This window comes from Pyrus communis, chromosome 14, assembly GCF_963583255.1.
Source record: "Pyrus communis chromosome 14, drPyrComm1.1, whole genome shotgun sequence".
Classification (NCBI taxonomy): Eukaryota; Viridiplantae; Streptophyta; class Magnoliopsida; order Rosales; family Rosaceae; genus Pyrus; species Pyrus communis.
Genome location: NC_084816.1, coordinates 7,465,864 through 7,532,668, shown reverse-complemented (window position 1 = coordinate 7,532,668; position 66,805 = coordinate 7,465,864). Strand labels below are relative to the sequence as shown.

Here is a 66,805-nt window from a genome sequence, read left to right as displayed (position 1 = left end):
CATATCTCAAACCCTCTGATAAAAAAAAACCCATTTCTCAATCCTAATTAGGGGATTTCAGCCCGTATTTCACGAGCAAGTTTTAGGTTCGATTTCTGGTACTGGTGAATTACGCGATGATGGTCAGGAAAAGGCTGAAATGCTTCTGTGAGTCTTCCTAACGGAATAGTGGACTACTGTGATGAAGCCATTGGCTAATCGCTTTTAAGAAAAAAAATATCCGAATTAATTTAAACATATAATCTATTTAGTGAACATTATTTAATTTCACCCACCATAATATAACCTTCTCATCCAACAAAACAAAAATCTAATCATTTATTTATGCAATTATAACATAATAATCTGCTGAGCAATACACATCATAGTGCCCACTGCCCACATACACTGAAAACAAAATAACAACTTAGGGTACCGCGGCAAAGAAATCTTTTTACTGGCTAGGAGGGTACGACTGGGAACAAGGGGAAATAATGCAGGTAAGTCTGTCTATGAATTATATCTTTTAAGATTTGCAGTGGGAGAGAAAATAATCTGGGTGAAGCAATAGGAATGGAGTGTGATAATGCCACTCTAAACTTTTCTTTAACATATAATTTGTGAATCTGTTATTAATTAACAAAATAATTAACTCCCACTTAAAAGCTTCGAATGATATAGGTGTATTATTTATCATATTTTCATGTTAATTATCCTAAATTTTGTTAAAGAATTGATTGTAAAAGAGCATAATTTTCCTTTTCTCAGTTTTAGCCATTCTGAGCACTTATAACGTTTTTGGTGATAATTCAACTTTCCGAAGGAGTTTTGATGCAAAGCCAATTGGAGAAGGGAGCTAAGAGGCTAAAGACTGTATTATCCGAATTTCATAATTTTCCATGGAGCCATTCATTCCAGTTTTACAAATCAATCCCGCAGAAGTTGTTTTCCTGTTAGAATTGTGCAGCTATGGGAGAATGAAGATTTGAAGGCTTTCCCAATTTTTCCTAGTGGAGTGCAATATATGCTTGGAAAGATAAGAGATAAAACTACGTTTCCCATATTTTACAGAATTTTTCAGAAGATAAATCGACCCTAAAACTAGCTAGCAACACAGGTGACGTGTTTCCCAAGCCAAGAAGGATTATTTCCTAGTTTGTGTCATTAATTGTTTAGGAGTTTGTTTTATTTAGGAAAGTTTCTCCCAGACCTTTTAGTGTTTTTCTAGTATAAATAAGGTACCCTAAGCTCTCTCTAGAGGATCCTGACATCACCCCACATCCATACCATCATTTACCATCTCCGCAATTTGTGAAGAAAAGTTTAGGGACGTACTTTGTCATGGATTCTAGGTTCTATCTTTCTTTTATTTTTATTTCTATGTGTATCTAAATTTTTTTTCTAAGGTTTATGATAAGGCCTTGACATGAATATTTGCAAAGTATTTTGTTAATTATTATCCGATTATATGCCATGTTATATTCTTAATCTTTGTGGGTATTTTATTCTAGATTCAAATTTCTAATGACTGAACACCTTTAGTAATTTTGCATCTAGATATTTAGATAAATCTATGAGGATGACCAATCAATTAGGTTTTTTGGAACTCAGATTAAGAAGAGTAGACAAACTAGTGAGGATGACCAATATCAAGCTAATCCTACTTGGTTGACATGATTCTTCTACACTTAATGTTCTACACTTAATGGGTTTTTATGTGTTTAATTGTATGCCTAACCAATATGATATAATTATCATATAGATATACAAGAGTTGATGTCTGACCACGGATTAATTCATACTTATAAGAACAACCTTTAACATTGGCATTATAATTGGATAGTAGTTGGCTCTAGGAAAAGTAAATAGGATTGTTATTGGCGAATTCATAACCTTAGATTTTCTCGTGTGTGATTTTAATTAATTGTATTTTCTTTTTCTTGTTAATTTTAGTCTAAATCAATTACTCAATTATTCAACTCAATCTATCTTTTGTTTGTTTAATTAAGTCTTGCATGACTAATCGGTTAAATTGGTGTTAAAGTAATCCCTATGGGATCGACCTCGTATTTGCATATATTACTACAATTGATTCGTGCGCTTGAGAGTTTAATTTGGTTTAAATTAATCTATTATTTAGGTTAATTTAAATATACATCATTGACCATATCTTTCTAACCTACCAACTGGATGCAGCTACACCCCAGACTTGACATATTTCTTGAAGTGAAAAAACACATCAATTTACCCCCAAACTTTAGTAATGTGCATTTGTATCACCCCCAATGTTCAAAAGATTAGTCGAACGTGACCATACCTCCTTTTTCCGATAAAAATTAAGAGGGCCAAAAGAAACAACTAACTAGGAACTAATCAAAAGTCTACTTATTTCATGACTTGGTGACAACTCATGTATTTCATACATTTATACCATCCATTCCTAGTCCCTTTGTGATATTTTTGAGTTAAACTAGTTGCATTTTACCCTCTTTTGTGTTAGTGTGCAACTAATCGTATTTTGAAGCCCAGTTGAGGACAAATAAGGCAAAATGGTACTAAAAGTGAAGAATTGAATAAGGATACTGATGTAGACAAAGAATTAAAAATGGAAACTGAATATGGTGATGAATATGACTCTTTATAAGACTAATAACAGCAAAAAACGTGGGAATTAAATGCCCAATTACTGGGATGTATTGGCAATCTGTAACAGCCTCTTTAACCTTATAAAACTGAGAGTTTCAACCACTTTTACATAAGCTTCCCCTTGGCGACGCCCATAGCTCTCTCTCTTCTCTTTCTTTGGCCTTCCTTCCAAAAACAAAATCCTTTCTCCATTCACCATCCGCAGCCGCGCTGTTCTTGGAGAAGTTCAACATCAAAATTGCTTCAAAAGGGTTTCTTGTATGAACTTTAATTTCACTCATGTTGTTCTTGATATTTATATATTCTGTATTCATGTTGTGTAATTAAGTTCATAGCTGGGGATTTCGATGTAGCCTTGCAAAATTATTCTATGTTATTAAGTTAAAGTATTTGATTCATCAATCTGTTTTCATGTTTCATTCACTGATTTTATAGTATAATTTGTTTGTTAATCTTAATGTTTGATCACTATTAGGGATGCTTATGAATTATTTGATCATGGTTATAGTACACATCATGCGTAATCTTGGTAAACATGTGAATGAATGAAGAAACGGCTATGCATACCTCTTGCCATGTGATTTCTTTGGTTCTTTGAAGTTTTCTTGTTCTTAATGGATTCTTATTTGGTAATCTAAGTTGAACATCACAACTAGGTTGTAGATTAAGAGTACTTGATCACAACCACACATCAAATGGATGATCATAAATAAGTAAAATGAACCCTAGTTGCAGATTGGAGAGTTGAATGCGTTTTGACTTAATTTTCATGGAATTGACTTGTAATGGTAAAATTGGTATCCTTGGCTCATTTCCATCATTTCTGAATCATTATATTGTTCATATTTACATTCTCTTGCATTTTAGGTTACTTTACTTCTCAAATCAAAATCAAAACTCAATTTGTTAGTTTCATTATTTAGTTAAGGTTCATATAAAGCTAGTAATTTGTAGAGGTCTAATCAGTCCATGTGGTTCGACACCCTTACTTGTGCCATTATACTATCATTATATTTTCACTTGAAAGAAACACAACAAAATTTTGTCGCCATTGCCAGGGATTGATTTCAGTCCCCTATAATTGCTTGCTTTATAAACCCTATCTGTTTTTCTGTTCTTAGTTTAGATTTTTAATTTACATTTTAGGTTGTTTGATTTCAGGTGGTATACAAAGATGCATGGTGAATGTCCGTTATGTGCTAAAACTGGCCATCCTCTTCAATTCTACCCAAGGAAAGATGAGTTTCCTATATTTGTCTGATAGCACTCACACCGCATGTGTTTCTCTAACCAAGGGCCACTACAACCATTGCCAAATACATACAACCCCGCTTGGAGAAACTCTCATCATGACTCTTGGAACAACATACAAGCTCCAAATCAAGCATTTACACCTCCACCACAGCAAGAATCCTTTGACACTACATTGGAGGACACTTTGAAGCTACTCGCTCAAAACAATTTGCAATTTCAACAATCAACGAGTTGTATTATTCAAAACTACTCTTTAGCACTAACTAAGTTGGTAATTCAAGTGGGTCAGATTGTCCAAGCTATAAATGAACATCAATCTGGTGGTGATGATCAAGAAGAGAAGGAGGAACAACCAAAGGAAGCTTTCCGTGCATATTTTCACAGTGAGGTTCTTGCATTTTATGAAGATGAAGAGCCTTACACTTCTCCCAAGCCATATGTTCCACCAATTCCTTTTCCAGGGAGAATTGTCAAACAAAAGCATGATAAGCCACCTATTGATGTGCTTGAAGAAATTGTGCCAAACATAGTGTTTGAAGCTCTTCCTCAATCTTCTAATTCAATTGAATGTTTTTCAAAATCTATGTCAGATTCTCCATTTTGTTTTACATCTTTTCAGGTGCCATATTTGGAGTCTTTGGGAGATGATTTGCCGACATATCAAGAGAAAAACATATTGAAGTTGGATGACGAATCATTGTTGCCCATTCACCATAAGAAAGAAGATTCAGAGCTAGACGATGAGATTGCTACCTTGAACGAATTTCATTCATCCATTGAAATAATTGCTCCAGCCACATCTTCAACAATTTTTGAGGATATGCTTCTTCGCAAGGAGAGACGAAAACACCATCACAATCAAGTCCTTGTGGAGATTCAACGCACCATATTCAAAGTCCCTCAAAAGAAACCACTTCTTCAGACCAAGGTTCGGAGGTACCTTGACTTCCTGCCACCTTAGGCGTTCATCTATCATGGTACCATGTCTCACCTAGACGTTAAATAAAGCGCTTGCTAGGAGGCAATCTAGCTGGGTTTGTGTTCTTTTCTATTATTTACGGTCTTTTAGTTTTTGTTTTATTTCATTCCATGCTTACTCTGCCTTCATGCATTGCTGCATTTCATTCATTTTTTTTACGCATCAAGGACAATGCTTAGTTTAGGTTTGGGGGTGTTAGATTGAAATTTTCTGTTTGCTTTTAGTTTTGGCTAAAGTTTGCTTTTGCTTACTAATGTGAATGTATATGATAGCTGTGTATACAATCTGACTATGGTGCTGTCATGAAAAGTTCCATATCATAATTTTTGTAGTTCACAAAGTTGTTACTCTTGGAATTATGATGGTTAAAGTACCATGCTCAAATTATTGAAGAAGAATAGTGAAGACTACCCTAGTGAGTTATTTTGAGCCTATTTGCTTCTTTGAGAGGGTTTAAAGTGTTTCTCTCCTATCTTTTTCTTTCAATTTCACTTTAAATGATCTCATTATTTCTCTTTGATTGAATGCTAAGAATAATCCTATGTTGCAGATACCATTGTTTATTATCACCTACGAATGAACTCATTGAGATGATGTTAGGCTATGCATGATTTAACCACTAAAAGGCCTAATTCCCATCCATTTGTGTGTTCCATTCATCTTTGTTGGAGCCAAACACTTTAGCCTAGTTTTTTCATCACCTACACCAAATTCAACCCATCTTAGCCCATTACAGCCATACCTTATAGTTTGGAGAATACCAAAGTGATGAAGACAAAGATAGTTTGAGCTCTAGATCAAGAATGTGGCGTGTACCGAGGTAACATGTGCCGGAATTGCAAAACAAAACAAAAAAAGTTTGAAAGAAAAAAAAAAAATAAAGAAGATGCAATTTCCAAATCCTTCACTATCGCACATGTGTCCTGGATACCAAGAACAAACAACGAAGATCAATTCAAGAGGAGAGAGATTGTTGGTTTCACAACAAAGACACTTTGGTATGTTCCAAGCTTTAGTATTTCATATCCATTCTTTCGTAGCCCCTAGCCTAAGCCTTAAATTACAACCTTGTGAAAGACCTAGCTGATCTTTGGAGATATATTCATGGGTGCTGGTAAGTATGTGTGCTTATATACTATCCTTACTTGTGCCATTATACTACCTTTATATTTGCACTTGAAAGGAACACAACACTTGGAGGTGTCAAAGTAACATAGCAGCCTAAATACATATGCAAACAAGTGATGCAAATGCAAGCCTGTATGAGCAACAAGGGTTGCCTTCTCTGTGTTGAACTCTCTAAAAGTATCCCCATTCATCAGAAGCTTGGAGGATGAAGAGCCTTATAGCTAGACTTATTGAGCAAAACTGCAAGCAATTAATCAGACCGGATAGAGGATGATGAGCATCATATATCTGGATCCATTAATTCAACAAAGCCAAGCAATCTTGTCGCTAGGATTAAACTCAACTATCAGGTAGCTAGCTTCTTGCCCTTTCTTTAATGAATCCAAGTATATATTAGAACCTTAGCATTGTACGTACGTAGTATGCTCTTTAAATATTTTAATGTACACTGAATCCACATATGTACATCTACAGAATAACGCTAGAACAACCACAATTTTGTACTAGATTTCCATATCATTGGATGAAATTTGATATACATGTCAAATATTATTTTTAGCAAGGCATGGCTAATTACATTTAGTACCCTCGACGTTTGACATCGTAGCACATATTGGCCCCCGCAGTTTAAAAATAGCAAAAGAAGCCCCAAAAAAACTACAAATTGTTGCAACATCGACCCTTATGTTAGGTTGACTCTTTGGTTAATTATATGTTGACATATGAAGAAATCTGAGGGGACATTAGTGAAGACCAAATCAGAACTAGTGAGGATGTTATTTTTTTCAACAAAAATGTGCTCCAGTTGCCAAGGAAATTTAGGTGACTCCACTATTGCATGCATATGCTTTTCCACTGAAGTTTCACCATGCATGTGCACCGAATAAAAGGTACAATAAGCTGTTTAGGTATACCAAAGTGAGATTGGCTAAAGAGTTCACTTTACAATCATTTTCTTACACTGAGCTTGAAGATGCAACACTACAAGGATGAGTTAGAAAGTGGCACTTGAAGCTGTTAACAAAGAAATGCGTCTGGAACTAGCTAGTAACAAAATGTTAAGAGATCACTGGAGAAAGTTGTTTTGAAGGAGTGAGGGATTCAAAGATGAAATCGATACAGTTGGATACTCATCACAGAAAATTTGTTTCTGTATCGAGGGATCCCAAAACTTCTTGTTTATGAATACATGAACAATGTGCCTCACTTGCAGATTTTCTTTTAAGGCCGCAGCCCTTCCTGGACTTAGAGTAGGAATTGGAGCACACTTTTGTTGGAAGTTTTGAAACATAAAAAAACTCTCCCTCATTAGATCTGATTTGTTAAAAACAAGTGGACCCTAAATTTGTGCACGTTAGCGAATAATTGTGTTGGCCAAACGGTTAACCTAACAGAAGGATTAATGGTGTAACAATTTGTAACTTTAATAGTCTTATTTTTCTATTTTTAAAACAACATGAATTAATGTGTTTCAAACATCAAACCTAAAGTGCTAAGTGCAGTCTGTCCTATAATTAATTTTAGTAGTGTTGGTGCAGCTTGAAGCTAAATACATGACCTAGTGTTACTAAAACATCAAGCACAGCATATAGCATTTCTTAAAGTATCACTTCAGTGTTCCACCTCCAAAAATCACAATCTAATTACAGAGAAAATCTGTTAGGTGTGAGCCTCTTGCAATTTAGTAGTAGGGCGCACAAGTGAATTCCTCGTATCGCCAGTTATCATATTTAATCAATGTGTAATACACTCAAATGTTAAAAAAAGTTGACAATAATATTTTAAAAGTATCTATTGTTTGTCTGCTTATTTTCATCAATTATGTGTATTACACAGTATATATGATGTGCAGGTATTGTATATCTACTATGATACTATGAATGTATGAACACATTCCTATATCCTATTCTCATTAATCCATACATGCATAGGGCACCATGCCTACAGGTCCTATACACAGGATATGAGCGCAGTTAAAAGAGAAAAGAGATGTAATACAATAGTTTTAGCAAATTATGGGGTATCTGATAAAATAGACAACTTCAAGAATCACTCAAATTAAGTACGTATATTTTTGGCTGCTCACTCTATCTCTTCCTTGCCCACACACAAGCTAGGTATAAGGTCATTCAGTTTGTTTTCATAACCTCTTCTACATTAACACACTTAAACCAAATGGAAATATCAACAACCAAACATATAATTAATGAAGAATGATGAAACTAATAGAAACAGGCCGGTTGAGTACTGTCAATCATGTTGAATATCATCAAGCCGAGATAGAGTTATTAGTGAACAAAACTAAAGCTAAGATATGATAACCTTATAAACTATCATAACAACGTAGGGCTTGTTTACACAGCTCGTCCTTGAGCAGAAGTTCCATCCTTCATCTAAAAGGAAGTTACAACTTTTGATCACGTAATCTTTTAGTTTTTTCTTCTTTTTTTTCTTTCATTTTATTGAATTATATGTATGTATATATGTGTGTGTGTGTGTAGAGAGAGAGAGAGAGAGAGAGAGAGAGAGAGAGAGAGAGAGAGAGAGAGGAAAAGAGGCTAAAAGGTGATGAGAAGGGAGGTGGAAGAAATTAATATATAAAAAATGTAAAAGAAAAAAAAAGTAAAGACAATTCTTAATTTGGATAGGAAATAAAAATAATATTAACTAAGAGAAAAACTAGCACAACCAAGTCCAATGCAATCAAATTCTAGGGCACTCCTAGCACAACTAGGGATTGTCCTATGTAAAAGCAATTTCAACTTGTTTTGTTTTCAAATTTTTTCCCATACATTCGCATTTGTTTGTCCCTCCTCTCTTTATACCACACTATAACAAAAATAACATGAAAACCAACACAAAAGATAACAAGTTCCCAAACAGGCCTGAAATTTCAAATTTTCATTTTTGTTCTCTTTAATCCATTGCCTCCTGAAGAAAAATTAATTAAAGATAAGGTCTATGAATTAATATCCAATTAAGCTGGATTCGGAGCAACTGACCTTCCCTGAAACCTATTTCATCTCCCTTGGCTTGTTCACCTAAGGAGGCCTAGCCGGACCAGAACGCTCACGATCTTTTTCCATGGCAGCCACCTCCGCTTTATACCTTTCATATAAAAGTTTCTTTAAAGGAAGTCCGCATTTGTACCCGACCGCAGGCTGGCTCACTACTGGCTCAATAATCTCCGGTGAACAGTCACGAACTCGACTCTCCCTCCCTCTTTTATCAGTCTTCCCCCACTTGAACGAGAATGTTTCTACATTAATTGTACCTGATGGCTTCACTCTCGTCTCATCTTCTGCTAAACTAACACCATTATCATCATCATTTGAATACTCAGATGAAGGAGGAGGAGGTGGTGGTGGTTCTAGCGGACAGGTACGCTGCATGATTTCGTTCACGGAATAGTACTTATTAGGGCGCTTAAACTTGTACCTTTTTCTGTTATTGTTAATGGGAAGAAAAGGTTGATGAGAGTGGCCATTTTCTTCTGAAGGTAAAGGTACGCCATTGTTATCGTCCCCGTTGCCGTGGTCGTGAGCGCGTTCATTCAATTGGAGGGACTTGTTTCTCTCATGGCGGTTCTTCATGAGGAAAATGAAAATTCAACCGGAGAAGGAGAGAGAAATTTTTCTGCTGCGGTTGGGAATTTGGGGGAATTGGGGTTAATAGGATTTCATTTGATTTTGTAAGGGTGTCTGATGACGCGCAGAGTGGCTATCCAGTGTGTCTTGTTATTTATAATTAAAACGTTGGAGCTATACCATTAATGATGGGTTATTATTTAGAATTTTTTTTTATTAGGAAAGTAATAATCATACGTCATTTTTCCTTAACACAGTTTTATATATTTTTAACCACAGGATTTAAAAATCAAAACGAAAACTATGGTCAAGATTAAACAGGGTAGGTGAGAAGAGAATAATAATGTATAATTAACATTTCTCTTTTTATTATTTGGACACATGATACGTTCAATTTTCAATATAAAGAATTCAAATTTGTGCGCAAAATGGCGCGCTCTTCACTAACAAATTGACCTATCCATATTTGTGTTTATTTTGAAGTTTATGATGAGTAGCCATATACTTAGGGTTTTTCTTTTTCATTTGGAATAAATTGTTAAAAGAAAACTACATAAATTGGAGCAATCTTGTAGCAGTACAGAGTCATCGATATGTTCAGCATCACATCAACCGCAATCATAGTGCTACTCGGTTTCGGATAAACCGAAACCTGAAATGGCATATGGCAACCTAAAGATTTAGTTTAGAAAACATATGATAACTAGCTCTTCATCTATTGGTATATATTTTTTTGAAATGGCAAGCGTAAGCCCCAGCAAAAAACAAAAAACTGGTACTATCTTTTCCAATGCTAAAAGGATGTGTCAAGTTTGGATCTCCATAAGAGTATAGTGAATCTGGAGGGAATGTACCAGTCCCGTAGCAAGTACCCTTGCAGCCTTCTGTCAAATTACACGTACGTGGCGCCTTATAAGCTGAACATCGATCGAGTACCTGATGCCACTAGATGGATGGGTGCTTGGGAGGGTTATACGAAATGGTGCAGGTAGTTTCAAGGCTGCTGCTTATGGCCATTTTACATGAGAAATCTTTCAGGTCAACGCATAGAGATGAAGCTGTATACATATAGTTGATTTCTTTAACTGTATGGATTTGTTCTAACGAAGCATGATCTCCATTTTTTATTTTTTATTCACATTTAAGTCCCACTGGACTGTACGGCAGTTGACCTGAAGTTTAACTTTGTTATTTTTATTTTTATATCAGTACTAGTTCATTTCCAAGTCCCTATTCCCTAACCATCGATTATTGCTACTCTTAGCCTTACCACAATATTTTGCAATAATTGTATATCAACTTATGTGACGGTTAAAAAGGTAAAAATGTACTTTTAATACATTTTAAAAAACCCTATTTTACATTATCTTTCTAATAGAAATAGGACTCACATTTGTTGGTGGGCTCTACCTCTATTACAAAGGTGATATAAATGTGGTCAATGTAGCATTTCACCAATTAAAGTAGACAACCACATATGTAAACTACTTAATGAGTCAGATATAGACAGTTTGAATAATGCAAGAGATACCAAATTTGAGTAACAAATAATGTTGTAAATGTAGCATTACCCCAGTTAAAGTGGACAACCACATATGTTAGCTATTTTATGAGTCAGATATGGCCAATTTGAATAATGCAAGAGATACCAAATTTGAGTACCAAGTGATGTGGCATGTGACATATCACCGCTAAAAAATTAATGAAATTTCCAACGGGTATTAAGAGAAATTAATTTTGATAAGTATTTGATTTAATAACCAACAAAATCTCAATGAGGTAAGGTTTACCATCTCCCACCACCACTTAAACTATCGTTCCCTGCACTGTTCGCAACACCACCACACTGTCATTCACTGTCACATCATGTGTGACATGTCTCGATTCCGGTGTCCGAAGGACAATGGAATGGTCATGTGTTGGACGATATCCGAGGGTGATGCAAGCCATTTTATGAATGCATATGTCGAGAATATATGAAACATGCATAGTAATTTTGAGCGTAATTACGCAATATAGTAACCAAGTACAAACCTTAATAAAATATAATATTCAACTGCCAACAATTTAAAAGTAGTAATACATGAACATGTTGAGAGCATACTACTAGTTAAGATTACTAAGAAAAGGTGTCAATAGATCTTCAAGTAAGAATGTAACCGTTGGCTCAAGGTCAAAGATAGGATGGTTCACCACATACGGTTCCAACCGTCAAGAGGCACACACGTTACTCGATCATAATGCATCAGCGTGCAGCCAAACATTCAATAACACATCACCGTAGAATTCAAAATTGTCGATGTCATCGAAAAGTGTAAAAATAATGATCAAGTGAGACAATACTTCAGTTGTCAGAAACTTTGTTCACCTTCAACATTTCAAACAAAATTGACTAGTTCCTTAGCTATAAAGGAATAAGGCTCTGCTCAAAGAATCATTAAGAACTGCCGATAGAAAGTGACAAGACCAAGGATATTTCGTATCTCACAACACCTTGTGAGGATTTTCAATTTCCAATGGTCGCAACTCTTTTGGAAATTGATGAGAATAGCGTCTGCTACAAAGAGTCTCCCAAGAAAAGTATCTAATCTAAACAAAATCAACGTTCAAAGAATTTGGTGTAAAGCTGACTGTCGATGTTTAGTGAACTTGACCTCGTTGTTGGAGTAAGCAAGAAGGTTATTGGTAAAACAATCACCGAGAAATCTTCTGAGGGTCCACACAAATTCCCTCAGTGGAAACAACAAGTCCAAAAACATGATTCGATCCCATCAACTAACACTTGTCAAACTATGCCTTCAACTGGTGCTTCCTCACTTTCTCCGACACGACTTCGGATGTTTCATTAACGTACTAACCCCCAAAGTTTATGAAAACTCAATAGTATAATATGTAATAGGTTTTCCGAAAACCCTAGCATGCCAGAAAACCTTCGTAAAACATATATCATATAGTGTGCTTAGTAATGGTATCAAAATCGCCCGAAGGCCTTCACTCGCCCGTAAGCCCCTACATCACCCGACCAAAGCCATATGTAAATCTTCATTCGCCGAAGGCCTTCATTTGCCCGTAGGCCCCTACATCACCCGACCGAAGCCATATATAAATCTTCATTCGCCCGTAGGCACATAATATAAGTAACCACTAAATAAGCACATAAAAATCATCAAACATAATCTTTCCAAAATATATATCATCGGAGCTCAATAGCTCAAACATCACATCATAAATCATATTCATAAATATCTCAATAAACATAAGTCCAGTGAAGCATGATATTTCATAAAACATAAAATCCAATTTACTCATAAACGTTTCATAAAACATTAAATCATGCTTTTCATGTATGCATTTCTAATAATTAAATCATACATTTTGGAAGGGGTCCACTTACATTTTTTTATGCCCCCTCAGGACTTAGAATCGAGGCGTACAATTCCGGCATCAAGGCACTCCCGCATCAGTATCTTCGAGTCTTCTCGGTGTAGGACCATTCCCTTTGTTCGTACATTTGTGTAATACTCCTTCTTAAATGTTCTGGATTAGTTGTATGCTCTGAACACGTTTCACAATTGCATATTCATTATAGTTGAATTTATGAGTTTTATTTATGTTAGTTCTTTCTTCATAGTTCTCATGCATGTTAGTATAGCTTCTTCACCTTCGGGTGTCGGCCAGCACGTGCCTACCCTAGTGTTCAAAAGATATCAGGTTCGGAAGTGTCAATGTGGTATACCAATGTAGCACTAAAATGTTGTATTAATAAAACTACTCTTTGAATTCAAGGCATATTCAAGATTGAGGGAAATGATTTTTCATTTTAAAGGAATTACACATGAAAAAACTTTTCCTTTCTGGTTCTACCATTTTGGGATGATTGGAATGGATAAATTTTCATTTTGAGTATTTATCTCCCACCCTCAATTTGGTTACAATTTTTTTTATTTCCTCCTTCAACATATTTTCAATAAGATCTTATCTATTCCAATCCAATATTCCTCTGTACCAAAGGAGAACTATAAATGCAATGACATGGGAATGACAATGCCAATAACAGGAGATTTGAGTAGCCCAAATTTGGGCTCTGTTGGAACCAAATCCGCACACCACCGTCAAGAGTGGAGATGCACAAACTTGTTTACATATAAAATAGAAAACAACTGCAAGCAGCATAGGGGTCAGTGTCAACCAAAGGCTCTTCGATAGTCAAGTTAATAAGCAATATATTTGAGACTCAAGCAATAGGTAAGAGAATAAGTATGTGATAATTGCATTAGAATTCTTTTAGAAGGGCGTATTCATACTAGTCAAGATAAAGTCCTTCTAGAGTATGAAATCCGTATTAAACCGGGAGAATCCTAGAGGATATCTAGCAATAAATATTGCATCCTCTTAGGAGTATGATTACTTGCAACGCATGCCAATCCCTATATTTTAGGAACTCCAAGAATAAACCTGGCTAATTCCATATCGGATCAGGTTTCCGTAGCTTGCAGAACAAACATGGTTTATGTCAGTGAAGTCGACGGACTTCGCCCACTGCTCTGGAACAATATGATGGTGGCATCGCTACCATGTCTGTGCAACTTTGCTATGGAAGCTTTCAAGTCCATGACCGGAGGACTTCTAAGGTAATGTATTCCGATCCACCTTATTCAGGCCCTAGAAAATCATAATCTCACAATTGCCTCTAACTATGTATTTGAAAGGACTATTCCCCTTGAAGATGGATCTTTATCCAAAGACCATACTTTTCGGAGTAAATTGGATTACATATCGTATCCCGATTTTCAAACCAAAGCATGGCTCTTCTCTATTCCTATTATGCTCCAGTTTTCATACCCATCCCCCACTTTGAGCCTTCATTGATTAAGATATGTAGTCAAGAAATTTGCAACACTCACATTTTTTGTTATTAAGAATTATATATTAGGTGAAGTAAGGATGAGCCATAACCTTTCAGCAATGAACTTTCCTCCCTTATCAGGTTCTTTAGTCTCTATACTCTGCTGCATGGATAAAAGCAACATCCTCCTTGCAATATTTGCATACGAGTTCAACTTGAGTAGAGTGTCAAGATACTTCAGTCAGTTCCTCTTCATTGGAGCCTTCTCGGCATCCTCTTGAAGCAAGCTGAGGAAGATGGAATAACAAGCATCATTGCTAGAAGAAAACATCATCCTTAGAGAAATTTTTGACATAAGGGTGAGGGTGTGTCTCCCCCAAGAATCGTACTCTTTTTGCTCTATTCATGGGACTTTGATAATAAACATGTGTTTACACAATTTGTTAAATATTGCTTTACTTAAGTCATTAATCTTGTTATAGTAAGGCACTTGAAACTTTTCAAGTAAAGTCTTCCACGAATGACGTTGTACGTTGAACCCTTTAGACCAATTTCTTGGCTAGCTAAACGGTGATCTTCAGGAAGTTTCTCATCTTGGATGTAGCCGATGATCACGTCTATCTAGTTATCTTGTACTGATAGTAGTAATCACGTCTAGCTCTGGTTCATGAACACTTGGGGTGGCGAGGTACTTAAAGGAAATTGTTCGTCGGAATAAGCAGTCCACAATGGATGCGATGGTTGCTAGTGCATCGGCATGGCTATTACATTTTGTGGGACTTGTTGAATTTTGTGTTTCTCAATTCCTTCAAGTAGTCCCTTGGCCTTGACCAAATATAGCCTCATAGTCTGATAGTAAGGAACATAATCTCTTTTGACTTGGTTGACGATCAGAGTCGAATCGCAATGAATTGGAAAGTTTTTGACTTGGAGTTCTTATGCTGCCCTAAGTCTGGCGAACAGTGCTTCATATGCTGCCTCGTTGTTACTTGCTCGAAATTTGAGCTTCAAGACTTGTTTAAGTATAAATCCATCATGCATCATCAAGACCATTCATGATCCTGCTCCGTTCACATTTGACGATCCGTCCACGTAGAGTTTCCAGAGACGAGGATCTCAGGCGTTTTCCGCTGATCCGTGAAGGATGAGGCATCTTGCTTAGCCGAGGTGAATTCTTTTACGAAGTCTGCAAGTACTTGGGCCTTGATTGCCATCTTAGGCCAACAGATGATTTCATGTTGCCCTAGCTCGCCGACCTACTTATTAATTTTGGAAGAAGCATCTGGACTGTGTATAGAAACGGAGTGGGTATTCGGTCATATAGAAGACCAGATATTGAAAGTACGATCAAAACTTCTTCACTATCGTCACCAACGCATGAATAAGTTTTTCCATCTTTGAAATGTAGTATCTGGTTCGAGAAGAGCTTTGGACAGATAATATATCGGCTTTTGCTTCCCCGGGTCTTCTCGAATTAGAGCTACGTTGGCTGCACACTTTGATACCACCAGGTACAAGTACAAATCTTCTCCATGTACGGGTTTCGAAAGGACTGGCGGATTAGATAGGTACTCTTTTAGCTTCGTAAAATCCACCTTGCATTCATCAATCCATAGTAGACACTTGCTTTTCTTTATTGCAGTATAAAAGGCTTGCATTTATTAGTAGACCGTGAGAGGAATCGACTAAGGGCGATTGCTCTCCTAGTCAGACTTTGAATTTCCTTCACAGTCCGAAGAAATTTCATTTCTATGATGGCTTTGATCTGGTTTGGATTGGCTTTAGTTCCGCACTTTGTGACCAGGTTACCTAAGTACATCTTGCACCACTTAGCTGCCTAGAATGATAACCTACAATGCACAGACATGTTAATCCAATGTTGCATCCTGTATCCAATGTAGTATCGGATACGCTACTTGATCGATATGGTTGGATACTTCTTCTGGTCAAGAGATACGGTCAACTCCGACAGACACGCGTATCAAAACTTCAGGATATGGGTTTTCTATTTCCGGATACGTCTGGCCTTCAAATGAAAAATTTAATAGGAGAAGCTCGAAATTATTTGAAACTCTGATTCTGAGACGTCTCATACAATTCTTCTTATGTCACGCATCTTTTTTCCTATATATCAAGATTTTCATCAGCCATCACTCATATTATAATGCTCGAGACAAACAATATATTGCAGACACAGCATATATGTCCATTTTTTTCTTACAAATAGTATAGTAGCAATTGATATTTTTGAATAATCTTCAGGATTTATGGTTGAACTTATGCGAGGATCAGTTGTTTTGTTTACTTGGACCAAATGGAGCTGGGAAAACCTCGGCAATTAATTGTCTAACTTGTTGGAAATTCAAATAAAAACAAGCTGTAAAAGGTTGCTTCTAGCTGTTAGTTTCTTTACAGGTTGTATCCACACATGTTGCAACTACAAAGACTAAAGTTTCCTCCATGTGCTAGCTGAAATGGTGATGAAAGACAGCAAGTGTGCTGCCATGTGATGTGCTAGCAGGAAGACAGCAGTGTGCTGCTGTGTATTAGCCGAAAGAGTGTTGATTGCAAGCTGGAAAGATAGCTGCATATGTGTGCTAGACTGTCCAAAGTTCTTGCATGTGTTTTAAAGGGTGTAAAGAAGTTAAACACCCCATTCATTGCATGTGTTGTTGCATTGTTTATCAATTTCTGTTTTGTATAAATAGGCCATCTTGCTAAGCTTAAATCATCCCATCCAAATCCCATTTCCATTCTCATTTTCAGCTTGTAAGCTTTAAGAGTTGTAAACTCTTCTAATATTTCAAAGTGTTTGTTATCACCAAGCTTGCTACTTCTTTCATATATCAAAGTCCAAGTGTTTTACCAAAGCTTGTTGCTTCCCTCCTTTCTCTATTTCTTTGTCCAATTTTATTAAGAGTGAAAGTGAGAGGTGTGATAGAGTTTGTAAACTTATCACCCACATATTTTGGTATTGAGTTAGTAAACTCTTGTGAATACCAACAATTGGTATCAGAGCCAGAATACCATTCTGGCAAGTGCAGTAGCTATGGCGTCCAATTTAGTGCAACTCCAAGTTCCCACATTGAAGAAAGAAAATTATGAAAGATGGTGCATCCAATTCAAAGCATTGTTTGGATCACAGGAGCTATGGGAAGTTGTCAGTAGTGGGTATGTTGTACCCACTGCCGAGCAAGAAGCCGTATATACTGCGGATCAAAGGAACACTCTCAAAGACTTACGAAAGAAGGACCAAAAGGCGCTGTATCTTCTATACCAGGGTTTGGAAGATTCAACGTTCGAGAAGGTTGCAGAAGCAACAACGAGCAAGCAAGTATGGGATACACTCAGTACAATCTACAAAGGAGTAGATCGAGTCAAGAAAGTGAGGTTACAGTCACTTCGAGCAGATTTTGAAACTGCTCACATGAATGAAGGGGAGAGCATCTCCGACTATCACTCAAGGCTCATTGTGATAGTAAATCAGATGAGGAGAAATGGCGAGAGACTCGATGAAGTACGAGTTGTGGAGAAGATACTTCGGTCACTCACATCTAAGTTTGAGCATGTGGTGACTGCCATTGAGGAATCCAAGGATTTGGAGGTGATGAGCGCAGAGGAGCTACTAGGATCCCTCCTAGTTCACGAGTAACGCATTCAGAAGAATGCAAACCCCACAACGCTAGAGCAAGCTTTGGAGTCAAAGTTGAATATTGACAAACCAAATGGAGGTCGTGGGCAGTGGAACTCACGTCGTGGGAGTTCATCTAACCGTAGCCGAGGATGAGCTCGAGGAAGAGGTCGAGGCAATGCACAAAATCGAGGTCAGTCTCAAGAGTGGAGATCTACTTAAGGAAAGGCGCATATCCAATGTCACAATTGCAAGCAATATGGACATTATGCCAATGAATGTCCACATAAAAATGGTGAGCATGTCAACATGGCAGAATCAAGTGGAAATACTGATGAAGAACTTACAGTCTTGCTAGCACACCATGATTCCAGTAGCCAATAAGATGTTTGGTATTTGGACTCTGGTGCAAGCAATCACATGTGTGGAAAGAATGAGTTTTTTTGCCGAACTAAAAGATGGGGCCTATGGATCTGTAAGTCTTGGTGACTCCTCAAAGTTGCCAGTTGAAGGCAAAGGGAAGATCAAGATCATCCAGAAGGATGGTAAAGAAGAATACATCTCCGATACCTACTACATACCAGGTATGAAGAGCAACATTCTAAGCATTGGTCAACTGCTCCAGAAAGGGTACATTATACATATGGAGAATATGTTTCTCACTCTCAGAAATGCAAGGAGAAAACTTATTGCACGTGTTCAAATGTCAAAGAACCGAATGTTCCCGTTGAAGTTGAACACAAAGATTGGGAGTTGCAACATCGGTGTGATGGAAGATGAGTAATGGAAATGGCATCTTCGATTTGGCCATCTTCATTTCAATGGCCTAAAGTTGTTGTCAAGTGGAGGAATGGTTCGTGGTTTACCCCAGATTGAAGCCACACGCCAAGTATGTGAAGGTTGTGTGCTTGGCAAGCAAGCACGACTATCGTTCCCTGTTGGTGATACATGGAGAGCAAAGGCACCACTGCAGTTGGTGCACACAGATATATGTGGTCCATTGGATCCCATGTCTTATGGAGGTAATAGGTATTTTATTACCTTCATTGATGATTTCAGTAGAAAGACTTGGGTCTATTTTCTCAAGGAGAAGTCAGCTGCCCTAAAAATTTTCAAGGAGTTCAAGGCACTCACAGAGGCTGAAAGTAACTACAAGCTTGTGGCTGTGAGATCAGATAGAAGTGGAGAGTACACCTCCAATGCTTTCCAAGCATACTGCAAGGAGCAAAGAATTAGGCATCAACTTACTGCTGCCTATACCCCACAGCAAAATGGGATAGCCAAAAGAAAGAATCGAACCATCCTTGACATGACAAGGTCCGTGCTTAAGGAGAAGAATTTGCCAAAAGAGTTATGGGCAGAAGCTATAGCTTGTTCGATTTATTTGTTGAATCGATGTCCAACAAAGAGTGTCAAGAGGATGACACCACAAGAGGCTTGGAGTGGATACAAGCCGAATGTTACACACCTAAGAATTTTTGGGTGTGTTGCATATGCTCAAGTTCCAGAAGCCAAGAGGAGGAAACTTGATGATAGAGGTGAGAAGTGTGTGTTTGTGGGCTATAGTGAAGAGTCCAAGGCATACAAGCTCTACAACCCACTAACTGGCAAACTAGTGGTTAGTAGAGATGTCATCTTCAGTGAGGAAGAGACATGGAAGTGGAACAACAAAGAAGTCAGTAAAGAGAAGATCGTCTCCACTGATTTTGAAGAACCAGAAGTTGTACCACCTATTGAGCAACAGCCTGCTCAAACAATCACAACAACTCTAGTGCACAGAATTGCAAGGAGTGGTCCTACATCTAGTGAGGAAAGCAGCTCCTCAACTCCAGTGAGGTTAAGGAGTCTCACAGAGATTTATGGACAAGAAGAAGAAGAAACCAATTTTTTCTGCTTCTATGCAGACCATGAGCCTCTCTCATTCAATGAAGCTGTGGAAGAAAATTGTTGGAAGAAAGGCATGGAAGAAGAGATCCATGCCATCGAGAAGAATGACACTTGGGAGTTGACAAAGCTTCCACCAAATCAGAAGGCTATTGGTGTTAAGTGGGTGTAGAAGATCAAACGCACTGCAGATGGGAGTGTAGATCGGTACAAATCAAGGCTTGTAGCAAAGGGCTACAAACAGAAGTATGGAGTGGACTATGATGAAGTCTATACTCCAGTTGCAAGACTTGACACGGTAAGATTACTAATCTCTCTTGCCGCTCAGCACAAATGGAAAATTTATCAATTAGATGTCAAGTCAGCCTTCCTTAATGGAGTTCTTAAGGAAGAAGTGTACGTGGAACAACCGGAAGGCTTGCAAGTACAAGGAGAAAAAGAAAAGGTGTATCGTTTGAAGAAGGCTTTGTATGGCCTCAAGCAAGCACCACGAGCTTGGAACTCAAGGATTGATAACTACCTTCACCAAAATGGATTTCAGAAATGTCCATACGAGCATTCAGTTTACATGAAGAATGGTGCAAAATGGGAGTTCTTAATTATTTGTCTCTATGTAGATGACTTGTTGTTTACAGGAAACAATGAAGCAATGTTCTGTGAGTTCAAGCAATCCATGTTCAGTGAATTCGAGATGACTGACAATGGATTAATGTCATACTTTCTTGGCATAGAAATGAAGCAAGGAAGTGACGGTATCTACATCTCTCAACAAAAGTACATGAAAGATATATTGGAGAAATTCAATATGGACAAGTGCAATATTGTCAACACTCCAACTGCAACTGGATTGAAGCTGTCCAAGGAAGGAGAAGGTGAGTTTGTAAACTCAACCGTGTACAAAAGCTTGGTTGGAAGCCTAAGGTACCTTACAATCACAAGACCTGATATAGTTTATGGTGTTGGACTCGTGAGTCGATACATGGAAACACCAAGGGAGTCTCATTGGCTGGCCGCTAAGAGAATTTTGAGGTACATAAGAGGTACTCTAAACTATGGTCTATTTTATAATTTTGGTGAAGATGCAAAATTATTTGGTTATTCAGATAGTGATTGGGGAGGTGACCAAGATGAAAGGAAAAGCACAACTGGCTATGTGTTTTTTCTAGGATCAACAGCTTTCTCATGGACTTCAAAGAAGCAATCAATTGTTGCTTTGTCATCATGTGAAGCCGAGTATGTTGTTGTAGCCTCAACCGTGTGTGAGGCAATTTGGTTAAGAAATCTGTTGAAGTCAGTGCGTCATCCACAAGTGAAATCGACTGTGATTCATGTGGATAACGTGTCTGCAATCAAACTTGCAAAGAATCCTGTTCAACATGGAAGGAGCAAGCACATTGATAGCAGGTTCCATTTTCTAAGGGACCATGTGAAGCAAAAGACAATTGAGCTTGGCTATTATCACACAAAGGAACAAGTGGCTGACATCTTCACTAAACCACTACCAGTTGAATCATTCCGGTTATTGCGTGAAATGCTAGGCATGAAGGCGTTTTGATTTGAGGGGGCGTGTTGGAAATTCAAATAAAAACAAGCTGTAAAAGGTTGCTTCTAGCTGTTAGTTTCTTTACAGGTTGTATCCACACATACTGCAACTACAAAGACTAAAGTTTCCTCCATGTGCTAACTGAAATGGTGATGAAAGACAGCAAGTGTGCTGCCATGTGATGTGCTAGCAGGAAGACAGCAGTGTGCTGTTGTGTATTAGCCGAAAGAGTGTTGATTGCAAGCTGGAAAGATAGCTGCATATGTGTGCTAGACTGTCCAAAGTTCTTGCATGTGTTTTAAAGGGTGTAAAGAAGTTAAACACCCCATTCATTGCATGTGTTGTTGCATTGTTTATCAATTTCTGTTTTGTATAAATAGGCCATCTTGCTAAGCTTAAATCATCCCATCCAAATCCCATTTCCATTCTCATTTTCAGCTTGTAAGCTTTAAGAGTTGTAAACTCTTCTAATATTTCAAAGTGTTTGTTATCACCAAGCTTGCTACTTCTTTCATATATCAAAGTCCAAGTGTTTTACCAAAGCTTGTTGCTCCTTTCTCTATTTCTTTGTCCAATTTTATTAAGAGTGAAAGTGAGAGGTGTGATAGAGTTTGTAAACTTATCACCCACATATTTTGGTATTGAGTTAGTAAACTCTTGTGAATACCAACATAACTGGCATCACACCAGCGACGGGCGGGGATGGTAATAGTGTCATTATTTTAGTTCATTGATAAAGAAATTCTGGGATGAAATCTATACAGATGATAAAAGATTGTAAATTGTCTTGTAAGATATTCTGCTCGAAGCTCTGTTGGCATGGTAAAAATCAGAAAAATGATTTAAACTTTTTTTTACCCACATAAAGCTTGATTTCATGGCAAAAGTTTTGACAGCGTTTGAATGTTTTACCGAAAGAAGAGAACAAAGCCTTTCTGACTTTTGTTATTCCTCATTACAGGGAGGGGCTTCTGAAGGTAATCATTTCGCTTTCTACTTTCTTGTATATACTTTGATTTAATGAAAATACTATGAATGACTTGTTCTTTACAGAAGTCTCAGGTACGAAGTTCGCAGTTTTCTACTGTTCTTATTCTTTGGATTTTACACGTAAATTACAATTTGTCAAGAATCTTGTATATATATACTGCTACCTTTCAAATAATCGAAGTCTAGAAACAGCCGTTAATTTTGAATCGGTTTGGTGAAAGGTTAGCCATCGTTTGATGTTTCTTGGAAAACAGAAGAGAAACGTGTAGGTGTTGCCTTCTAAAAGTCAAATCAGCCAGAAAATTTTATTCAACATATGGCCATGAATTCAAACTTAGGATTTGTCGATTATTTAAAGACTGTTGACCTTTTGGTTGCCTTCTGATGGTTAAACAATGACCATTAACTCTACAAAACTAGTTGATTAGTAAGGATAATCTCCCATGAAGCTAGTAGAGATTCATGGAAACGGATTCAGAGCTGCCGAGCGAAATTATTGGCTTTCAGATACTTTCGAGGATATCCGCGAAGTCTCTGATGCGCTTCAAATCCGTATGCAAGTCTTGGTCTTCTCTCATCCGCAGCCCTTCCTTTGTCAATGCCCATCGAAAATTCTACCGCAACAAGCACAGTCACCTCCTCCTCACCACCTGGGACGAATCTGCGAGGCAGCAACACTTCTTTTCTGTACAAATCAACCAAGAAGGAAGTCCAACTCTTGTCACCCACCTTCTAAAACTTCCAACACCGCCAGGTAAGAATGTTGAACGTCTCTACGAAGCACTGAGTATCAACGGCTTAGTCTGTCTTTACCTTTCTGACAACTTGTTTCCCAATCAAACCGATCACAACCATCCTGTTCGAATATTCAATCCGTGCACCCGAGAGTGTATAGTTCTTCCTCATGATTTACCTGCGTACCGCACCATCCGTGTTACGCACCACTTTGGGTTCAGTTCTCACACGAACGAGTATAAGGTCCTTCAGGTGAAAAGGTTTCAGCCTCTAAATTCGACAAGGGACATGAGTTTCATGGTCAAGATTTTCAAACTAGGTACAAGTTCATGGAGACGGATAGAGGCAGACATTCACGATCTCCCATTTGATCCGCTGAAGTGCCAGTTTGAAAGGAGAAGTGTGTGCGTCTATGGAGCCATACATTGGATGCACGACTCAACACAAAATATTATCGCGGTTTTCGACCTTAAAGATGAGAGATTCAGAGCCATCCCACTCCCTGAAGACTACGATTGCAGAATTCATGGTATTAACGATAAGCTTGGGAACATATTTGAAATGGAAGGGTGTTTGGCTCTAATAGGTGACAAACAGTTGAGGCAGATGAATACAATGGAATTATGGATTTTGAAGGACTACCAAAACCAGGTGTGGGTTAAGGAAACTATCACCTTTCCGTTTAGTTGGAGAGAGTTAGTGTACCCTGTTCCTTTCTATACAATTCACACCGGTGAGCTCCTCCTCCTCCAATCTTCAAGATTACTCCGACAAGATTCGTCAGAAGCAAGGGTGCTTTTTTACAATTTGAAGAGTAGAAGTTTTAGAAGTGAAAGTGTTTTTCCAGAATCGATACTTCCTAATGATATTCGGTTGAAGTTACTTGCTCATTATGATGACTGTATTGTCCCTTTAAGGTGAGATGACTTATTTCATCCTCACTTCAATTCACTATTTTTCTTTTGAGTTGCAACTTTGTTCATCTGTTAAAAAGAATGCATTTGAAGAAAGATAACCTAACCTAATTAAGGTTCGGTGTTTTAACATTTTGTTCAACAATTGTCGTTTATGAATTATGAATGTAGAACTTCCCAACAAAGTGGAAGCTTTGGTGTCCAATTAGTTAAGATACAGTAACGTAATGGTATTAGAGTTAGCAATTAGACCAAAGCCAAAAATTGAGAGCAAACAAATGCAAAGTAAAATCCATGTGGTTTTCGAATGAACAACTGAACGTTTGTACCGCTGTCATTCTTTAAGCGAGCTCCGCCACTGTGGATGAAAGTATGATTACACACAATATAAAAGGAAATAGGAAAACAGCAAAAATACTACCCGAACATAACCACCCAAAGTTCATTTACGTCGTGGTAATTGGTACAAAACTAACAATTTGCCACCTACGTCTACTCTCATCTAGCTTAAGGTGTAGGTGTTGGTGGAGCAAATGGCTTCTGGTACCTTAGTCGGAAGAAATAACGAGAATATCCTAAACACACCTCTATTCCCTTTTTTTTTTTTTTTCATATGCATCTCCGTCAAGGTTTTTATCGAGACCCATATAAAGGACACACCCCGATCGAGATCAGGGCGTGCTGGCCGTCACACGGAGGTGACGTAACCATGTGCACGTGCGGAAGCTAATAAGATAGTAATATAAAAGTACGAATAATTAAAAACTAGCATACATAGTACTAAAACAAGTGCTAGCGTAAGTGAGACACAAGTTCAGAGCAAGTCTACAGCAGTCCAAAAGAAAAGATGCGACAATAGTACACCCGAAGGTGACCCTACGCTGGTGAGTGTCTGTCAGAAAAGCCGGGAGAACCCTCTGGGAAACCACCGAACCTGCTAAGCAACTAGAACCTGGAGGGGCGCAAAACAAAGCGTGAGTGGGCAAAAACAATTCTTTTCTAAAACCATTTAGCAAAAATACATTCTAACCCCTCGCCGTAAAACCTGTATACTTCCCAAAAAATAAACATATATGCGTATGTATAGATATGCCAAACATGCTCAAGAATATGCCATGACAGAATCTCATAATGGAAATGTAAGTGCTCAGGTATAAATCATATCAATAACATATAAACTGGCAATCGGAGTCACCTAACGTGACCTGTACGGCTGCATATAGAGCTCAAATCTCAAACTCAATAACTGAACCTGCCCACGAGTCGGAACCACCTAAAGTGGTCTGTACAACAGGCATGGGTGTAATACATATGTATGCTCTAGTGCTACGATCACGTGAAGGCTATGCGAATAATCGCGGGTCACCTACGAGTCGGAACCACCTAATGTGGTCTGTATGACAGGACTGTGCACCTAACTTGGATCCAAGCTGAGCGTGTGGTGCGGGAGGTGAACATCACGTGAAGGACTGTGCCCTACTATGGGCGGGAGCACTAACACCGGGGGTGCAGGTTATGAGCTCTCTAAGCATCTCAAATCACTACTGAATGTAAATACGAATAACACTTACCTGGCACTTACCTGTGCATCCACAGCACCCAATATGCATATGTATATATATATGCAACTACTAACATAACCAACGATGCATGAATAACGAAAATGTAATGCATGGCATAAACTAATAAACATTAACTCAATTTCTGGGAAAATATAGTATATAGGTATATACGGAAAACCAAAAGCCCACTCACTGGTAAGTGGAAGGGTCGTAGCCCCCCTGCCTTGAGTGACCACGCTCGTCCTCGGGATACGTATCACCTATACGGGAAACAACTACAAAAACGTTAATTTTAAAGCACATAACCAACTTCTCGTATAACTTCTCATACATTGCTCAAATTGGACAAATGAATATACCAACGTGCTCTACACAACCTCAGGATCACACCCATATTTTTAGAAAAAATTTCCACCGCCGCACGCGCCCCCACGCTCTGGCCAAGGCACGGCCACGCGCAGGCACGTGCCTGGCACGCTGACGGCGTCAACTGACGCCGTGAGGAATATTCCGTTATTTCTAACGGATTCCGTCAACGGCGTCAGGAATATTCCGTCAAGTCTGACGGAATATTCCGTCTCCTTCCCCGGCCAACCTCCGGTGCCGTCGCCTGCGCCGGAAAATCGCAAAACCTGTAAATCGTGATGAAATAAGTTTGCATGAATAGTACCCCAAACGGAGCTTGTGAAATCGACGTGAAAACGTCGGAGTTCTTACCTGAAAATGGTACGATCGTGCTCCTCTCAACCTCACGAGTTCGACAGTGTCCTTGGTTCCCTCGATCTGCTAAGGTTTGATGGGTTCTTGGTGTGTCCGTACGTATGTGTTTGAAAGGGGGAGGAAAGGGAGCACGGGAGAGAGACAGGGAAAAAAGACAGAGGGTGAGGGAGATGACAGTGTGTGTGTGTGTGGCCCAGCACATGCCAACACCACACAAAACAACCAAACAACATAACGAAAACAAACTAGGGGTAAAAGGGTCATTTCACACGCACGTTTTAGACAATTTCGGGACGGGATGTCACAACCTACCCACCTTAATAGAATTTCGTCCCGAAATTCAAAACAACCAAGTAGCAACCCCTAGTGGTCAAAGAACAATCGAGGATACAAATCCCTCATCCGATCTTCTGTCTCCCACGTAGCTTCCTCGACTGAATGATTCCTCCATAAAACTTTCACTAAGTTCACCGTCTTGTTCCTCAGAACCTTCTCTTTCCAATAATTGATCGTCACAGGTTCCTCGTCATACGTCAAATCTGGATTAATTTCTAACGGTTGAGGAGGTATCACTTGAGATGGATCAGCAACATAATGTCGGAGCATAGACACGTGAAAAACGTTATGCACTCTAGCTAACTCCGGAGGCAACTCCAACCTGTAAGCTACCTCACCAACTCGCTCTGTGACCATGTATGGTCCGATGTACCTGGGACTCAACTTCCCCTTCTTTCCAAACCGCACGACACCTCTCCACGGTGAAAGCTTCAGAAATACCCAATCTCCGACTTCATACACTCTGTCCGTAGCATGCCGATCCGCTAAACTCTTCTGCCTGTCCTGAGCTGCTTTCAGGTTAGACTTAATTACCTGAACATTCTGAGTAGTCTCCTCGACAATCTCCGGACCCACTAAAACTCTCTCTCCAACCTCTGACCAACACAACGGTGTGCAACAAGATCTACCATACAATGCCTCAAATGGCGCCATGCCGATGCTCGAATGAAAACTGTTGTTGTAAGCAAATTCCATCAAATCTAACCGCTGGTGCCAAGCATCGCCAAACTGCAACACCGAAGCTCGCAACATATCCTCCAACATCTGAATAGTTCTCTCGGACTGTCCGTCCGTTTGTGGATGATACGCCGTACTTTAAAGTAGTCTCGTGCCCAAAGCTTCCTGAAAAGTCACCCAAAACTTCGATGTAAATCGTGGATCACGATCCGAGACAATACTCACTGGGACACCATGATACTTCACAACCTTCGAGATAAACAACTCCGCTAACTGGCCCAAAGAATACTTCTCCCTCACTGGAATAAAATGTGCCGACTTAGTGAGCCGATCAACGATCACCCAAATGCCGTCAAAGCCATTATGTGTACGCGGGACCTTGTACACAAAATCCATAGTGATATTTTCCCATTTCCACTCTGGAACGGGATGCGGCTGCAACAACCCAAACGGCTTCTTCCTTTCTGCTTTAACCTGCTGACAAACAGCACACCTGCTCACATACTCGGCTATCTCCCTCTTCATACCCGGCCAATAGTAAAATGGTCGAATGGTATGATACATTTTAGTAGCTCCTGGATGCATGGCGTAAGTCGAGATATGTGCTTCATCGAGAATCTCTTTCTTCAAATCCACATTATTAGGCACGAACATTCTACCCTCTAGCATCAACATGCCATCCGAATCACGAACTCTGAGGTCTCTCCTCCTTCCTTGATCTCGAGCTTGAATTAGTTCTTGAGTCTCCCGGTCAGCTACCTGAGCTTCAAGCACCCGATCAACAAGAATTGGTCTAACTTGGAAATTAGCAAGTAACGCCCCTTCTCGATCTTCTGATTCTAACCTCACTCCCGTAGCACGCAAGTCTACCAAAAGAGGAATACAACTAGCGTACAACGCATTGATACGACCATGAGACTTCCTGCTAAGTGCATCAGCCACTACGTTCGCACGACCAGGGTGATAATCAATCGTGCAATCGTAATCGTTGAGCAACTCCAACCACCTCCGTTGACGAAGATTAAGTTCCTTCTGAGTAAAGAGATACTGAAGACTCTTGTGATCTGTAAAGATCCTACATTTCTCTCCATACAGATAGTGTCTCCACAACTTCAACGCAAAGATAATAGCGGCCAACTCCAAATCATGTGTAGGGTAATTCAACTCATGAGGTTTCAACTGTCGTGAAGCATAAGCAATCACCCTACCATGCTGCATCAAAACACATCCCAGACCATTCAAGGAAGCATCGCTATAAACCTCGAAATCACCACTATCGTCTGGGAGTGCCAAAACAGGTGCATGAGTGAGACAATGCTTCAACCGTTGGAAACTCTGCTCACACTTATCATCCCACTCAAATTTAACATCCTTCCTCGTTAACCTCGTCAGTGGCAAGGCAATCACCGAAAAATCCTTAACGAATCTCCGATAATACCCCGCCAAACCAAGGAAACTTCTCACCTCAGTGACGGTTCTCGGTTGCTCCCAACTCTCCACAGCTGCAACCTTCTGAGGGTCCACCAAAATACCCTGAGCAGAAATGATGTGCCCCAAAAACGCAACTTGATCTAACCAAAACTGGCACTTACTAAACTTAGCATACAATTGGTGTTCCCTCAACCTCTTCAACACCAAAGTAAGATGTCGAACATGCTCCGCTTTGGACTTAGAATACACCAGAATATCGTCGATGAAGACAATAACAAATCTATCCAAGTAAGGCTGGAACACCCGATTCATCAAATCCATGAAGGCAGCTGGTGCATTCGTCAACCCAAATGGCATAACCAGAAACTCGTAATGACCATAAGGAGTCCTGAACACCGTCTTAGGGACGTCATCCCTACTAATCTTCAACTGATAATACCCAGACCTCAAGTCTATCTTAGAGAAGACGCAAGCATCTCGAAGTTGATCAAACAAATCATCGATACGACGCAATGGATAACGGTTTTTTAATCGTCACCCGATTCAATTGCCTGTAGTCAATACACAGCCTTAAAGTTCCGTCTTTCTTTCTCACAAACAATACTGGAGCCCCCCAAGGCGAAGTACTAGGCTGAATGAACCCCTTATCCATTAATTCTTGCAACTGAACTTTCAATTCCCTTAACTCAGCGGGAGCTATACGATAAGGAGTCAAAGAAATAGGATTAGTACCTGGAAGCAACTCAATAGTGAACTCCACGTCTCGATCTGGGGGCAAACCAGGTAAATCCTCGGGGAAAACATCGGGAAAGTGTCTGACCACTCTCACATCCTCAACTCTGCTAGGAACGGCTTCATCTAACACCACATGAGCTAGGTACCCCTGGCAACCTTTAGACAACAACTTTTTCGCTAGCAAAGCCGAAATAACGCCATGTCTCACCCCACTCTGCTCACCCACAAAAGCAACCACAGGTAGTCCAGGACGGTGAAACGTAACTACTTTCCCGTAACAATCAATGTTGGCACGATAGAAATGCAACCAGTCTGTGCCCAGAATCACATCAAAGTCGACAATATCTAATGGGATAAGATCAGCTGACAAAACAACACCCTCAACTATCACTGGACATCCTGGGTACACACAATCTACAACACATCTCTCTCCTCTAGGCATAGCGAACTCTAAATCGTACCCTAGAGGTGTGGGGCGAGGTTGCGTCACTTGAGCAAATGTATGAGAAATCACGGAATGTGTAGCTCCACAATCAATTAAGACTCTAGCAAAATAACTAAGAATGTTTAACGTACCCATAATCAGATCCGGGTTGTTCTGAGCATCCTGCAGGGAAATATTATGAAAACGCCCATGGCCCTGCTGTCGTCCGTCGCGACCTCTGCTGGCCTGAACACCGTGACCCTGAGTACCACGCCCCTGACTGGGCTGACCCGACTGTCTCGAAGACCCTGCACTACTAGTGGCAATCTCTCCCTGCTGATATTGTCTTCCCTGGTACCACTTAGAACCACCTGCTGGGGCTGGAGGATACGGCATATAACTGCCAGGATACGGAGGATAACCACCCTGTGAATACGGGTCATGGGGATACTGATACTGTCCCGGAGCATAGGGAACAGCATCACCCTGGTAGTGGTAGGCACCACCTCTACCTGCCTGGCCATAATTACTCGGACCCTGAATCTGCTGAATCGGTGCAGGTGGTGGCATGAAGGCCTGCTGCGGCTTCTGCTGCTGACCCTAGGGACAATTCGCAGCCCGATGTCCCATCTGCCCATACGTGAAGCAACCACTGCTGCCACGCCTGCACTCGCCGAAATGCTGGTTATTACACCTACGGCAAACTGGGGCTCGGCCTCGGCCACCATCACCCTGTCTCTGGCCTCGAGCGCCTCCAGCAAACCTACCTCCTTGTCCCTGTCCAGAGGCACTGAAACCACCACTAGAAGAACTCGAACTAGCGCCACCCCTCTTGAAGTTCTGAGTCTGACGGGGCCCGAACGACGCTTGACCTTTACCCTTGTCATCTTTCTTCTGATTGCCATCTTTCTCTTCATCACTGTCGCTCGACATGTTCTCTGAGTCCTCAATCCTCAACAATATCTCATAGAAATCCTGGTAGGACTCACAGTGTGTAGTAGTCGCCATAGAACGCCACATCTTCCTGGTGCCTAAGCGGAAACGGGGAAGCATCTCCGCTGGATTACCAGCAACGTCAGGATGGTAACGAGACAAATCAGTAAACCTGCGATAGTACTCATTAGCCGTCATCTTCCGCTGTCTCAGCTCGGTGAACTCCTGTTTCTTACGATCAATGTACTCAGGAGGCACAAACCTCCTCTTGAACACATCCTTGAAAACGTTCCAATCAGTCCTCTGAGCTGGAGTCAACCGACGAAGCTCCTGCTCCCACGAGGCTGCAGACTCCGTATCCAGAAACCATGAGGTCGTCTCGACCCACCTCTCAATAGGAAGGTTCCCCTGATTGTGCAACACACGGAAAATCTTCTCAATGTGCTTTAACCATCGCTCTGCGCCCTCGTGACCCTCATTACCTTTGAACTTATCCAATTTCAGATTGTACATAGTCTCCAAAGGAGTCCTCTGGGGAGGGCGGATAGCTGTCTGAATAGCGGTAACAATAGCTTCCCCCATCTGAGTAAAATCGGGGAAACTAGACTCATCAGAGCGACGTGGTTCCCGACGAGGCGGCATAATTCTGACAGAAGACACCAAAACCATTAGAATACTCACACAAAAGCACAGGACTACCAAACCTAAGCTCTGATACCAAACTGACACACCCCGACCGAGATCAGGGTGTGTTGGCCGTCACACGGAGGTGACGTAACCATGTGCACGTGCGGAAGCTAATAAGATAGTAATATAAAAGTACGAATAATTAAAAACTAGCATACAGAGTACTAAAACAAGTGCTAGCGTAAGTGAGACACAAGTTCAGAGCAAGTCTACAGCAGTCCAAAAGAAAAGATGCGACAATAGTACACCCGAAGGTGACCCTACGCTGGTGAGTGTCTGTCAGAAAAGCCGGGAGAACCCTCTGGGAAACCACCGAACCTGCTAAGCAACTAGAACCTGGAGGGGCGCAAAACAAAAGCGTGAGTGGGCAAAAACAATTCTTTTCTAAAACCATTTAGCAAAAATACATTCTAACCCCTCGCCGTAAAACCTGTATACTTCCCAGAAAATAAACATATATGCGTATGTATAGATATGCCAAACATGCTCAAGAATATGCCATGACAGAATCTCATAATGGAAATGCAAGTGCTCAGGTATAAATCATATCAATAACATATAAACTGGCAACCGGAGTCACCTAACGTGACCTGTACGGCTGCATATAGAGCTCAAATCTCAAACTCAATAACTGAACCTGCCCACGAGTCGGAACCACCTAAAGTGGTCTGTACGACAAGCCTGGGTGTAATACATATGTACGCTCTAGTGCTACGATCACGTGAAGGCTGTGCGAATAATCGCGGGTCACCTACGAGTCGGAACCACCTAATGTGGTCTGTACGACAGGACTGTGCACCTAACTTGGATCCAAGCTGAGCGTGTGGTGCGGGAGGTGAACATCACATGAAAGACTGTGCCCTACTATGGGCGGGAGCACTAACACCGGGGGTGCAGGTTATGAGCTCTCTAAGCATCTCAAATCACTATTGAATGTAAATACGAGTAACACTTACCTGGCACTTACCTGTGCGTCCACAGCACCCAATATGCATATGTATATATATATGCAACTACTAACATAACCAACGATGCATGAATAACGAAAATGTAATGCATGGCATAAACTAATAAACATTAACTCAATTTCTGGGAAAATATAGTATATAGGTATATACGGAAAACCAAAAGCCCACTCACTGGTAAGTGGAAGGGTCGTAGCCCCCTGCCTCGAGTGACCACGCTCGTCCTCGGGATACGTATCACCTATACGCGAAACAACTACAAAAACGTTAATTTTAAAGCACATAACCAACTTCTCGTAATAACTTCTCATACATTGCTCAAATTGGACAAATGAATATACCAACGTGCTCTACACAACCTCAGGATCACACCCATATTTTTAGAAAAAATTTCCACCGCCGCACGCGCCCCCACGCGCCGGCCACGCGCAGGCACGTGCCTGGCACACTGACGCCGTGAGGAATATTCCGTTATTTCTAACGGATTCCGTCAACGGCGTCAAGAATATTCTGTCAAGTCTGACGGAATATTCCGTCTCCTTCCCCGGCGAACCTCCGGTGCCGTCGCCGGCGCCGGAAAATCGCAAAACCTGTAAATCGTGATGAAATAAGTTTGCATGAATAGTACCCCAAACAGAGCTTGTGAAATCGACGTGAAAACGTCGAAGTTCTTACCTGAAAATGGTACGATCGTGCTCCTCTCAACCTCACGAGTTCGACAGTGTCCTTGGTTCCCTCGATCTGCTAAGGTTTGATGGGTTCTTGGTGTGTCCGTACGTATGTGTTTGAAAGGGGGAGGAAAGGGAGCACAGGAGAGAGACAGGGAAAAAAGACAGAGGGTGAGGGAGATGACAGTGTGTGTGTGTGTATGGCCCAGCACATGCCAACACCACACAAAACAACCAAACAACATAACGAAAACAAACTAGGGGTAAAAGGGTCATTTCACACGCACGTTTTAGACAATTTCGGGACGGGATGTCACAAAGGCACCATATCCTCCTGTGTACTTATTCATTCGCTACTTTAATAAATATCGTACTCTTTCTTTTCAAAGAAAAAACAAAAGGAAAGAAAAAATATCTTGATTCATTGGCATCAAATAGAGAATCAGAAGTAGTTTTATCTGTTCTTGTTTTACTCTTCAAAGTTTTGAACAATTCAACAAAAATGAAAACATAGCTGAAGTTACATTTTGTTGTCTTTTTTAGAGACAAACAAACAAACCAAAGCAGCTTACTCTATAGCCTACATTCTCACTTAATTCTTAGTCTTCTTTTGATAAAAACCAGGAGTGTTCCAATTCCCATTCACCATCGATATGCCGATACAAAACTAGCTGCGACTAGTAACATGCAAGGATAACTTGCATCCTAAGAAAGTAGTATAGAATATAGATCAATATGTGAGAATTTGAAGGTAATTAAAGAGTCTCACATTGGTGAAGGAGATGTTGGAAAATTTAATAATAATATTATTATATTAAATTTATTAATTGAATGAAAATTAGAAGTTGAGCCTTTTGGTAGAAAGATGTGTCTACTTAAAAGGAAGAGTTGCAACTTTTGACTCTTCATGAATAGTCACATGCTTTCCAAAGAGGTATCTTACATTCTATAAATAGGAAAGCCCCTATAATCACAAAATAACTTTTCATTGTTTTACATGATCAAACCTATAGTGCACTAAATATTAGAGTGTTTCATTGAGTTAATATGAAAGAGTTTTCAACACAATCGTGGTTCATGGAGCCTTCTGATTTGGAGTGCTACTATTACAAGGACGTAGTCATTGTATCTTGGGAAACATGCACCGATCAACCATGAGTACCATAGTGGAGCGTAAACTTGTCTTAAGGACAAAGTATCCAACACTAACCTCGACCGTATTTTCTAGGTTTTCTAATCCATTATGTCATGTTCATTTTGTAAGAATAAACATAGGCTTTATGTTAATATACTTAGCCAAGAACACAAGAATTTACCAACTAAATCACAACCAACACATCAAATATGTTCTACATATGCAGATATTAAAGTGATATCTGCAACACATACCTGCAGACTGCTTCATGAAGTCTTTCCCATGTGTGCTGTTAGAAGACAGCAGATGGTGCTATTCCATTAAGCCAAAGGACGAGGGGTTTCCGAGATGACTGTCATCGTTGAAAAGCAAATGACCAATGTTGTGATTTTTGGTGACGGTCCAACCATGACCAAGATCAGCGGAAGCAAGAGCCACGCGGATGGTGTCACAACCATGAACACCGCAACCTTTGCTGCACTAGTAAACTATTTTGTTGCCAAAAGGAACTGGGTTCAAGAATACAACAGGACACGTAAAGCACCAAGCCGTGGCACTGCGTGCGCAATCCGAGTTCTCCATCTTCTTCAACTATCACATTGACGCATACCAAGACACCCTCTACACACAACCTTCTCCTCTCTGCAAAACTCAATGCTCTCCAAGTTATAGGTATTTGGAACAATAAGAGCGTATCTTTGTGAGAGCAGGGGCTTGTGTTTTTATACTACAAAATCTGGATTACCCTATAATAATCCTACAAGGAATACAAGACCAAATCCTTGTACAAGTATGAGTTCTATTCTCAAGCCAACAGTAGAGTTTCAATCCAAACGAAAGTTGAATTAACTCTTATAAACACATTAAGACCTCTTTATACCAATCTGAAATAACAATGATTATTACTAAACTGTGAGAATCACACTCATACTCTAACACATTTAGCATTAGTTACTCATGTGCATGCATTACTTTGATATATAATTGCATAAATTATTTCTTGATTTTTCATGTGATTTAATATAGCAATTAGACCCTATTTTTCCAACAAGAGATACCTTTTTGGAAAGCATGTGACTATTCATGAAGAGTAAAAAGTTGCAACTCTTCATTTGAGTAGACACATCTCTTTACCAAAAGATTCCACTTCTAATTTCCATTCAATTAATAAATTTAATATAATATTATTATTATTAAATTTTCCAACCGGAGAAACATTGCAAGGGCTTATAAGAGGTTGGGTTACTCCTTATATTGCCAATTGGTTTTATGGTGGAACCTCAACTTTCTTCACAATATAAATGGAATCATCAAGCGGTCCAGAGCTCATCCCCAGCCAAATTACATGCTTCGAGATACTCGCAAGGCAACCATCTAAGTCTTTGATGTGATTCAACTGCGTATGTAAGTCTTGGTCCTCTCTCACCCACAACCCTTCCTTTATTGACACTCATCACCACTTGGGCTTCAACAAGCACACTCACATCCTTCTCACGACCGGGGACAAACCCACAAGGCAGCACACTTCTTCTCCTTACAAATTAACCAACAAGCAAGTCTAACACACGCACCTAGAATAAATGTCTCTACACTGCACAGTGTTTCAACAGTTCGGTCACCTCACCTCCCAGGTTCACTCTGTATGCATATTTAACCCCCGCACAGGTTCTGAGGAACAAGACGGTGAATATGCATAACCCCCGCACACGAGAGTCTATATCTCTTCCCCACACTTCACGCGTGTCCTGCACAGCACATGTTACACTCGATTTCGGGTTCAGTCCTCTTACAAATGAGTATAAAGTTCTCCGAGTAAAAAAGCTTATCCCTGCTGTGGGAGATGTGCATTTTATTTTCAAGATATTTAAAATGGGGACAAGTTTATGGAGGCACATAGAGGCAGACCTTAACGATCTCTCTTTTGAACCTCTTAAATTCCTGTTTCACAAGCGAAGTATGTGCTTAAATGGGGCCATACATTAGATGCACGGGACACAGTCCCATTGTGGCTTTCGACAATGGAGATGAGAATATTGATCCCACTTCCTGAAGATTATACTTGTTTTACGCGTAGTGTTAGTTACTGTGGGAAATATAGTTGGGGTGGGTAGATATTTGGGTCTAGTAGGTGGCAGGAGGATGATGAATCATGAAACGATGGGGTTATGGATTTTAAAGGACTACCAAACGCAGGACTGGGTTCATGAGACCATCGTTTTTCCTAGTTGGGCGGAGTCAGAGTACGCTGTTCCTTTTTGTATCATTCACACGGATGAGCTCCTCCTCCAATCTTCACGGTTGAGCAGACAGAACCATATGGGGGTGATTCTATACAATATGAAGAGTGAAAGTTTCAGGAGAAGTGAAATTGTTTTCCACGAATGGGCTCGTTTGGGTTCAAGTAACCTACTAGTTATGAGGATAGCATTGTACCCTTAATAAGATGAGAGTTATGAGAAATAACAAAGCTAGAAAATTTTTACCGGATGGGCTAGCTTAAAATTTAAATCTTTATAAATAAAGAAATTTGATACCGTATTTTTCATAGTATTAGCTAGGTTAAAAAAAATTCACAAGGTGAGTAAAAAAAATTTGTAATTAAACAAATATGTGTTAAAATTAAACAAATCCAAACTTGTACATGTACAAGAAGCGATTAGAAAAATAATTTAAGAAAAAAAAATGGTTTGTAAACTGTATTATATAATTTTATATAGTTAAACCTAGAGAATTTGAATTAGTGACTAAATATATGATGGGCTACATTCGAAAATCAATCAAAATTACATGTAAAATTTTATTTTTCTCAAGAAGCCACCTGGGCTATAGCCCATGGCAGCCCTTAACCTGGCTCCGCCAGTGGTTATGAGGAGCAATTTGCGTTGCAAGTATGTTTCAATTTTGTGGTTTGGAGTCCATTATTTGTTAGGTTGTCCTCATTATAAATTTAAATTTCTCGGTTTCCCTCATCTCTAAAGTTATTAAATTCGATTTAAGCATGGAAGCATATAATTCTTGTAGTACAGCATTTCTTTAGTTCTAAATTTGCGCAAGTCCACCAATACCAGTTAAATTTTAGTTGGTCGAGTGAAAAGTTTACCAATTTCTTTAATTTAAAGTCTAAACATGTTTAAGCTGCATTGTGCCCTTACTATATGATATAGGTGAGAATTTTTTTAACATTGGATGCATGACTCAACACAAAATATTATCTCAGTTTTCGACCTTAAAGATAAGAGATTCAGAGCCATCCCATCCCACTCCCTGAAGACTACGATTACAGAATTCATGGTATTAACGATAAGCTTGGGAACATATTTGAAATGGAAGGGTGTTTGGCCCTAATAGGTGACAAACAGTTGAGGCAGATGAATACAATGGAATTATGGATTTTGAAGGACTACCAAAACCAGGTGTGGGTTAAGGAAACTAATACCTTTCCGTTTAGTTGGAGGGAGTTAGGGTACCTTGTTCCTTTCTATACAATTCACACCGGTGAGCTCCTCCTCCTCCAATCTTCAAGATCTTACTCCGGCAAGATTCGTCAGAAGCGAGGGTGCTTTTTTACAATTTGAAGAGTAGAAGTTTTAGAAGTGAAGGTGTTTTTCCAGAATTGATACTTCCTAATGATATTCGGTTGAAGTTACTTGCTCATTATGATGACAGTATTGTCTCTTTAAGGTGAGATGACTATTTCATCCTCAAGCTTCAATTCAATATTTTTCTTTTGAGTTGCAATTTTGTTCATCTGTTAAAAAGAATGCATTTGAAGAAAAAGAGGACCTAAGCTAATTAAGGTTCAGTGTTTTAACATTTTATTCAACAATTGTCGTTTATAAAATATGAATGTGTAGAACTTCCCAACGAAGTGGAAGCTTTGGTGTCCAATTAGCTAAGATACAGTAAGGAAATGGTATTAGAGTTAGAAAGTAGACAAAGCCAAAAGTTGAGAGCAAACAAATGCAAAATAAAATCAATGTGTTTTCGAATGAACAACTCAACGTTTGCACCACTGTTTTTCCAGATTCTTTAAGCCAGCTCCGCCACTGTGGATGAATGTATGATTACACACTAACTCACTCAAACTAAATATAGAAGGAAATAGGAAAATTGCAAAAATACTACCCGAACATAACCACCCAAAGTTCATGTATATCGTGGTAATTGGTACAAAACTAACGATTTGCCACCTACATCTACTTTCATCTAGCTTAAGGTGTAGGTGTTGGTGGAGTAAATGGCTTCTGGTACCCTAGTTGCAAGAAATAACGAGAATATCCTAAACATCACCTCTATCCTTTTTTTCATATGCATCCCGGTCAAGGTTTTTATCGAGACCCATATGAAGGCACCATATCCTCCTGTGTACTTATTCATTTACTACTTTAATAAATATCATACTCTTTCTTTTCAAAACAAAAACAAAAGGAAAGAAAGGTAATAATATCTTGATTCATTGGCATCAAATAGAGAACCAGAAGTAGTTTTATCTGTTCTTGTTTTACTCTTCAAAGTTTTGAACAATACAAAAATGAAAACATAGCTGAAGTTACATTTTGTTGTCTTTTGTAGAGACAAGCGAACAAACCAAAGCAGCTTACTCTATAGCCTACATTCTCACTTAATTCTTAGTCTTCTTCTGACAAAAACCAGGAGTGTTCCAATCTCCATTCACCATCGATATGCCGATACAAAACTAGCTGCGACTAGTAACCTGCAAGGATAACTTGCATCCTAAGAAAGTAGTATAGAATATAGATCAATATGTGAGAATGTGAAGGTAATTAAAGAGTCTCACATTGGTAAAAGGAGAAATCTTGCAAGGGCTAATAAGAGGTTGGACTACTCCTCATATTGTCAATTGGTTTTATGGTAGAACCTCAACTTTATTCACAATATAAATGGAATCATCAAGCGGTCCAGAGCTCAACCCCAGCCAAATTACATGCTTCGAGATACTCCCAAGGCTACCATCTCTCACCCGCAACCCTTCCTTTATTGACACTCATCACCACTTGAACTTCAACAAGCACACTCACATCCTTCTCACGGCCTGGGACAAACCCACAAGGCAGCACACTTTTTCTCCTTACAAATTAACCAACAAGGAAGTCTAACACACGCACCTAGAATAAACATCTCTACACTGCACGGTGTATCAACAGTTCGGTCACCTCACTCTTACAAATGAGTATAAAGCTCTCCAAGTAAAAAAGCTTATCCCTGCTGTGGGAGATGTGCATTTTATTTTCAAGATATTTAAAATGGGGACAAGTTTATGGAGGCACATAGAGGTAGCCCTTAATGATCTCTCTTTGAACTTCTTAAATTCCTGTTTCACAAGCGAGGTATGTGCGTAAATGGGGCCATACATTGGATGCACGGGACACAGTCCCTGTTGGAATTTTTTTAGATCGACGGGCTCGGGGGTTCTACTCTAACAACATCAATAATGTCTCCACTTTATCACATGCCCAATCCATCATATGTGATATTTTATCACAAAATGACTCGATATTAATTAGAGTGTGGTAATCATATTTAAACCAATTGATTTCTTTTGCACCCACCGATGTAGTATTGTCCCTACTTTATCACCTGCTTAATCCCTCATGTGTGATATTTTATCACAAAATGCCTCGATATTAATTAGAGTGGGGTAATCATAGTTAAACCCATTGATTTCTTTTGCACCCATCGATGTGGTATTTCAACACTCCCATGTAACCCCATTTAGTGGTTCACACGGGGAGATCCACACATTTGAAACTCAAATCCGCACATTGGCCGGCTATTGAAACTCAAAGGTCGGCTCTATGTTAAGAGTCCAAACTTGTTTTCAATGAAACTCAGAGGCCGACTTTTAAGTCTTGTTTCCTTCTTGGTGACAAACTCATTGGCTTGTATGGGCCCCAACCTTGGCTTTGATACTATGTTGGAATTTTTTTAAATCGACAGGCCAAAGACCACACTCTAACAACACTGTCCCCACTTTATCACCTACCCAATCTGTCAAGTGTGAGGTTTTATCACAAAATGCCTCGATATTAATTATAGTGGAGTAATCATATTCAAACCCATTGTTTTCTTTTGCACCCACAGACGTGGGATTCCAACAGTCCCATTGTGGTTTTCGACAATGGAGATGAGAATATTGATCCCACTTCCTGAAGATTATGCTTGTTTTACGCATAGTGTTAGTTATCCCGTGGGAAATATAGTTTTTTTTGGTGTGTTGGTGGGGGGGGGGGGGGGGGGGGGGGGGGGGGGGGGGTGGGGGTGGGGTGGGTGGGTGTGGTGGGGTGTGGTGCATATTTGGGTCTAGTAGGTGGCAGGAATGGGGTTATGGATTTTAAAGGACTACCAAACTCAGGACTGGGTTAATGAGACCATCGTTGTTCCTTTTTGTATCATTCACACAGATGAGCTCCTCCTCCAATCTTCACGGTTGAGCGTAGAACCCTGCCTGTGCTTCTATACAGTATGAAGAGTGAAAGTTTCGGGAGAAGTGAAATTGTTTTCCACGAATGGGCTCGTTTGAGTTCAAGTTACTCATAGGACTGTACCCTTAATAAGATGAGAGTTATGGTGTGGAGCAATTTGCGTTGCAAGTATTTTTCAATTTTGTAGTTTGGAGTCCATTATTTGTTAGGTTGTCTCTCTATAAATTTAAATTTCTCGGTTTCTCTCATCCTTAAAGTTCTTAAATTCGATTTAAGTATGGAAGCATATAATTATTGTAGTAGAGCATTTTTGAGTTCTAAATTTGTGCAAGGCCGGCAATACCAGTTAAATTTTAGCTGGTGGAGTGAAAAGTTTACCAATTTGTTTAACCTTTAAAGTCTAAACATGTTTAAGCTGCATAATTAGTTGCATTGTGCCCTTACTATATGATATAGGTGAGAATTGTTATAGCAATGATACTTCATGTTCGTTACAAGAAACGAGTTATTCATTTTTGTCGATCAGATACAACAACAAAAATTCCCTCGCACAATTTTTCTTCTTTTTTCACAAACAAGAAGAAGAAGAATATTTTTATAAGTGTGAGAAGGGCATGATTGTTAACACGTTATTTGAATGAATGTTGCTTGTTCATATCTCGTTGAATTCATCTCTAACTGGTTTTTTTTTTTTTTTTTTTGTTATAATAACAAAATATTTGGATAAATGATCCAAGGGTTTCAATGACGTGAATTTTATAACAAACTAACTGAAATAAAACCAAATAAGATATTGGAGAAAACTAAATGTCCCTCATAAGCAATGTTATTTGGAGTTCAGAAGATTTAGAAATGAAAGGAAATAAATTGCTCCGTGGCTGTCAAGCAATGGTTGTTGTTCTGATTGTATTCATGTTGTATAGGTAAAAGTATTTAATATCACAGTTTGACACCAATGATGTGAGTTTTGCTTAACAAACATTTTTGTAGGTTGGATTGCCCAACCAAGATTACAAGGGAATTTGAGAGGGGTAGAATGCGACTAAGGGACGAGAAAGCAGGAGGGTTTCAAAAGCGCTCGATAAGTGATATATTCAGGTGAGGGTATGCATGGTTCGGAACATTTATTGTTTGATGTATGTTACAATTGCATTTTGTACTTGTCTTTGTGATTGTAAATTTGTAAATAGCAATTAATCTAATATAATCTTTGATATATGTTTCAATTGCATGCATACTATACTTGAAACTATAATCATGTTGTTAATTCAATCTAAGCTATTAATTTAGCTATGTCTTATCATGATTTCAATAAATTTACCTATAGCTCTTATTGCGTGAGGATAAGTTTATGGAACCTAATCCTTTAGGAAATATTTCATTAAAGTCAGCAGTATAAAATTAACAAGACATGGTTCCATGTACTAATAATTTTCTTCGACATGTTTGAAACCTTGAATTTCCACCTACAATTAAAAAATTTGTTACTTTTTTTGTGTAAAAAAACAAAAAAACAAAAAACCCTAATACTAAAGCAAAATTATCTAGTTTTATTGACACTGATCATTCTAGTCCTATTTGTAATCAAAATTAAACTAAATCTTTTTTTTTTTTTTAAGGAAAACTAATAAAAAAAAAAGTTTGAAAACTTTCAGTTTTAACAATAACGACAAAATAAAGGGTAAAATGAATAGTACCTGGATTAATTTTTTAATATAAAAATGTGGTTTTTCATTAAAGTGAACAGTACCTTGAGCTTTTCATTAAAGTTCCCTTTTTTTTTAATACAACAATATTACATAAAGAGATGATTGACTTGAGCTAAGCCACAAAATGAACCGGCTATAATAATTTGATATCAAACTTAATCTTTGATTTTATGAGTGTAATTTTGCCAGACAAATATAGGTGGACTCATCTCCATAATTTTCTAGATTATCCAATGCCTATTATCATCAATATGGGTTATAGAAATTTGAATACATTGCCTTCTTTACTGACTCATACAACTATACGTAGGTTAAAGAATTTAAGAGATGGAGATTGTGCATAAACAAGGAAGAACATCCAATAATCAACCGAATATCAGCAGTGCGCGACGATGGAATCTTCGAAAAGGTGTTAGATAACCATTATTATCAAATTTGGTACTTGCAATTTTCGAACAATCTTATCAAGCACTACATGTAAAGGTGAGTTTTGTTAAGGTCAGTTTGTTTCAAACTTTGATAATGATTAATGTAGTTTCAATTAACATTTTGTGTTTATTGCGGCATGTGCTGGTGTAATGAGATATTGATGCTTTTCTGAATTGTTTGTTTCCATGGAGGTTGAGCTAACCTTTGATCGTTGAATAATAAAAAATTTTGAATATCCTGTAATAAGAAATTTCTTTTGACTCAAAATTTTCCTACAAATAGTAAATCAAAATTCTGCAAATAGGACCATATTCGCTGTGTTTCGACGGGCCACAAAAGGTATGGCGCCAAATAACAATGGAGAAGATACTTCGATAAGGCACAATAAAACAGCTTTAAGAAACAATGAGATGAGCCGAAATAAAAAATAAATAAAATATCTCAGCTAAACTTCTTTTATATATATTTTATTGTCACATCCTTCGCGATATCCATTTACAAGAAATAAAACGGCCTATGAAGAATTGTTGCACTTCAATTCTAGTTGGAGGAGCATCTTGGTTGATGTATCTCTCAGTTTATAGTTTTGAGTCACTTATTTGTTAGTCTGCCATTATTATTTTAAACTTATTTTTTTAGAGTTGATACGTTGTTTCTATGTAAGCGAGGAAATATCTAAATCTAGTAGTAATACTTCTTAAATGGGCAGCAAATTTCCATGTCCAGCAATATACAACAATTATTTTGTAATTTTAGGTTGGCAAATTTTTTTTATAAGTTCAAAGAATAATAAGCAAATTATAAGAGAACTCGAACTTAATTATTTTGAAATTTGAGGACTTTTTCAAGCTATGAACACAAAATTGTACCTTGTCAATTCTTTGTTAAGACCCCTTCAATAATCAATTAAACTTCGAATCTCAGCAGTGTGCGGTGATTCTTTGTTAAGACCCCTGATGCGCTACAAATGCGTATGCAAGTCCTGGTCCTCTCTGCACAACTTTGTTTGAATGACAATGAGATTACAGCTAGATTACTTGGGTGGCACTTAACTAGTTGTGCTGATTATGTGAAACACAAGGAGTCTAACAACCTTAGTAAGATAAGAGTCGTGGAGTTTTATATATTGCAGCTGATCTATTTAAATCTTTATTGAGTATATACTAATCTATAGAGTCATGATGGGACTTAAACTTGGTAAAGAGAGGGATTATCACTCTTTCTGATAATAGGTTGGACCGAGTGAATCTCTAACCATATGTATGGTTGTATAAATAGATGAAGTTCATGCTTCCACACACACGCTATTCACGTGAAGGAATGAATGTTGGGGGAGACAAGTGGACTGGGAAAGAAGGGTGAGGGTGATGGGTTTGTAGAGGGTGGTCCCACATTTTTTTATAAAAATATTTAATAATTTTTTTTAATTTTTAATATTCAATTAGTTTTTTAATCCAATTGGGTAGGGAGTGAGCTCCGCCTCAAGCCACGTCAGCATTTAATAGAGAAATAGACAAAAACTAATGGAGGTATGACATTGTAACTGATTCGTAAGATGAGGTATGACATTGTAATTTTTAAAACATGAGGTATGAGATTGTGGTTCAACCCATAGTTAAGGTAGTTTTGTGTAATTTATCCTTTGTTTTATGGTTGTTCGTAACTAATTTCGTTTGCTAGGGCGAGGCCACAAGTCTTAGCATGAATATGTAGTTTCTTTTTAATTTACTTATGATATTATACATGCAAGTTTTGAATTATTAGTCACCGGTTTAAACTATCTAATTGTCTTGATAATTGGCCATCATTAGAATATTCAGAAAAGTAATTTGATGCAATTTTGGCAAAGGTTTGTCCCTGGAATTGACTAAGGTTTCTTGTGGTTAATATGTGTAACTTCTTAGGATGGACGACATGTCTTAAGGTTATATGGTTTTTCAAAAGGTTTTCACAAAACTTAATGAGTCTTGCTTATTCACGTTCAATTTGGACGACACAGACGGGTTGCATATTTGATATAAGTTGTATGTTGGAGGTTCCAAGTATGACATATTTAAGGAAAACCTAACCTTTAAAATATGCATCTGTAAGTCATAAGTAATTAGAAGAACTATGCATTGTTAAAGTAACAAGAGAACCCTAGTGCTCAAATTGATTTTCAAAATTATTTTCTTTTGTTTTCTTTACTTTGCCAATTTATTTAATTGTTTTTAATTAAATTCGTTTTTAATATTTTAGGTCATAAAATCATCTTTTTCCAAACTTTGTTTTCAAATAATTAATTAAGATTTGGTGTAATATAAATTATTCATTCAATCTATGTGGAGAACAACCTTACTAGAGTCGACTATACTACGATTACCTTAGACTCTTGCAAGTATTTTAAGTGTTTTTATCTCTACTTTTGTAGGTGGTAAAAATCCAACCGTGACAATCCTCTTTGCATGTTGAACTTTGAAGAAGCGGTTAAGGGGGTGATTTTAAAGTGGGAGACGTGGGTTTAAAGAAAAAAACCTCCCCCATTTTTTTTATTTTTTGTATTTTTTAAATAGGATATGTTACTTTTTTCTGGCTGTGAGGTTCGTGTAAAAAATTGAAAATTTGAGTGGTATGTAATTACTAAATTGCCATGTCTTTTAATTTTGTTTAGCTTTGATGAGAGGGTTAGAATAGTAATTTCAAAGAGTTTTGGTTGACAAACAGAGTTTTATTAATAAGTAGCTTAGATTATATATTCTTTCTAAATTCAATGGAATTGTATAGTTGTAAATAGCCCCACCAGGATCTTTCAAAAAATAAATCCCTATTCGAAAAGTGCATAACCGCTGCATCTCTACAATAAGAAGAGTAAAAGTTTTAGAGAAAATGGCAAGTGGTCATTTACCACAGTGGTGAAAAAGATTTGTACTTTTGCATTCCGGCGTGAGTTCAAGTCGCGTCCGCTTCCTAATCTAACATCTAACCGCTAATGCTATTGTCTTATCAAAAAAGCATTAGGAAAAGTGAAATTGTTTTATCCTCTGTGGGAGCCAAAAATTACTCCACTAAACAAGCCACTAGCATGTCACACATGGGAAGTGGAGCTACAATCAAGCAACTTCATACCCATTCCATAGAACATGGAGAAATAGAAGGAAAAGTGGGGTTTAGAGCCCAAGTATTTTATGTCTATAAAGAATCTAGAATCCCACAAGAATGAGGGAAGAGAGAGATATGACATTGTTCTATATTTTACAAGCATTCTGAATAAACACTAACTTAAGCGTCGAGTATTATATTGTAGGTTCCCCTCCTTCCTCATTGATGGCGAGCGAAGATGGTGTCTAAAACTTCTCAACTTGTTCAAGATTACTTGTTAGTAAATAATTGGAGTACTCGAAGTTTTCCGCTCCAACACCATCGGAATGAACATTTATTAGTGATGCTAGATTGAAGTTACTTGCTAGCTATGATGATAGCATTGTGCCCTTAAGATGAAATGGTTTATTTCATCAAGTTTCAATTCAACGGTTACTTTCCAAGAAAGGGATCCGGATCTAATCCATTTAGTCTGAGATCTGGGCTGTTGAAATTTGATTCAACGGCTATAAACAGGGAGCTCCTTTAAAAGTGATAATAACTATAGCCGTTAAATTAAATTTCAATGACCAGAATCTCGAACTAGATGGATTAGATAAAAATTGATCTGTAGAGGATCCCTTTCCTACTTTCCATTTCCATCTCTCCTTTAAACTTTTGGAGTAACGTGACATTTTTTTGCCCCTGTAATTTCGGGGCTGTGATTCGCAAAGGTACACAATACCAAAACAAGTACGGTGTTTGCCTGTTTTGGAACCGAGGGAAACAACAGGGTTACAGGAGGAGAAGGGAAGAGGGCGAGTAAAAATAAACACTCAGAAGACCAAAACGAACAGTTTCATTTAAGGGGGATGGGACTAAAACGACGTCGGCTTAAAAAAAATTTTCTTCTTCTTCCTCGCGCAGCTTCCTGCTTCGTCTCACGCAGGTTTCAGGTCAGTCTGGGTGGGCAAACAGAGTTCCGGTCAAGTGGCTTTCCGGCGTCTGGAAGGCAGCTGCCCACCCTTTCCCCAAAACGTGTGTCTTCCCAGAATCTTGGGCATAAACTGCCAAGTTTGTGATTATTTGAACAATCACATCCACAGGAGAGCTTCTTCTTCGTCTACGAAAAGGTATGCTTTCCAATTTTCCATCAATTTTCCATCTTATTTTTTGCTGCTTTTCGAGAATTGATTAAAACATTAAGGAATTAGAATTTTCGGTTAAGAATTTTTCTGGTCCCTCTGCTTAACTGGTGGGTTTCTAATATTTTCTTTGATAAATAAAATTTTTATTTGCAAGTGGTTGATTGCTGGTTAGGGCCTTCCTCTTCGACGTACCGTGTTCAAACCCTACCTCTTCCGCTTAGCGTAGATTATTGTCGAATATCGTTTCGACCAAAAATAAAAAAGATTAGTGTAGAATATCGCCAACTTTGAATCAATCTATGTTTTCAATTTTTTACATTTGATTATAGCAATTAAGAAGAGAGAATTCCAATGCTGGCAGCAGAAATAGGTTGGTTTTCGGGGTGCATTGAGCAATGCTAGTAAACTGAATTCTGGGTGTCCCTTTAGAGGTCTTCAGCGTGTTTGTAATTATATATTTTGTTCGATCTCGTTGTAGGTCGAATGGGGCCTAGATGGAAAGGAAAGGGCGCAGAGGCTAAAGCGCTTGCAAATCCGAACAAGCCCTTCTCCTCGGTCGTGCCTACTTTGGTCATTCTGTTGTTAATGCCGATAAGGATAAACACTGGTTTCGGTTGGGCATGGACGAGGCATTTTTCCTATGCTATTCTTTAAAATGCCTCAAGATAGCCGGCGAAGATAAACACCCGAAGGATGATCATGAGCTTTGGCAGTACATGAAATCCCAAAAGGCAGCTTTTCCTGTCTTTTACAAGGCGTATTCTCACCTTCGAACGAAAAATTGGGTTGTGAGACCCGGACATCAGTATGGCGTGGACTTCGTTGCTTACCGTCACCATCCGAGTTTGGTCCATTCTGAATATGCTGTGCTTGTGTCATCAGAAGGAGATGCTGTAGCAAATGGGAGATTGAACGTGTGGTCTGATGTTCATTGCACCTTAAGGCTTTGTTTAGGTGTTGTAAAGACATTGCTAGTTCTTACAATTAGTAAAAATGGTGATGATGCTGCCTCTCCGTCATGTTTGGCCAATTACGCAGTTGACGAGCGCACGGTTACAAGATGGAGTCCAGAACAAAGCCGCGAGGAAGATACAACAGATGATGTGGAATCACAAGCAATAGACTAGTCGAAACTGGAACTAGGTCAGTGGCCAAGTAGAATCGTATTTCTAATATTACAATTTCCATGTTCATGTTGCAAGTTAAATGAATGTGTTTCACATCTGGGGAATTTGATTTGAGTTGATTTTCTGCGTTTCAACATCACCTGTGCAATTTACATAAAAAGTAATGCAAACTTTGCTTTTCTTCATACGTATCTGTACTGTGTGGATACTTTTTCACATTGTCGGAGTAAGCACAACACAACACAACACTTCCACGTCAAGCACCAACACTACCAGTTTGCACGTCGTGTTTGCAGTTGGCGTAAACACATACCGAAGAAAAAAAATTCTCCAGTAGATGGTTAGTACAGTCTATACAGAGACTATAGAGTGTCAATAATTCACATAGCCAAATTATCAAAAATAAAACCAAATTCATGATGTTCACTTGACTAAGACAAATAACCCCATGACTGCAACCCCGAAATGCCCTTAACATACACTTTTCACATAGTTTTTCCACGTATTGAATTCTCTACCATTGTAATTAAAGTTGAAAAGCACTTGGTTGTGATTTTGTCATCCGCGCCTGCCCGTAGGGTTCATCGTTGTCCATCCGACGGTTGTTTCGGAATGCTGCACAACCTATCACATAGAAGATAACTAGGATGATTAACACAACAATGTTGATCACAGAGACCTTCCTCCAGCTCTTCTTGATGCTGGCCAAGACACCAGCTTTGCAAGAGTTGCAGGAATAGCAGAGTTGCTCTTGGTCATTGTTCCACATCGTGCAGTCCGGATTGGTCCCGACCAATCCTCCTCCGGTGGTCCAGACTGTCTCGTTCACATAGCTATAGCCACATTCTGTAGGGGGCTTGCAGCAGCCAGACTGTAGAACAAGTGGGGAAAAAATTGGTATTTCAGTCACCATAGTAATACAAATACACTCTCGCGCGAACACACACATATCTTCTTTGGGAAAGAAACGTTTCTGTTTTATGTGATTTTCAATTACGTTTCCTTCATATTTTCCTATGTTCTCCTAATAACTACAGATTCTAACTTGAGCAAGTGTAACAGATCAGCCTTAAGTAATGTCATATAACATATATATACTTCTAACTTACCCCCCCCCCCCCCCCAATAATATCCGTCGTGTGGTGGCTTTATTGTGGTTAACTAGTAAAAATCTTAGGATTGGAAGCGATCTTAGAAACCAATTAGGCCCCAGTAAAAAAACCTTTGAATGAAATAAGTGTCTCACATTTCCTACATTATGCAAGCAGCACATGACCATGAATGTGAGACAGGCTTCTTACTTGAATACAAACTTCCTAGTTTCCAATATTTTTATTTGTTATGAAATATGGTTATGTGAAATTAAATCAGTTATCACAATATCGATCCAATTAGGTGTCTTGCTTAAACTAAAGTTCCTCTTGTTTTTAAATTTTGGTTTAATTAGCATAATCCAGAATTTGGGGAAAATAGTATGTAATGGGTGAAAAGTTTTATTTCTTTATTTATAGAAAATTATTTATTTATTCCCTTGTAATTTTAAAATTGGATCAGGATGGTCCAACATGTGAAGAAAGTATGGAACATGCTAAAGGCATGCAATAATTTCTGGAACATTGTAATTCTTTCCACCAATAACTTGGACACTTTTTCTTCTTTACACCAATATTGTGAACTTATTTTTTATGCCGATAATGTGGACCTATAGACAACAACAAAAATTAAAATAAAAAAGGAAGTGAGCCCAAAAAAAAAAGAAATTTTTCAATGTGCCGAGAACGCGACTCGGTGCACCAAGTTTACTAATACAATTGGTTGGAATTCTTTTTTTTTTTAATTTTCAACCAATTGTATTATTACACTTAGTGTACCGGGTCGTGCTCCCAGCACACCCTGATAAATCTCTCCAAAAAAGATGTGGGAAAGGAGGAGAAAACTTTAGGTCAATTCCAAGTTTGTTCTAAGGTGTACCAGACAAAAAACTGAGAAGGGGACTTCCACCTAAAAGAAATTCTGTTAGGATAAAGCAAAAAAAGCCATCCAATTTCCAAACACTCCCAAAAGAGAACATGTGAACGTTCTTTCTTAAAAGATTTTGAGGACACTGACTTCATGTAATGAAGTACAATACAACTACTACCATGTTGTAATTAGTACCTAAATTAAAATGTGAAGGGAAAAAAAAACAAAGATAACCCAAACCCAAAGAGTTGCTTAAATTTAAGTTAAGTTGGTTTTTACCGTCTAACTCTTTATTCAGTGGTATTTCTCTTTCTAATTATATAGACATCTCAAATTTGAATCTTGTTCTCCGTTGGTCGGTAAAATGTTTTCTACTCTTGTAATGAGTCTTATTAGAGTCTGGTTTAGGGCTGTTTTAATTTTTCTAAGCAGTGTTTTTTTTAAGTTGAGGATAAAATTGTGTGTGTTCATGAAGAAAAATGTTTTTTTTTTCTTTTCAAAATCATGGGTGTAAAATAGCATAAAGCAGAAGCAGCCTTACCATGCTTCTAAAAAAAATGTTTTTTTAGGAGGCAGGTGAAAAATACCAATTAATAAAACTTTTATATTAACAATCCTACCTCCGTCTTTTATTTTGCCAAAAGCTCTTTAAGCACTATGATTTAGCAAACACTTGTTTTTTTTACAACTGTTTAATCTTACAACATAACAAATGCAATTTATATAAAAATAAAAATAAACTCAGCAATCTCAAACTAGCCCTAATATCTTAAGATAAAGTGTAAACCCTGCAAGGCTACAAGTATTGTATCTTGTAAACATCATTTCCAAGTTACACCGCATAAACAAGAGACACAATTATTGAGATTAGCTATTTCTCGATTACGGTCAACGCCCCATTGGGTTTTGTGGTATCAAAAAATCTTTTAATATGTCAATAATTTTTAATAATCCAAATTTTAATTGATGGATTTGGGCTTAGAAACACAATGTTATTCTTTTTGGTCTAAAGAAAAATTTAAAATAGAATAAAAAATTATCACAAAATGAGCCATTTCAATCACTGATCAATTTAAAGCACGATTTTTGTTTTTTTACCATAATCATATGATTAGATAGGATAATGCTAGGAAGCACAAATTTTTAAACAACATTTATAAATCAAATGATATATCACCAATAAGAAATAAGTATGTTAATTAATAATTGATTAGTAATCTAATCAACAACCATATTATTTGATATACAAAATTTAATTTAAAATTTTCACATCCCGAACGTTACCCAATTGGATAAGCACACTGGGTGGGAGCACTATTGTTCTATTTGTTGGTGGTTTTCCATCATTATCAAAAAAATATAAAAAACCAAAACAAAACAAAACAAAGGATGGCCAACAAAAGGCAAATTTCCATTGGTACAATACAAGAATCCCGTAATATATTAATGTTTAATGGGTATGAATATAATATAATAAGATGGAGGACTCAACCTCAAACCCCACCCCTGGTTGTCACATTGTATCTGCCCATGTGCCATAAACTTCCCTACCAAATTTGAAGGATCTCATCAATCCACTAAATCCTAAACCAGATCTACCACTAACCCACAAATTAATCATCTTCAAGTTCAACTTTAAAAACAAAAGTGAAATAATCTTGCCCCATGCAATAGAACCCTAAATTTTTAATTCAACTACTCTCCCTCAAAACTTGAAACTAAGTGTCATTAAATCAAATAATCATTCGAACAGTACTAAAGCTTCAAGTATTACAGGCTTTGACCTTAGTTAAGTTAGTTATTTGCTTCCCTTTTGGACCCCAAATTTGACTACCTCTTTGTAATTTAAATAAATTTAGTGTAAATTATTATTTGCATGAAAAATCTCCAACGAATATGAACATAACCATAAAAATAAAGTTCCTAAATTCACATACCTGGATAGGATTGAGGTTTCTGTTGTAGAACATGTCAGCAGTCTCAGGCACACCATTCATAGTCCTCCCCATCTTTTTACAGGTTTTTGAGTCCCTCACACAAGAAGCAATCTTCCCCCAGTAGCTATTATCCGCCACGCGCTCCTCCAGCCAGCCGGAATAGTCCTGCAGGTAGTAGTCCAAGTAAGCCCTATTCGTCTCCGCCCTGCCGGAGCCCTTGTCAGTGACGGCGTAGGCGAAGATGATGAAGCCGATGAGGGCGGCGATGATGAAGAACATGACGAATAGATACGCCCACATAAGAAAGGTGTTCCTGTAGCACGCACCCGCGAACCCAGCAAGGGAAACCACCATGATTGCGACCCCTATGACGATGAGCGGCCATTGGAGGAACTTGAGGCAGTCGGTGTTGTTGGCGCGGCTGCTCAGCCAGATTCCTCCGCCCAGGATGGGGATCGAGAGGAGGAAAGTTATGAAATTTAGTAGTCCAATCAAGTGGTTGCTAGCCCTCATGATTTTTTTACTCTTTTTTTTTTCTGGGTTTTGTTTTCCTTTTTGGAAGGTTTGGAGATTTGGTTTTCTCTTCTTCTATCAGCCGTAGCTCTGCTTTGAATGTGCTTCTGAAGTTTGGAGTTTTGATGAGGTCGTATGGTGGTGTTAGTTTTATAAGGGTTTTTAGGTGTTGAGTGAGGGTGAGAAATGTGATCTGTACTCTCTCTGCGTTGCTGACATGTATTAAGTTTGTGAAATGACATGACTACCCTTGTGTTTTATTGGTCGTACAACTACCTAACTACCTTTGTGTTGTCATCTTGCTTTGTGGGAGTGTTGGTGTAGTTTGGCTGGAGAGCTCATTTTCAGGCATCTTTTTGTTGTTGGTTATCAAATTAAGTAATTTAAATTCATTTTTAAAACAAGTTTACTTAAGACCAAACCCAATATTGGACTAAATGCTATCTTTTAGGTTTTATTCCCCCCCCTCCCCAAACCCAACCCAATTCATACTAAATATGTAGGCTAAAAGCTAAAAACCAAACAAAAGCCAAATTCCTCCTGGATTTAGCCTAGAAAATGGTGTGGGCACCACCAGAGGGACCCCACCCACATGGGCATGTCTTCCAGGATTTATTGAATCGAACGCCTAAGATTGAATATAATCAAATCTAATGGTAAAAAAAAGATCTAACAGCCCAAATTTAAATACAACGGCTAAAATAGTTTAAAAAAAAAAAATTATTTAACTCAAAATTCACCCAAATTTAGTGACTTTTCAATATTTATCGGAATTTAAATATTTTTAGGTTAAAATGTTCATAAAATAAAACTATGATAGTGTACATAATTTTTTTTTAATAAAAAAATTACTTTAAAAGAAAAAATTAGCCTAAATTTATTATTTAATAATCTCAGGCTAAAAAATTTAAGCCAGAAGGGTTGGAGCAGAAAAGCTATTTTTGGGCTAAAACCTAAATTTTCTGGTCTAAAAATTTTAAGTTTTAGCCCAAAAGTTAGAGATAGTCTAAGAAAATAGATTTGTAAATAATATTGTTTATATTCATACTTATGTTAGCAATTAATGAAATGAAAAAGGATGTGACTCTCATTGATTTTGAGTAGTCGCAATTAAAAATGAAGGTATGAGATAACTAATGGATTTTCTTTTTATCCAGACTCGGCTCTTCTCATCATTATTCATTTTCATCTTATAAGTAAACATGTCATAAAAGTATATAATCTCCACTACTAATTGCACCAAAATCTTTTGAGGTGAAACTTTTCACCTAAAATTCATTTGGCCTCATTTTACTAAGTATATCAGACCTAAGAAGTTAAAGTGTGAAACCACCACCACAATATAGCCTAATGGTTGAGACAAATTCTAAACTCGTATTCTACACGGCATGTATTGGGTTTGATTCCTAACATTGTAAATTACCTAATAGTGATCATGTAGAGGATAAAACATCTCTGTAAATCTTTCCAACTTTCGAAAAAATTAAATGACCGTGCCAAAACCACTAGCTGATACCCATTTTTGAACCAAACAAAAAGAGATTAAAGTGTGACAATATCGGTCCATGGTTTGGACTCGTGAACACTTGCGGAATTCGTGACATCACAAAAATAATGGTGTATGGGGGCAGAATGGGAAAACCAATGCTTGATTGCAGAGTACCCCAATTGAATATCCTGTGAAAGTAGTTGCCTACTAGAGGATCTACTGTTTGACTATGTGGGTTGCTTGTGGTAATTGAGTGAAGATATTGATTTGTAATATATGACTTAATTAATTTAGTTAACTGTTGAGTTTTGACAATGACCTTCAAATTTTATTCAGCCAAAACAAAAAAAAAACAAAGAATTTGAAAATACACGAGGATGACTTTTTAGGGTATGTCTTGTTCATCAAGCTCCTAGTTGCCAACTTCATATAATTCGAGGAAAGCCTTTATAGATTGCGGTTTGATTCCATAAGAATTGTTGACCGCTAGATTTTACGATGCATTTTTTGAAATGTGATTGCACATCTATTTTTATTTTTCACACGTCATTCTTAATTTTTGACAATCAAATCGAATGAATTGAAAAAAATTTAATGATAAAAAATTAATAAAACATGTAAGAAGTAAAAATAAATGTATGAAAAACACTATTCTTTTTTTAATTGCAATTTAATTGTTTGACATTAGGACAATTATATGACGTTCACAGTGTACGACACAAACTCTATCACAAAGATCAGTTGTTATGCGTAGGTGTGATTATATTACATAATTATTGCTCAAATTAAAATATTTTTTACACGGTGCAAAAAAAAATCTTGATGGGACCTAATAGTACGAAATTCATCCTTTCATTAAAATCGTGCGTGTATAATTGATCTCAATAATAATTTTGTTCAACACATGAATGAAAATACGTTGTACATATTATCGTATACTCTGCCAATCCACAAGGCAAAAATGTTCTTCTTTTTTTGTTTGTTGACAAAGAAGCGTAAAAATGTCGTGAAGTCAAGCGATCTCTGTTATATCAACAACTAGAAAACGTGGACAAAACAACGGAGCTTGCTCATAAATAATGAATAATCAATAATATTTTGGGATGAAAATCCTGGGAAATTTTGCATGAGTCAAAGTGATAACGTAGAGAACAAGTTAGCACAAGAGAAGCTGATAATGGAATATGCAAAGAAGGTGGTGGGTCCATGATGGACGTTACAACTTACAATTGGAACATGCAAAGGAGGAGAAACTGCCTAATAAAGTAGAACGTGGTCGGTGCCTCGGTGGTAACGTTCTCCTGGACTTTGGTGGTCAAACTCTCCAAGCTTATATGCTCGGTGCATTTTTTCTCATCATCTTAAATTTCGGTATATGTTTAATATGTAATTAATTATTTACTATGTATTCTTTTACTTAATTTTAATTAATTTTCTCTAAAATTAAAAAGGTAACATTCAATGTAAATATTAACTATAATTAGATAAAATTACACATAATAAATAATTAGATATATAATAAACCTACTCTATGATTATCAAGAGGACGTAATAATAATATATGATATTGTTATAAGATAATGTGACAATTTGGAATTCTTATGAAGGTCGGTGGAAATTCAACTCCATTGAAAATTCAAGTAAAAGACCAAAAGAGGACAAGGCACAGATGCCCATGTAACAAAAGCATGTCAACAAGCTCTTTTTTTACTTCCATACTCACTCGTATAAGAAATAAGGGTTGTGTCGTATTGAGAAAACATTTTTTTCGCTAACATAATTTAATAGATATAAAGCTGGACTATCAAGTAGTTCGACCATCGAGGACTTATCCCTAAGGAGCTCCATTAAAAACTGCAATATAGTGCTATTCTTTTGTATTTGTACGTGAAAGATTTTGACACATCTTGTGATAACAAGTTCGATGCCAATTAATTATATCTGAAAATAGAAAGGCCCGCTGAGAAAACACACCGGTAAGCAGCAGCAGTAAAGAAAGCACTCCAGTTAGGCTGAAAGGCCACCCAAAGAAAACCCAACAAGAGAAACGGGAGCCGAAGCCCACTGATTCCTATTCTCAATTAGACCCAAACCAATAATGACATGTTTATTTATTTAAAATTACTCTTTTGTGCACTTTGCACTTCTTTACTTCATTTTTCTCTAATAAACGATAGCATTAGTACGGTAAATTGTTAGTTGTTAAAAAGAAAGAGAATCAATGAGAATCGAATTTGCATTAGGGTACATAAGCATCAATGTTTTCTACCACTGTTATTAAACGTCATCTGCATGTTCGTTACTTCTCCTTCGTTTATTCATGATGGTAAAAACTAAAGAGAAGTGTGCATGAAGAGAAAAAAATGTTTGTATTTATGATTTGCATTCTAATTAAGAATGGATATGCAAGGTAGGAATATTATTTTAGGGTTAAGTCTAGGTAACTACTTAACTTTTTAGGGTGATCCCTAACATTTTAAAACATCTTTAATGACTACCTAGCGTTTTAAATGGTGGACATATGTTAGATCCATTAGCGTTAAATGATGATGTGAACAATTATTAAACTAAGTTTTTACTATCAAGTCATCTATGGAGTTTTGAATCTCCAAGTCGATGCAATTTAGCTAAGCAAATTTACTGCTTAACTTGACTAAAAGGAGTCGATTTAAGGAATTAGAGCTCCAAAGATGACGACTAGTACATACGAACTTTTGTATTTGTTTACCTCCTCAATTAATGCTAGAAACAGCTCCAAAGATGACGACAACTATTAAAGCTCCAAAAACAATGTCTAATTTTTAAAACATTAGGTAGTTAATTAAAATATTTTAAGGAGTTGAGACTAATTTAAAATCACCTTTACAAGTTGGATAATTATCCATACTTATCCATCATTTGAATTCATGAAATATCATTTGTTCACTAACATCTAAAGAATAAAAATAAAAAGAAAATCTGTATCCATAAACAATTAGGTATCAAATCATCAAATGGGTAGTTTATCTTAAACCAAGTATCATTTTGATTCACAACTTCTTCGATTTCAAATAATTAAACATGTCATGATAGAATGGTGCGCACAATTAATTTTTTGGTGTTTCTAGATTTATACACCATTATTTCTATAACATTAGAGTCACTCGCACTGTGAATAGTGACAAGACAAATGTGTACACATCCAGTTACAAGATATGTTGTCTCAAAATTACCATGCTAGAATGAAAAGATAAAAAATGTCATGACCAGTACCAATTGTCAACAATGTCTAGCTAAAAATGGTTTCCCTATTAACACGTGTTGATTTCAAGATGTTATATTTGAGCAGACAGATATTCTAATTTCATGAACAATCCCTACAAGAATCTTCATGTAACGCAATGAGTAGCAAGTCAATAACCATGCTAAAACAATTAAAAAAAAAAAAAACTAATGAAAATAGTTTGAAAACTTTAAGTTTTAACGATAAGGACAAGATAAAGGGTAAAGTGAATAGTATCAGGATTCACTTTTTAGTGTAAAAATGTGGTTGTTCGTTAAAATGAACAGTACCGGGAGCTTTTCGTTAAAGTTCCCAAAAAACATGTTGTAACACAACCTTTAACAGCTGATCCAGAGTTACGTGCCAAATGTTTTCTAGCAATATTGTGGTAACCACTAGAATTAACTTGGCTCCTCAATGAACGAAGAGGAGTTTCTCCTCAATTCAGTACATGACTGATGTAGATAACTTTATGTTTATAATTGGAACCGTTCATATTATAAAACAAGTTGAAAAGTTTACAAACTTTAACCACCCAAGATGCATTTGGTTATTTACTAAAATCTTATGAATGATGAAACAGGGTTTAATGTCATTGTGTTTAATGTTATTGTGGCGTTTTGAACCACTAATACAGTACATGGTTTTATATTAATTGCCTGAAAAATCATGGTCATGGTAAAATCGTTTCATAGATCTCTATTCCCATTTGTACAAAACAACAATAAAGTTTTATCTCACTAAGTGGGGTCTGTATGAATCCTATAACGCCTCTTTATTCAATTTTACGTCAAATCTTCCATTAACTCAGAGTATTTCATGTCTCCCTATTTCCATTTGTACATTAAAAAAATTGTCCTACAAGATTCCAAGTAATCTTATTTTTTATTTTTTTGATCAAGGATTCCAAGTAATTTTAAATCCGGATAAATGCTTTCTAGTGGCCGAACCAATATTGCCCATAACGATTCCACTAGGACCACATCATGATTTTCTGAATAGAATGGGATGGATTGCAATGGTTTTCCATAAATGCCAAGAAAAAAAAATACAATTTGGCATGGAGGATTGGCGATGGAGGCCTTCAGAGACTGAGTTGGTGGCCACCAACAACACACCCAACCAACCTGAATAATGAATGCAAATCACATTGTGAAGAACATCACATTCTTTTAAATAGATGATCAATAAATTCAATTTCCTATGGACCATGGCAAATAGTACAGAGTTTAAATAAGGGGGTGTGATATCCACACACCTCATTTTACTTCTCACACAACTTTTAAATTTTCTACCATCAGATCAGATGAATTCAAGAAGATCAACGGACATAAATTATCAACGGGTGTGTGAGAAGTAAAATGTGGTATGTGGATAGCACACGCCTAAATAAGATGTGTTTGATATGCATGTTTGTCAAGCCAAAATGGAGGAGAAAAGGAGAGAGTAATATTTAGTTCCCCATCGAGAAATACAAAAATAATATACAATTTATATGTGAGAGTTCTACTTCTAATATCACTAAGGTTTTTATGATAAAACTGCATACCTAGCAATAGGTCATAAGTGGTTAAGTGAGGTAGTGGCGAAGCCAGAGTTATATATCACGAGGGGCTTAAAAGTCTCACGCTAAAACGCTCTCCTAATCTAAGAAAAATAAAGGTTTTCCGTGACCTAAGTTACCGACAGCCATCATTTGGGTTTGGTATGACGTCATTCTTGTCATCCTCTTCCTCAACTCAACTCTCATGCCTAGTATCATGACTCAGATTCAAAACAAAAGTCCTTTTAAGCAAAAGGAGGGAAAGAGGGGATAGATAAAGGCAAAAGCAACGGTATTAATCTATTTCAAGGAATAAAATAAAAGGATAAAACAAAAATAAAAATAAAAACTAGCCCTCTCGCCTACTTCATCTCTCTCCCTCTAACCTCCTGAGTCCCTCAAAACGCATAGTGGTTTCGGTTAACTACACATGAGCCACCAACCTCAAATTGAACCCAGTGAAGAAAATAAGGAAAAGATTATGGTTGGGGCTCTAATCCTATGAAAATCTTTGGAAAGCAAAGTGATCTCTAGATTGTTTTGTGTGAAGAAGAGGTCAGAGTAGGCCCAAGACCATTTTGGTCCCTTCATGGCTCTACCCTTAAAGTGAGGGCGACATCGGTGATGTTGGTGGTGGACTATGTTAAATCTGAAAACTTTATCAACTTCAATAATTGTTGTTGAGAAAAAGAGCAACTTGAGGCTTAAGGTTTCTTAGCATTGTTGGTTTCACATCAAATCGAACCAATGATGAACCATGAAAACACATTGCGTTGTTGGTTTAATCTCTGCTCAAAACAATTTTTGACATCCACAGTTAGTCGTCAACTGTATAACAAGCAACAAACTTCATGCTAAGTTTGATTAGCAACTCTCCATTAGCCTTCTACTCTTTCCCTTTTCATATATTTTCGCTCATCCTTTGGTTTGGTCATTACCTAGTGACCAAAACTCTGTGTCCGTCGTTAAGTGAGTTTATCTTTCATCGCGATCTCCTTACTTTCTGATAAAAAAGAAATGAAAAATGACTACTACAATTATACACCCTTTTGTTTTTGGTTAACAGAATCTAACACATCTAAGATCTCATAACTTTTGTCCTTTTAAGTTTTGAAATGTTGTAGAACCAACTAAAAATAAAGAATAATTTCTTGTTCATATTCTTCGTCTTTTCCAGCATCTCTCTGATTTTTTTCCCCATTTCTCGGACCTACTCCATAAATGCACATGTAGCTAGTATAAACTTTTTGGTCTTTTATAGTGATATATGACAATAATTACATACTAAATTTTTTAATTTACTTATATTATAATACGTCAAATGATATACAACGAAATAATACATAATTATTACACATAAATTTGTTCTTTTTAACGCCAAATGGTCCTAGAAGTTTGAAACACTGGAGACGGATAATATATCCAACTTCGGACGTAAAGCTGGAATCAAATCCAGTTTTATGATCCTTATCTCATGAAACGACAATTATGTCCTCTGTTTTCTCTGCTTTGTAACTTTACATTTCTCTCCCTCTCCCTTCTCTCTCTTCTCTCTCTTCTCTCTCTCTCCTCCGCTCCTCTCTCTCTCTCTCTCTCTCTCTCTCATACTCAAAAACAGGGTAAACAGTCCACTCCCTCCACCCTCCAAAATCTCCCAACACACAAGGCACAAAATATCCAAAAATTTAGAGATAGAAAGCCTCGGAAACTGCAACACCAAAGCTAGAAAAAGAAAGGAAGAAAGTGAACAGTTTTCACACTCATCACTTCTCTGCATTATCAAAATATACTTCATCCTCTCCCACAAGCTCACCAGGTAAGTCCATTTTTCATGTTTTTTGGTATTCTCTCATTTAATCTGCTCTCTTTTGTCTGCTGTGAAAATGTGGAGAAAACAGAGGAACAAATCCCGTTTCTTTGTGCATTTTTCAGCATTTTGTTTTCTGATGTTTAATGGGTTTTCTGTTTTTAAAAATGGGTTTCTCTTTCTTTTTCTTTTCTCACATTTTCTCAGCAACCAAACAGAGATTTTTGGAGTTTTTTATCTTCATATTCTACTGGTTTTTTTTTTTAAGAAAAAAATATTTTTGTAGTCTCAAGGGTAATGATATTTCTTTTTATGTTCTTTTCGGATGAATTCTGAGCATAAAAAGAAGCTCCTTAGCTGAGTGATAACAACGCAATGCAGCAGCTTCTCTTTTTCTTGCTCAAGTGCTTCGACATTTGCAGGCTTTTCTTTGTCTTTTTCCGGCTTGAAAAAAGCAAAGTCGAATCTCAAAAAGTTGTTCTATACAATCAAGTTTTCAACTTTCGCTTTTCCTCTTCAATTTTTTTTAGCTGCATTACTTGCTTTTTTCTGCAGATTCTGATTCCGTATTATATTTTATTTTCTTGGGTTTACGTTGTCTTTGGATCTGTTTCTGTTTGTTTGTTTCTCGGAAAAAAAAAAGGATGCCTTCCGAGAAAATAATGTTTTGTTTAAAAAAAAAAAAAAAAAAAAAGCAAGAGGCAACCTTTGAGAAAAGATAACTATTTTGTGTTCATCACTTCGAACTAGTCCCCTCATTTCACGGCAGAAATGGAGGAGGCAACTTTCTTTTTAGTTTTCTCTCGCATCCGAAACTACCCTTGTTCCGAAACAAAACTAACAAATGCTCATTGCGAGGATTAGGGGTATTCCTGTAATCATGACTGGCTAGCAGTGCTTACAATGATGGATCATGAGCACGATTAGAAACCTGTGGGACTTGTTAGTTGGTACGTGATTTGATTTTTAGTTACGAGCGATATTACTACTATAAGCTACACTAAAGGAGAGGAGGAGGGTTTGAACCGGAAACTCCGGACGTAGTTGTTTGAAGGCAATTGGTACAACATTTAGCTTTTAGTTACGAGTGATATTACTACTATAAGCTACCCTAAAGGGGAGGAGGAGGGTTTGAACCCGAAATTCCGGATGTAGCGGTTTGAAGCAGTCCACCACTTGCAACTTGGTACCAAGCATTTAATTGGGTTTTTTGAAATGCTTTTTTCACTTTTTCTTTTTTGGGTTGGAAGAAAATGGTTGGTTTGGATTTGTAGTTGGCACATTTTTGCCATAATGTCATTCTGTGTGAATGATAAGGAGCACATGCCCCTCATGAAACCAATTTATTTCTTTGAACATTTAAGACATTGGATTCCCCCCGGTCCCGGCTTGTGATCTTGCTTCAACTGTTTCAGGTCTTGGTGGGTCGAGGGCATTCAAGTAGCGAAGCATAAATCAGTTCCGTCTCGTTCGCAACTTTTGCTGCTAGAAAAGGCAGTTGCATTATGCAGACCCCTAAAGCAAGGTAACTTTCACGTGCCCTTTTATGTGATTGGCATCTTGTTCTCCTCTTTAAAAGCTTGTTCGTGTGCTTGCTTGTTCGAATGCAGCGTTGTTTTGGTTTTTTTTTTGAGACAAAAGGTAACGGTGTTCTATAATGTTGCGTACTTTTCTGTATTGCTGTGTATAACCTAAAGAGAGTAGTAGTACTAATGCTCACGAATGCTGCAAAACCGATGTCATAGCAGCTGCTCTTTTTTGTTCCAATAAATTCAAGTTCTTACATCTGGTTTAGGGGTTGTCCTTGTTCTGTGGATGTCAGACTTGTAGTTGTATTTTATGTACCAATCGATTCGTGCACTTCCACCGCTGACAGTAGTGGACAAGTTCTGTGGTAAGGCCCTTGGTAGTGATATCTGTCTATCTGCATCATCATAAATATTTGGCAACTTCTCGTCTCCTTCCTTTGAGGTAATTTTGGGGCCTCTTGGCAGCTACACAGCAGCATTCAGGAACTACGGGAGCTATCGAAGGAGCGTAAAGGGCTCCCCTTGAACCAATTAACCGACCTTAGTTGCATAAACTCATCCGCGCATTAGATTAAGGATTGATTTGTTGTGAAATTTGTTTGCTTGCTGTCTTTGATTTTTCGTTCAACATGGGAAAAGAATATTATCATTACATGCTATCAGTATCATTATTTTAAACATCTTAGCTAATGAAGGGAAATCATGTCACCATGTTGCATTTATTTGTCATCAATTGGCAAACTCAAAATTAAACTTTCCTGGTAGCCAATAAATCTCATCACAAAATTTTTGTAATTTTCCCCACCATTCTCTGTGGTCGTTGCAGGGAAATTTTTCTTGACAGTTCAAAGAAGTGTGCAACAAAGTTTATGTGGTTTTTCTTAGTCTTGGTTTGTGTAAATTGTTCCGTGTAATGTGTGATTATTACTCAAGGACATTGGCATTTTCCATTTCAAAAATTAGGATTCTTAAACTTTGAGATTTTTTTAATGGAAAGATAGAATGCGAGTTTTCGCTGTAATTCAAACTGGATAGAATATAGAATTAAAACATTTCGACGCCAAAAAAAGGAAGTTATAAGGACGGTATATTTGTTGGACAAATGACAGAAACTCCGGACTGCTTTTATAGGATCTGAAGCTGAGAATTCCTGTTGCCATTTTAAGTGATAATATTTGACTGATATTGTTTTTCTTTTTTTTATTTATTTATAGAAGTGGCTCCTCTGAAGTGCCTCAAAGGGTTTCTCCTCCTCAAAGGGTTTCTCCTCCTCAAAAGGTCTCTCCTTCGCAAAAGGTCTCCCCTCGAGTTGCTCGCCAACTCAGGCCAACTGCATTGGAGACTACTGACTCTGCATCTACTTCAAGTCAAGCTAAAAGAGCAACTAAAGATAGAAGCCCAAAAGTCACTGAGCGTCGGTCACCCAGAACTCCAGTGTTTGAGGTACTTATAAACAAACTCCACGAGTCCTTCTACTCTTTCACAACCTATAGAATTATATAACCACTGGAGTGTGAAGTGTGGATAGTCTAAACTCTAAACCCTTGGGTGGAAATTTTGTTTCCATCTTAAAGTTCTCCATCACAATTCGACACATTAGCCTGGCCTCAGTAGTTTTCTTTATCTTTGTCTTTCCCAAAAATTACCTTCAATTGGGTAATTTTTTTGGCTGTGGTGGGATTTGCAAGTAAAAATGCTTGTGTTGCGTGCATTGTCTATGTCTTTCTTGAGATACAAAAAATTCTAAAACTTAATCTCTGTCCTTGACGCAGAAGAAGGGCCCAAGTAGAATATCCGAGTTGGAATCTCAGATTTCTCAGCTCCAAGAGGATCTGAAGAAAGCAAAGAACGAGCTGCAATCTTGTGAATCATGCAAGAAGCAAGCTCAGCAAGATGCCGAGGAGTCCAAGAAGCAAGTACTGGCCTTGTCCTCAAAGCTCGAAGAATCCCAGCTGCTGCTTCCTGAGCTTTCTATTTCTGAGGAAGCTCGTGTTATCAAGCTCCACAAGATTTCACAGGAAAGAGACCAAGCGTGGCAGTCCGAGCTTGAGACTCTGCAGAAGCAGCACTCAGTTGACTCAGCTGCCTTGGCATCTGCTGTTGATGAGATTGAGAGGCTTAAGGCGCAGCTTGAAGTGGTGGCTGCATCTGAGGCTGATCAGATAAAGCATGCAGAATCAACAAACGCTGAGCTTCAAATCTTGAAAGAAAACTTGGCTGAAACACTTTCTCTTGTGGAGAACATGAAAACACAATTGAAGGACTGTAAGGAATCCGAAGCTCAAGCACAAGCAATGGTTAGTGAAACCCTACTGCAGCTGGAGTCCGCGAGAACAGCAATGGAGGCACTCAGGTTCGATGGCATGAAATCGACAGAAGCTTACAAATCCATTGCTTCGGAGTTAGATCAGTCAAGGGCACGTGTAAATTTACTAGAAGAACTTGTTAGCAAACTCAAGGCTGACCTGATTAATGCAAGCAGCAACATTTCACAAAATCAGGCTGGTAACAATGAGCTTCAGCAAAAATTTGAAGAAAAGCAAGAGACTATGGAGCCAAACCAGACTGAGGCAGAACTTCATGACTTGAAGTCCGAAGTGGCACGGCTAAGATCTAGTCTTGAAACTGCTGAGACCAAATACCATGAAGAACAAATTCAGAGCACCGTGCAGCTAAGAAGTGCTCATGAACTGGTGGAGCAGATAAAATCTGCATCTAGTCAGAGAGAGGGGGAACTGGGAGCGTTATTGATGAAAACCAAAGCTGAAGTTGAAGAGTTGAAGACCCACCTGATGGACAAGGAAACTGAATTACAAGGCATTACAGAGGAGAATGAGGGGCTCAATTCGAAGCTTGAGAAGAGCCTGTCATGCCAGAGAGAGTATGAACTGGAAAAGGAATTGAAAGAACTAAAAGGGCATGTTACGGATTTAAAGGCTTATTTGATGGACAAGGAAACGGAACTGCAGAGTATTTCAGAAGAGAATGAAACACTGAGGTTGGAAATCAACAAAAGCCAAAGTAAAGCTAACGATAAGGTAGAGGCAGAAGTAGAGGCTGCAAAGTGCGCAGAGCGAGAGGCTCTCGTGAAGCTTGGCATTGTGATGGAAGAGGCAGACAAGAGCAGCAAGAAGGTAGCAAGAGTGGCGGAACAGCTGGAGGCTGCACAGGCAGCCAATGCAGAAATGGAGGCGGAACTAAGAAGGTTAAAGGTGCAGTCCAACCAGTGGAGGAAGGCAGCGGAGGCAGCTGCTACCATGCTTTCATCAGGAAATAACGGCAAGCTGATGGAGAGAACTGGATCACTGGACAGCAGCTATAATCATGTCAGCGGGAAGTTTGGCTCGCCTGACTCTGAAGATATGGATGATGATTTACTGAAGAAGAAAAATGGGAACATGCTGAAGAAGATTGGGGTCTTTTGGAAAAAGCCACAGAAATAAAAATGCTCCTCGGTAGGTTGATGACTTGATCCATCCATCATCAACTATATGTGATTTTCATCCTTGCAAGTATAGTTCTTCCTCTTCATTTCTAACTACCTTTCTGTGTTTCTTTTGACAGAAATATGGTTTTCGTGGTATGCCTATCTGGTTTGTTTAATTGGCAATCTTCCTAGCTTCCATTACTGGTGCAGTGGCTGCATTGCAGAAATATTCTGGTTCATTTTCTTTTACCCCGGAATATTAAACTGATAAATTTAGATGTGTTATCCGAGTATTGAGCGTTGCTGCCATGAGTGATGGAAGGTATATCTGCACGTATTGGTTAAGGACAAGATTTACTGTTATGTGAGACAATATATACTTGGTAAAATATGTGGGTTAGTTGTCCTGCTCTTTTCTATCCTTTTTGAGCTTCTGTTTGCTTAGTTCCTCTGTTAATTGTTGAATGGATATTTCCTGTTTGTAACTATTTGAGTTTGCCCAATTAACTGAGGATCCCAACTTCTTACCAATGATACGCCACGAGTTTTAACATGGCACTCCACTCCACAAATTAATCTGAGACGCCGTCACCTTAGAGTCTCACTAATATTTGGGGAAAAAATATCAAACTGGGACTATTCCTATACTAAACCAAAATACTAAGTAGATGGTGTTTTTATAGCAGTAACGAAACATAATAGTGCTTATGCATCTTGGTATGGATGTGGTTCCAACTAGTCTCCATCCCCTCTAACATGTGACGATTTAACCTACTAACACTATTGCCTACCAAAGAAAAAGATATTGAATGTCCTGTTAATATTAATTTGGCAATTTAAAAACTAGATAATCTTTGGTAAGAGCTTATAGCTCAGGTGGATACGAGTTTTATCTTTCGACTTGAAGTTGGGTTCATGTACCCCTCTCTCAGTATTCAGTATTACTTGTATACGAAACTATGGAATTTCCCAATTTTGTACATAATTATTGCACACCAAAGCTATGTTCCGGGGCACACCAAATAGCAAACAC

The 66,805-nt window shown here is 38.0% G+C and overlaps 4 protein-coding genes and 2 pseudogenes across 4 annotated transcripts; 4 read left to right on the top strand and 2 right to left on the bottom strand.

Annotated features, from left to right (window-relative positions):
* The first annotated feature begins 22,873 nt into the window (after positions 1 to 22,873).
* LOC137716567 (F-box protein At1g30790-like) lies at positions 22,874 to 24,695 on the top strand. The gene has a single exon (XM_068456020.1). The coding sequence runs from the start codon at positions 22,930 to 22,932 to the stop codon at positions 24,121 to 24,123; it is 1,194 nt and encodes a 397-aa protein (XP_068312121.1). The 5' UTR covers positions 22,874 to 22,929; the 3' UTR covers positions 24,124 to 24,695.
* A 4,644-nt stretch (positions 24,696 to 29,339) lies between these two features.
* On the bottom strand, positions 29,340 to 31,517 carry LOC137714295 (uncharacterized). Its single transcript, XM_068453539.1, has 4 exons — positions 30,611 to 31,517; positions 30,155 to 30,514; positions 29,624 to 29,755; positions 29,340 to 29,539 (listed from the first exon to the last, which is right to left on the bottom strand). The coding sequence occupies exons 1-4, from the start codon at positions 31,515 to 31,517 to the stop codon at positions 29,340 to 29,342; spliced, it is 1,599 nt and encodes a 532-aa protein (XP_068309640.1).
* Positions 31,518 to 35,631: 4,114 nt separating this feature from the next.
* LOC137714979 (F-box protein At1g30790-like) lies at positions 35,632 to 38,075 on the top strand (annotated as a pseudogene).
* Positions 38,076 to 47,659: 9,584 nt separating this feature from the next.
* LOC137715860 (tRNA-splicing endonuclease subunit Sen2-2-like) lies at positions 47,660 to 48,474 on the top strand (annotated as a pseudogene).
* A 192-nt stretch (positions 48,475 to 48,666) lies between these two features.
* On the bottom strand, positions 48,667 to 52,841 carry LOC137715859 (tetraspanin-3-like). The gene is made up of 2 exons (XM_068455211.1): positions 52,203 to 52,841; positions 48,667 to 49,174 (listed from the first exon to the last, which is right to left on the bottom strand). The coding sequence occupies exons 1-2, from the start codon at positions 52,713 to 52,715 to the stop codon at positions 48,830 to 48,832; spliced, it is 858 nt and encodes a 285-aa protein (XP_068311312.1). The 5' UTR covers positions 52,716 to 52,841; the 3' UTR covers positions 48,667 to 48,829.
* A 7,766-nt stretch (positions 52,842 to 60,607) lies between these two features.
* On the top strand, positions 60,608 to 66,230 carry LOC137716385 (interactor of constitutive active ROPs 3-like). The gene is made up of 5 exons (XM_068455832.1): positions 60,608 to 60,825; positions 62,232 to 62,341; positions 63,560 to 63,788; positions 64,118 to 65,800; positions 65,910 to 66,230. Exons 2-4 carry the CDS (start codon positions 62,322 to 62,324, stop codon positions 65,786 to 65,788), a joined length of 1,920 nt encoding a protein of 639 aa, XP_068311933.1. The 5' UTR covers positions 60,608 to 60,825; positions 62,232 to 62,321; the 3' UTR covers positions 65,789 to 65,800; positions 65,910 to 66,230.
* Positions 66,231 to 66,805: the final 575 nt, after the last annotated feature.

Bases quoted from the DNA above. Each gene is read 5' to 3' on its own strand.
- LOC137716385 (XM_068455832.1), top strand. From the start codon at position 62,322: ATGCAGACCCCTAAAGCAAG. The intron at 62,342-63,559 runs GTAACTTTCACG...ATTTATTTATAG, and splicing joins ATGCAGACCCCTAAAGCAAG to AAGTGGCTCCTCTGAAGTGC. The intron at 63,789-64,117 runs GTACTTATAAAC...TCCTTGACGCAG, and splicing joins CCAGAACTCCAGTGTTTGAG to AAGAAGGGCCCAAGTAGAAT.
- LOC137715859 (XM_068455211.1), bottom strand. From the start codon at position 52,715: ATGAGGGCTAGCAACCACTTGATTGGACTACTAAATTTCATAACTTTC. The intron at 49,175-52,202 runs GTATGTGAATTT...CTTGTTCTACAG, and splicing joins GAAACCTCAATCCTATCCAG to TCTGGCTGCTGCAAGCCCCC.
- LOC137716567 (XM_068456020.1), top strand. From the start codon at position 22,930: ATGGAAACGGATTCAGAGCTGCCGAGCGAAATTATTGGCTTTCAGATA.
- LOC137714295 (XM_068453539.1), bottom strand. From the start codon at position 31,517: ATGGGGGAAGCTATTGTTACCGCTATTCAGACAGCTATCCGCCCTCCC. The intron at 30,515-30,610 runs GTCCCTAGGGTC...ATGGCCAGGCAG, and splicing joins GGGACATCGGGCTGCGAATT to GTAGAGGTGGTGCCTACCAC. The intron at 29,756-30,154 runs GTACGTTAAACA...CGGCTTTGCTAG, and splicing joins CAACCCGGATCTGATTATGG to CGAAAAAGTTGTTGTCTAAA.